This window comes from Pomacea canaliculata, linkage group LG8, assembly GCF_003073045.1.
Source record: "Pomacea canaliculata isolate SZHN2017 linkage group LG8, ASM307304v1, whole genome shotgun sequence".
NCBI lineage: Eukaryota > Metazoa > Mollusca > Gastropoda > Architaenioglossa > Ampullariidae > Pomacea > Pomacea canaliculata.
The window spans coordinates 26,077,842-26,149,930 of NC_037597.1; the positions used below are offsets into that span (position 1 = coordinate 26,077,842).

General features: G+C 44.1%; 1 protein-coding gene and 1 long non-coding RNA gene across 2 annotated transcripts; one reads left to right on the forward strand and one right to left on the reverse strand.

Moving 5' to 3' along the window:
• Nucleotides 1–855: 855 nt before the first annotated feature.
• Nucleotides 856–21,889, reverse strand: LOC112571006. The gene is made up of 4 exons (XR_003100734.1): nucleotides 20,099–21,889; nucleotides 18,697–18,995; nucleotides 18,093–18,241; nucleotides 856–3,160 (listed from the first exon to the last, which is right to left on the reverse strand). It is a non-coding gene; the product is annotated as an uncharacterized LOC112571006 (long non-coding RNA).
• Nucleotides 21,890–36,891: 15,002 nt separating this feature from the next.
• LOC112570989 (tRNA (guanine(37)-N1)-methyltransferase-like) lies at nucleotides 36,892–44,542 on the forward strand. The gene is given in 6 exon segments (XM_025249756.1): nucleotides 36,892–37,076; nucleotides 37,647–38,194; nucleotides 39,103–39,291; nucleotides 41,800–42,332; nucleotides 42,334–42,625; nucleotides 43,388–44,542. Coding segments are annotated over 6 exon segments (1,746 nt in total). The 5' UTR covers nucleotides 36,892–36,927; the 3' UTR covers nucleotides 43,423–44,542.
• Nucleotides 44,543–72,089: the final 27,547 nt, after the last annotated feature.

The following is a 72,089-nucleotide window of genomic DNA, read 5'->3' on the forward strand; positions in this document are numbered from 1 at the left end:
AATTTTAATTTTTGCTGGTTCTGAATAAGTTTACATTAAAAATAAACCCTAGGAACAGAAACGAAGTTTGTATAAAATAAATGTAAATATTATCAAAGCCACGTGCATAGGATCGACGATTTTTAAATGAAATAATATTGTTTACACGGAACTACCGCCGAGTTCGCATTATCCTTTCTTTTAAATCATTGACTGTAATTGTGTTGTGGATACTCAAATGAGTACAGTGCAATAATCTTGCCTATGGATGGAAAGGTGAAATGTCAAGTCAACTTTATTGTAATATTATTTTCCTTAATAGATAATGCTAAATGGAACATAAATTGTTTTTATTGTGTACAGTGGTTAGTAGCTGCTTTAACCAGTTAACACATAACTGATGTCACCGACATGTTTGCAATTTAAGTTTTTTCCCCAATAAAAAGATTTTGACATTTCAATTTACACAAATTAAATTCAGACATGTCAGTGAAAAAGCATGTCCATGCAGTAAACTTCAAGCAAGTACAAAGGACATTTTCAAATGTTCGCACATTCCCTAAAACATACAAATTCTAAAATATCAGCTGTCTGACAGTTTGACAACGAATCCAACAAAAATTCTTAAAATTTAAATGCATTTTGATAAATAAGAATGCATCCTTGAGTGATTTTATTGATGTGCAAACATTATAAGGTGGACATATTGTTCGTGTCGTTGACTAAACGATCTTGCTGCAGCAAATGGTTGTTGTTTCAAAATAATATAAATAGAGAAGGTAGGTGTGCAATGTAACCTGCGCTATGTCTAGTTATTATTTGTAATTTCGAAAATCAAGTTTATTTCTGTAAAAGTTAAACATTTGAGTATCCTTAGTGATTCTATAATTTTCGATGAAATTTTCGAACTTTTTAAAAACTAGGAAACATTTTGCTCGAAACTTGCTCCCGAAGCTTTAATCTCAAATAAAAATCTTTTTTGTTTCAGTAAAAAAAAAAAAAAAAAGTAGTCGTCGTTCTCAAATATGTCTCAAAACACGCCAAGATACGTTAAGTGAGGACGTGGAGACGTTGAGATGGTTTACCGCCTGTCACGCGAGATGTGCGAGAAGTGTTTCTGACGCTCTCTTGACGTCATCAATCATGGCTCTTCACGTCAGCGCTATTGTCGCCCTCGCCCAGACCACGCTCAATAGTCCCACAGATTTCTATTGCTCGTAATCGGTCTCGTTTTTTTGGAAGCCTTCATAGAGAAAAAAACTAACTTCTCGCTTGGTGAAGAGGTGAGGAGATGGGCGAGGAAATTACATGGGCGTCTTGCAGCCCTTCACAAGCTGCTTCAGCTTAGAGATGCGGACAATACCTTCAAACACAATACACTCGTTTAGAACGCAGGCGGTTTTGCAAAGACGAGAAATGAGTTGGGAGAAGGGAGCCAAGACGAGGTTTGAATGAGAGCCTGACACAGAAACAGGAAGGCAGGCACGAGAAGTAAGTGAGGAGAAAAGGGGAGGGGGAAGGCAGAGAGAGAGAGAGCAATAAAGGCAAGAAGAGAGCGGGAGAAAGAGGCATGGAGAGTGAGAGAAAAAAAAAAAGAAGAAAAAAATAGAAAGTTCGCAATGAACTTCTCAAATACTTCATGTAAAGGTGGTCTTTAATCGCAAATGTTCTCTTTATGCTGTCCTTACCCCCTCCCTACTCTCTTTCTCTCTTTTTCACACACACACGCGAGCACACACATGATGCACATGGACAGAAAACATCAGCACTCAATCACCCAATGCTGTAAAATTTTAATAATACTCTAATTTTATGATAAATACCCGAAGAACTCTTGTCAGCTAACTACTTCTAGGGCTCATGGGTCTAAAGTTCATCCTTTCTCCTCACGTGATGCTTTTGGTGATGTGGGTTGTAAAGAAAGGTTTGTCTGTCTGGTTGTCTGTGATTCCGCCTGTTTGCCTGCGTGTTAGTCTGTATGTTAGTAGAATATCTGGGGTCACATGCTACGTGCAATTAAGGAACGTTTTCCTAAGCAAACGCTTAACATTCTTGCTCGCCGTTATCTGCGTTAGGCAACGGGGCCCTCCATGGCCCTCCATGGTGCAGCTGTGTGTAGTCTGAGCCCCAGCACCAGGGCCCCTCTTAGTCTCACTTATCTCAGCCCCGCGGTCGCAAGAACGGGTGTTTGGTAAACCTAATTACCAGCTAAACTTTGCCTTTAATCAAGCAGACCAGACTGTTTATTAATAGACACCCTCAAGAGTATCGCATGGCGGAGCCGGCTAAGGGGGCGCTGGTATCAGAGCACGTGTAAGATTGTGAGTATAATTAGCAATAATTAAAATGTCTTCGCGAGCAGCACCGCGGCTGGCACAGGAACACCCGTTACAGTTCTCACCGAGTAAGCCGCAGTGAGATGAGATGAAATGAGATTCTCGTTGACTTTTTCCTACTTTTTTTTTTTTTTTTTTTGGATATTGAAGGCAGAAATGAAGAGAAATTGGACCAAGGAGAGGCAGACGACTATAATTGCACTATGATGACCATAGTTCGAAAACATTAAAAAATGATGATACAAGATTGCTCCGCGGGACATGATGAAGTGATTTTGATGACAATTTGGTCCATAAGCAATAATTAAAATATCGTCAGGCTGTGTACTAACTAAAACACTTTCGAGACGAACGACTGTATATTCGCACAAGATGTCTAAATGGATCAGATAGAAAATGAGTGAGCAGGCCTCACCCTGGCAGCAGTCCCAGGCCGCTAGGTGTCTCTGTGAGAACTTTCTCCTGGAGGTGGCTGGCATTTCACGTTGATCAAACCCAATCGCCGCCGACCTATAGGTTATTGACATTCGCTAATTGCGGCCTCGGCGTCGGCCTGAGTTTGATACTGACAGACGACCACGTGACAATTGCTGTCTTGTTGCGCCATATTGATTGCAATCCAGATACGGCCCCCGTGATGTTGACCCTGGCCGGTCTGTTTGCGATAACATTCTTGTGTGTCGCGGGCACAGAGATAATCAGTTTGCTTTTGAAGTGATCCCACGGGGGCTGTTAGCGGGGCCCACGACCGCCCCCGCCCTGACCTTTCGCAAAGGTGTTGACGATGTTACTGGTGTTGTTCTTGCTTTATCCCCACTGTCAATCTTCTGCTTCTCTTTTTTGGACTAGAACAAAAACAGAGCAACAACAAACAACAAATTTCCCCCAGCAACTGAACACTTCTGATGGTTCTTTAACGACAAAACGAGGAAATAATAATTTTAACAAAATCTGTAAAATAAATACTGTGATGGCAATGCTTCGACTATATCACACCACGGACTGGCGCCTTTCTGGATATGAGTCAACAACACATTAGAAGTTCAGCCTCTACAAATCAAATCCCTGAAGTGGAACAAGGACCTCTCCTTAGTCTCATCAGCGCCCGTGCATTTATTCTTAATAATATCCTTACTAATATATTTTTGTTTTCTAAGGACAAAATAAAAAAGAATCAAGAAAGTAAATTTTTACAGTAACACATTTTCTTATATTTTGTTCATCCATCAGTCAGTCCAGTTTTTTCTTTTTAAAGACAGCTGAGGTTACCTTTTCTGCTTAATGATTATTAGAAGTTAAGGCTATTGATGTCCTGTCTATCATGGAACCCCTGGATATGTAGGCCAGGTCCCAGGGTAATGGCAAGGCTTTTAATATGTAATCACAATGCTGTACTGCAATCCATGTAAGTAACAATCACTTTAGAATCGGTAAAACTAAAACTTGACCTTTGTCCCGATGTCGATGATGCAGCGGCCTCAAGGCCAGGACGAAGCATAGGCCAACATTTCTATCATATTATGAACAACATTACATCTTTTTTTACTCTTCGTCGACCGGTATATTGAACAAGCACCTGAAGAATAGCGTACCTGGGGTGGACCGCTGCTGGGCATGCGCGACATTCTGGTGACGTAACCTCTATACGGTGGACACGCACACCGGAAGTCGGGTCTATCGACCGAGAGATAATTTTGCTGAGTGGGTTGGATCATGTTTCAGCTGGGTTAATGAAGGACCCGACAGTGCCCCGCCGACTCAGGAAATGCAAAATGATTATGCCTCCACGGTGGTAAAGCGGAAATGCACTGTCCTTGCAACCTCCCTCTTTCGCTCTGTCTCTCTGTTCACCTTCGGCTAGACCTGTCCCTGCTTCAATAAGCCAGGGTGGGTCCTTTTGTTTTCACTCAGCTTCAACAGCCTCGGCAGTTAATTACAACTTGGTATGAACCTCAGCAGGTGAGAAATTGCCCCGCTAGAAGCAAACAAAACTCGTCGGCAAGTATCTATTGACAGACGTTTCAAAAGATGACGGGGGGCTGCCACAAGCACTGACGCCGAGGGTTCGATGCCAAGGAAAGTTCGCGCAGATATCAGGGGCAAGTGGAACATCGTCCGGACATCTGCGCGCTTGCCGTTCGAACTCGAGCCCGACGTTCAAACGAAGGTTGATGGCTATGGATCTCCTGGCGATCACGTGATTTCCTTTCGAAGATGACCTTCCCGACAGCGCTTGCTTCAGTGTTTGCACACGTATTCATACGCTAACCTGGTTTGGAAGTGCACTTATGCCCCGAAAATAAAAATCCTCGAATTCTTGCATTGACACTCGGGTGGGGGTACGTGGGAGTGAGTGAACGGTGGATGGAGGGGTTGGGGTGTCAATTTTTACTGCAACTCAGATAATCCTAAATAAACTCCAGTCTAGATATAAACTCATAGTTCTCTGCTTTTTTGAACATCTTCCCCATTAACGGGTTTGATTTTTTTTAATATTCACTTTAAACAGACCGCCTTGACCCCAACAGTTTGTACAAGGGTTAATTTTTTTAATTGAGAAATTAAAGCGAAAGACAATACCCTGATTTTGTGTTGCCTTCTGTAGAATTCTACCCCTTTAAGTTGTGTGTAACAGAAAATAGGCAACTTCTTTTAAAATTTTATTTGTCTTACGAACCTCAGGATTTCAGTCTTTGTGTCTAAAGATAAACAATTTCAAAAGAAAGTTTTGAAATAACCGACATTGGAATCTAAGACTTGTTGAAGCAGTCAGCTCCTATGCTAACCCACCTTTTCTCTTACTTCTCGTTAATTAACAGAGTATATCTTTTCTTTATTTACGGCAAATCTTCCTTTAAACATTGCAAAAAGCTTTTTAACTTTCTTAACATTGTGTCCTCAAGCAACATAATTTCCTGGAAGCGAAGGAAGAAAGCAAGACAAATCAATTGCATCTGGTTTGTTATCAGATTAAATCGAAAATGCCACGAGGATGCATTAGAAAAGCTTTTTTCCTTTATTTCCGTTCCTACTTTTACCGAGTCAAGCTATAAAAGTGGAAACAAGAATGACATTATGACATTAGCTGAGGGACAATACAGCGAGCGAGGGAAACCATTCATGTGCATCATTGCATCGTAAATATCACAAGTTTCACTTTATTGTGTAGATAGGGAAGCAAAATCTTTGACTATACTTATTTCTCGTTGTAAACTTGTCGCAACCTCAGTACCATGATGATGATGATGATTATGATGATGACCAATCATACAGTTGCTATTTGTGTCCACTGCGGTCTTGGTGTTGCTGAGGCGGTCTGATGTTTCCAGTGAGTATTTAATAGTACTGTATCAACGCCAAAAGCAATCCATCATTTTCGATAGATTTTTTTTCCAGTTTTCTACTTGATGTCTAAATGTCAAAAAAAAAGTTTTTCATCAATCACTACCACCAATTCTCGACGTGGCTAAATTTTCCAGTCAATAAAATGAACAGCTGACAAACTCATTTCAATAGCGGTAGGAGAAGCCAGTCAGAAATTATTACTTAAAAAAATAAAAAATAAAAAACCAAGAACTAGTTTGAATTGCAAAGACTGCTAAAGGTTAGTAAGCTTCAACTGTAAGTTCTTGGGAGGGTTCTTTGAGGGCTCACGAGTGGCTAAACTGTCCCCGGGTCTGTCTGTCCCGCTGGGGACCACTCCAGCAAACAAACCTTTTACCAGTAAACGCTTCCATTCTCGCAGCTTGAGAACCGTGATGCATGTTGTGCAGGGGTTCCTTAACTCCCAACATTAGCCACCATCTTCGCCAAGGGTCCAAATTGAGAGTGAATCAAGCTCAGGCACGATCCTTTTCCAGCGTAACGCAGAAAGAAACAAAAATGTGTGAGGAAGTATTTCCGGTTCCGGTTAAGACGTGCTGTCGTGAAGCACTCGGGCATGGCGCCAATAAATTAGGTGTCTGCAAAATCAGCTAAGCGAACTTTTTTTTTAAAACTGTCTTCCTCTTTTTTTTAAACTTTTTTTTTTTAAAGGGGGGCAAGGGGCAAGAGGCGAAAAGATGGGTAACACACAGAAGACCTCTTCCGTCTGTTCCTCCATGGCTTAAGGTCCTATATTTTGGCCAGAAGTTTAGAGGTGCGGACCGTGTCCAGTCAATTTTTACGCCTATTACTCTCAATATTGAGCCCGGGAAATCAACAGCAAAATCATTTATTTCTCGCTAACCCTCTCATTGATCTGCGCCGGCGCGGAATCTGGTCGTTCCGTCAGATCAGCCACATTTAATTCCACTGTTAAGATGCCGGATGAGCGCCGGGCAGCCATTTCCACGGTAAATGAGGTTTTTTCGCTATTTCCATTCGCTGATGGCGGCTTGATGATTAGACTACGACGGCGAGTGCTATACGGTGATTATAACCCCTTGCCTCCATCGATTCTGGGAGGCCTGCGTGAGTGCACCCCGTGTGAGGACAGACCTTCACCCTTGACAACTGGTAATAAGTCGGGGCTAGCCCGTCCGGACAAATTGCAGACCCGAAAAACTTCGATTTTATCTGCACTCGAAAGAAGAGGGGCGTGGGTGTGGAGGTGTCGCGGGGTGGGGTGGAGGTGAGAAGAGCGGGGTTTGAAAAAAATCTTCTTGAGTGATCAGGCGGGATGATCCAGATAGAGAGGGCAGCACACATGCCAGGGTCGTACCCGTCAAGCACTGCGCTAGAGTAGCTCGCACGTGCGCTACATACAGTGTAGCCTTGTTGGCCAGAGATGAGCCTCGTGCTGAGGGAGGAGGCGAGCTTTATTGACTCGCCGTGTCATCGGGGTAGCATGCTTGGCTGGACCCCTCTTCTCAGGGGCGGGAGGAGAGCGGGGAGGTCACAGTGAAGGCCTCATTGGGTCATGGGTTGTTTAGGGGAGAAAAATCTCTAGTCCTATTTTTTTTTTTGTCAGAATAGGAAGCGCATTAGGATGCATGATCGAAGGTTTGAAGTATCATTTTTTTCTTAGTCAATATCGAGGACTTAACGCTGGTTTCGGGGTGTTTATACTCAAACAAGTGCTTTTGATGTGTATAGTCTAACATGGGCGTTCAATACAAATTATAAATTGCATGTCGTGTGTGCTGTACAGTAGGTTTTAAGTGTATAATTACGCATTGGTTGTCATGTTATAATTTGGCTTTTTGAGTATGTGTGTTAACACTGGTGTTTTGTGCTTGTTCTGACATGTGGTTTAGGGTTCATTTGCAATGTAACGGACTTGAAGATCATAGAGGTAATCGTGAAATAGTTATTAAATGTCATCATAGACATTGTAAACTGTCCTTATACAAACATGTTTACAAAATTCTGTCTTTGTGTTATGGGAAAACTGACCAGCACATCGTGCATCTCCCTCCAACTAAGCAGCTTACTGTACAATGAGCACCAATACTTCTTGTAGAAGTCGGTTTTGTCGGGGTGTTATCCTGCCTTGCTGCTGATATCCCTCCGCCAGAACACGAGAGGAGGATGGGGCATTAACTCTATTGATATTCAATAAAGCCTTAACATTTATTTATTTATTATTCAATCATTAATAATTCTTTTGTTGTAGGAAATTTTAGGAAATAATTCGTATCACGGTACAGATCACCAATGATGCCGTCAACACCGCATCATTTCTGGATTATTGCTGGAGGACTGCAGAGAAGAGATCGTGTCACGAGAATGCCCGCCTTTTGAAAGCCATTTCGGAACCCTGGAGGAGTCCTGGCTTGCCACTGATAACGTCACTTGGCCAGAAAGAGAGGATGAGGACTGGATCCCCTTGCGATCTCTATCGGGGTTCTATGCAGCTGTCAGCAGAGCAGAGTTCGAGCTCTCCTCTCTCTCTCCAACATTCTCACTCTCTCAATCTCTATTCACCCCCCCTCTTTTTTTTTTTTTTTTTGGCCGTTCATGAGATCCCTTGATTCCAGCTTCATGCAGTCTTGTCTTCCATGGGCTGACGACTTTGATGAAGAGGGTGCTTCCTTCCCTCCCCCGCATCAGTCAGGAGGAACAGGGAGCACAGGGTGGAGGGGTGAGGAATTCAGCAAGACCTAGAAGCCAGGACCCCGAGATCGTGAAGCAAGAAAAAGAAGAAGATAGAAAAAAAAGGGTGGTGTCAAGATAAGCCTAAGCCCATTAGCGGGGCAGATAACTCGCCACGAAGAAAGAAAAACAGGGGAGACGAATCACGCGTTGTACTGCTCCTCGAAACTGTTTTATCTGCGACACCACGATGAGCCCTCGTCTCATACACTGCAGCGTGTCTGTCGCTGCAGCCAAGAAAGATGGGCTTGTGGGTAGGGGAAGGAGCGACCTCTAGGTCTCGACAGATGAGGCTGAGACTGTAATACGAGGATGAACGCTATGTGGTGAATAGCGTGGATGATGATGATGATGATGATGATGATGATTTATACGTTGCAATTCTTTAATCTATTTCACTATTCTTATCTTCTCTATGGTCATAATGAGCTCAGACAAGCCCTAGCTTATTAAACCCAAATAAATATATACCAATAAAATATATATATATAGAAAATAAGGAAGTACATGTAATACACATAAAGAAGAAATTTTGGTGTTCATACTTTATTTTGAGGCGATGCTGAACTACCACCTATGGTTAGCAGCCCCCGGAGTCTGTAAAATGTGAAAATTCTCCAATAAAGGTGTCAGCAACACAGATAAAAACATTTTTTAATAACACATACACGATCTTTTTGTTAGCCTCCGGTAGGCTGTAAAGCGTTTGACATTTATTACGAACATTTTAAAATTAAACTGTCTAATAAAGAAGCAGAAGACATTAAGAAAAAGTAAACATGTTTGTGGACACCAAGATAAACATTTAATGTGTCTAGCACTTTAACAATAATGGTTATGTCTAGGCGTGGCTTTCTAGGGAGGACACTGAGTTCGGTTCAGATGTTCTCTGACCCTAAACAAAGGGTGACAGGAACAACTGGCAAACACTCGGCCACTCTCAGTGTCAGAGGTCATATTCATGAAGCGAGGTAACACCAGGGCGAGCATCCTGTCTTCGTATTTATAAAGGGATGTCCAGACTTCATTTTTACCGCTTGGAATGTGGATATCAATCATTTCAAAGATGCTCGTGGGTAAAGAAACATAAAGCAGGATCCGGTGAGTCTGCACAGAGCCTCGTACCTACGGAGACAAGTTATTCCGTGGTGTCCACATTTTGCTCACGAGTGACGAGTTACCCTCGCTCCATGAATAGCGGCCTTGCAATTAAGCAGTGCTGATGTACAAGCAGAAGGAAGCTTTGCCTTCTGACGATAAGATGAGGCCAAGGCAACTGGGGGATCACAGATATTCTCTCCATGGCCGTGTCGGCTCCAAGCTTAGCGAGTGGTGAGATACAGCGAGATTTCAGACGAGAACGACGAAATAATGGCTGACACGTCCTCTAGCCCGCTGACTTCTTCCTGATGATGTTTAGCAATGAAGAGGTGATGAAGGCCGTTGACAAGAGCACGATTGCAAATAGCTTTCAGAAAATAAATGACAAAATTAACCCCTTCCTGCTTAATTACGGACGGACGGGGACAGTTCATGCACGGCACAGCTGAAAATATCTCGAGAAGCAGCAGAGAATTTAAAGTTTGTAGACAGTTAGTTCTGTTAATATCCAAACTGACTCCTGTTAAGGTGAAGTTTTCAGTAGTCTGCTGACCTGATGGTGACTGGTCAGTTCTTCCCTTTAATAGTTTGAAGAAAGAAGGGTCCCATCGTCTGAAGTAGGCATTGGGAGCGAGGCAGACGGGAGGCGAACATCATCATCATCATCATCATCATCATCATCATCATCATCTTTGCGTTACACGGATTTAACTCGGCTAGAAGCAAAATAAGCACAAAAAAGCTGCAGCATAATGAGGCACTGTTTGTCTCTGTTTTCCAAGCAGCGTATGAAGTCAAGAGTTCTCAGGCCCACACTAGTTATTATCTTTAACGGCCACAGCAGTTCCTCTCCCCTTGCCCTTCCCTTCCCCTTCCAGATCCAAAACGAGGCTGATGAAAAACGTGACCATAGAACATCCAGATTAGTCAACATCTTCGGTCAGTTTATCACAGACACCCGATGGCGCAGGTTGGCGGAATGTGTTTTTACTAACAACCTCCTCTTCCAACTTGTCCATTAGCTTTGAACTTTTGCGCCGTCGATGGCGCTCGTTAAAGAACGATGTTTTCTTCCAGAGCAGAGTTTATAAACATCCATTTCCCTCGGCCAGCCGTCTGGCAAACACTGCGCGCATGGGACCTGGCGCTAGAAGATAAAGGCAAGGGCGAGCACTCCCACTGCACGTAGACATCGCAAGTCTTATCGCAGACGGCTAATGAAGCAATGAAGGCGAAATTAAAGGATCCAAACTGCTACAGGATTGGTTTGCGTGCCCTAACTGCTTAAATACAAAAACAAGAAGATTGAGAACAACTTGTGGCTGTGGTAGTTAAGGTTTTAGGATCTTGAACTGGAGGTCATCATACCTTTCTCTTTTACACACTTTGTATTTCTACACACCTGACACTAATACTGCCTCACAAATAATGTTTCTAAGAAATGGATCACGTATGTGAATGTCTTTAACCTTAACATTTGCAGTCGGTCTCGACAACCCAATGGCTACCCCGCTCCAAAAAGCCAAAGGAACTTGGAGGAGGTGCCATTCGTGCTGAGGATTGGCCTGAAAGTATAGCTTCGTGATCGAAAGAATAAGAACTATTGCCCCAGATGCTGCTATGAAGGGAGTGCTAGGAGTAACAATGACAATGACTTCATTGATCCTTGCGGAAATTGTACACCATTAGACTTCGTCAATAATAAAAGCCACGTAAATACCCGCAATCACTCATCCACTCAAAACAACAATTGAATAATAACAACCCTGTTATTCATCCACTCGTCAGCCAACAGATGATAATACCGAACATTATTATATACAACATAATACCAACCGTTTCTGTTTACAAAGGATTACAATTATGATTTCTAGACTGCTAAATGCAACAAGGCGATGAAAACAGCAATGGCGGAGACGATTACTGGCGATGGTTTGAAGATATATTTGAACCTGCTTTGAAACGTGAGCTCTCCATCCGGACCAATTTCCTGCGACCCGAGTTGATGTTGCACTGCTTAGTTGGCTGAAGCCTGCAATAACAGAGGTGGTTCCACACCTACGGTATCCTTCTGGGGACCGGAAGTCAGGAGTGCGACATCTGCAGCCAATGCTGGCGGCAGCACGCCTGACTGCTTCCTGGAAGCGCGTGAGTGCAGATGGTTTACTTCACGACTGTCTCGTGATTGGAGACGACAAACGTAAGTGGTTCTTTCATGACTGTCTAGCGTCGGGAAGGGAGAAGGGAGGAGAGGTCACCTCCCGTTGGATTACCGTAGGGGAAAACTCGCTTTCCACCCCTCTAACCCAAAACTGGGGAGTAGAACAGGGCAGTATCTTAGCATGCCCGAGATTCTTGTCATCGAGCGAGAGAACAAAGTGTAAATAAGAAATCGTAACCGCACGTGGTTTCATGTGCGCGCATATTCTCAACCTACCCCATCCACCCCTCCCATTTACCCGTGAACGAGGGAATGTTAAAGGGGAAGGAAGGGTCCGCGCCAATAAGAGTTAGGGTCCCCACCAGTTCATCATGAACAAAGAGGGACAATTGGAAAACTCATCAATCATCAACGCGGCAGAAAAAAATGAACAGTTGCAGGGAAGGAGGGAGCGGAAGGAGGGGACGGTGTGATTAAGACCTGACGGATACCCACGATCATCACCCCGCTGATAATCGACTCCCGGTTGTAAGGCGGGGTCGCTGATTTCCCCGGAACTAGCAGTCAGCCAAAGACAGATCAACTTTCCCTCCTCCCTCCATCCACACACACACACACCACCCATTCCTGCAATTGTGCACTGGCTTGACCTTCTGCTGTGCAATGCAGCATGTAGGTAATCTGTATTCGTTCAGTTGACACGCTTTTTTTTTCTTTGACCCCCATTTTGGGAAATGTTGGCACCAACAAGGTTTACAGCTTGTGTCCTGCAGATGTTTTCGTTCTTTTTTTTTTCTCCACTTTTTCATTCTTTTTACCGTTTATCATAAGAATCTGGCATCGACACGGTTAGAAACTTACAGCATGTATGAATAAAAAAATAGAGAAAGAAATATGTCTTGCCCACCTGCACAGGTAAAATTCATCACAATACACCAGGTAAGCTCTTTAACTACAGGAATAAGTCTGTCCATGAAGCCTTACCTCCAGTGGTATCAAATTATTAATACATTGTCTGAAGCAGGGACTTTTGCTGATGACGGAACCCGACGCCTTCGTCAGATTAGATAACAAAGAAGACGACTGTGCACGCGCAGCTCACGTTCTTGTCCCGAGGGCTGTTGTTCAGTGCGGTGAACCCGCCACCTCTGCGCCGGCGCGACCGGAAGCAACAGGGCGCCATGAAGTTCTGAGCTTCATTGGCTTCTCGATTTGACCAGCAGAGCGAGCCGTTGTTTCATTTTGTCAACTGCTGTGATCAACGGGGTACGTACGACAGGTGGAGGTGATGGATGGAGGGGAAGAGGTGAGAAACTATGTGGAAGTGTGGAGGACAAGTAGACAGACGAACATACAAACACACAGAGAAAGATAGATAATGTTTGCCAGTAAGCTATTCTGGCCTAAAAATCATTCATCCCTCATAAAAATAATGACTGCTACCTGTCATTAGTTCTTTCCGAAACTTGCTGGTAACAGAAATTCTTACAAGTGTGAAGAAAGACAGAAAGATGGAATTTCGAAGACTACTGCCATTCGAGAGAACGTAAATAATCCCTTTCCATAAATCCAATTTTTCTTACATCGCCGTAAACACTCATCTTTCTTCATGCATTCCACACCTCAGTCCTCACCCTCCCATCCCTCAAACGCTCGACTCCCTCCCCCACCCTGAAGTATTAATGATGTCTTCTGCGGGGAACCGGAAACCACTCAAACTCGGTTAGCTCCCTTTGAAGCTGGGCCTTGATTGTATCTATTGTGTGGCAGCGCTGGTGGCGCTGCATGGAACACGGGTGGCTTCGTGTTGCGAACAGGGATCCAGCAGCAAACTGTATCTTGCAATCAAGGGACAAAAAAGTTGAGGAAATTGTCACTTCGTTTTTTTTTCTTCTTCTTCGATGCAACCCTTGCCCACCTGTGAAATTAGATTATTAGCGCGGATACCTGCAAAGCGCCAATTACGGAGGATCAGAGGGGGGCAAATCAAGCTTCTGCTGTCTTCGGCTCCCTAGCGACCACCGCTCATCGCTACCCGGGTTAGAAAGGAGCAGTTCGCTGTCGCCGCCTCATTTGCGGCGCAAAATCCTGGCTATTGAGGAGCAGACGACTCACGTGCGAATGGATACGCTGGGCAGAGTTACCGGACTTATCTTTCCGCCGGCACCAATTATCTGGCAAGTCTGGCATGGACAGATAGTCGTCACACCACAGCGACACGCGCGTGGGGGCTGAACCGTGGCAGTCGCAGGGCTGAGCGAGCGATAACCTCAGAGAGTTGGAGCGAGCATCAAATGCATTCATCACATCGTCACAGTGGCGGTGACGGCCATGACAGCTAAGAATAGAATCCAGAGAAGTTTGTCTGTAAACGGATTGTCAATGGACATTCACAAGAACACGTAGATTAAAAACAACCAAACCTCCTCAAATCCCTTCTCGTTATCTCACGACAGACATGCGAGAGGCGAGTGTGGCGACATAAAGAAGGCGTTTGATCATTAACGCGGGGTAACTACAGAGCAAATTCGTTCACCCACAATGTGTAGCGATGAAGACCGGAAAGGTTGGTGAGATGACAGTTAAGATGCCAAATTCAGTATTATAAAAACAAGTTTTGGCAGCAACGGGCATTCTCCTGACAAGGAAGGCGGGTAAGCGAGGGAATGGGTTCGTGGGAGAGAATGTCTGTTATGGTCCAACTTTTTACAAACAAAAAGCAAAACCAGTGCAGGCCATGAGAGGACGTCGTTTGGACCATGAGGAGGAGAGAGGGAGATAAAGGGAGGAGACTGGAGGGTGGGGTGAGTTGGCAAAGAGTGGAGCGCATCACTTGGAAGCGGTGTAAGGTGATATTGGCCACGTGTCACTGCGCATGCGCCGTGCCAAGCTTTCGCCGCTTAATGACTGCGTTGGATTGGCGGCTTGATTGCTGAAGCCAATGCTGTGAAGGGTTTTATAGATAACCAAAAGACGTCAGGACCGGGGTAGAACTGACTGCAGTCGGGTGCGTGACAAATGCACGTGCGCTGGTGTGTGCGTGTTCCAGCCGTATGCTGGCTAGGCTCACCCATGCGTGACAGTGCGTCTGTGCATGTATCTGCCGATCTATTGGGCGATTAATTGAGAAAAAAATGACCAAAAAAACAAAAGTAAGAGCACTGAAACACATCATTTCTTTATCGGAAGATTCATGGATCAACGTGAACATCGTCTGTATTTAAGAAGAGAGACCCTCTCCCTTTGTAGGTTTAGAATCTTTCTATTAAAATATTTTAAGTCAAATGTCTGTTGTAACGCTTGACTTACCCAGTGGCAGCTGTAATGTTTGGTGTACTCAGTGGCAGCTGTTATAATTGATCTACTCATTGACATCGCAAACATCAGTTCAACCTGCTCGAGTTTCTTAATGTCGCTAACTCGATGTTGTCTTGTTTTCGGCATCATTTTCACTGTGAAACCATCCGAGACTACCAAGATGTCTGGCTGTGAATCCACACCGACAAGTGAACTTAAACTTGCACTCTTCTTAGTACATACACCGTTTTAAAAACTAATCATTAAGTAGATTGCGTCTTTTTAAAAATAAAACCCAACAACCCCACACCACTATGTTCTCTACCCGACTTATTAGATTACACACCCGGTATTGAAAGTCGAGAAGAGAGCGAAGTAGAGGAGGTATTGGTTTATTCCTAAATTTGTTTCTTCTGCGACCGTGTTCTGTCATTTCTAACGGTTGTCATCAATCTTACCCAGGTTTTTACCAGCGCACAGCCCTTGTAGCAGCTTCTGGTTTCCCCGAGGGCAACCCCGCACAAAACTGCTTCAGCCATCGAACAATCTATATAATTAGTGACGAAGCCAGAACTGCTGCTTCCTCTATGGGGAGGTAATCTTTTGTTCTCCGAAACCTAACACTGCCCTCGTTCCGCGGACGTGTCGCTATTGCTCCACGCCCATTAATAGTGGTTGTCTTCCTTTGTTTTACGAAAACCTCATTACTTCACCTGTGTTTAGAGCTGGGCGGATGGAAGGAAGGAAGGAGGGGTGTGGAGGATGGAATGAATGGACGAGCAAGCTGGTGTGACAAAATCGAAGTAAGGACGAATCTGACACCCACCTTTTCACCAACCATCCCTTTACACCCACTACCCACCCATGCACCCCGCATCCCTGTCCGGGTCAGTGTCCCGTGAATAACAACAAAAAATTAACAGAGGAGAGTAAGCTCCCTCCTCTCTTCCCCTGCCCTTCCCCCTTGTCAGTACAGACTTGCTTTCTCACCGACAAAGCCCCGGCTCTACGAGACAAGTGCTATTTTCACCACTTTCCGCCGATCATAGTAAGCCCTCGGGCAAGCTCGGATCAGGTATCGCCACGCCGGAAAAAGGCGGAAATACCCGAGACATTTTCGCCGCGGGAGGCGAGGTGCACAAAGGCAGGAGAGAGGTGACTGGGGTGTCTGCAGAGGTTCGATTCCACGTCCAATGGCTTCACCTGTCGGGTAGAGCTTCCCCCACCATCCCACTCTGTCTACTCTCCCTTCTCTTCCTCGGTTCCTTCTCAACAGCGCCGTGGAAATGGAGAAGCAAACATCGGCACGGAGGAGGTGGATGGGACACTCTCTTGTACGCAAGAGTGATCTCCGATTGTTCGACTTAATGCTCAGGTAGCTCAGACATACAGAACCGGTACTTAGTGTGTGTTTACGTGTTTTGTGTGTGTGCGTGCGCGATTGTAAGTTTGGATTTTGTAGCAAGCAAATCCCCGTCACTGTATGTAGATTGGTCTACACACCACTACATATGAAGACGAAAGAAGCGAATTTTATTCTTTCTTTGGCCTTTCCAAAAGCATGCGTCACCCATCTGAACACAAAGAGTGACCTGTGTTCACTTCTTGCACTCTCCAACGTTAGCTCTCGCTTGCACGTGATAGCGATGTCTCGTGTTTTCTCGCGGTACGTGAGAGAGGTGCCTGCAGGGTTCCAGACCCCATACTCCGATACAAAAATACGAACAAGATGTCGCGAGCTTCTGATGTTAATTAGACTTTCCTGGCTAAGTCTTGATACTCTCGACAAATCTCGTTACGAGGCAGAACACGGGTATCCGCGTGGCCTTAAAAACAGTTCTGCCTGCAGACGTCATCCCCGTCATGGAGAAAACAGGGGGCGCTTCACGCGCTTGTTATGATTGATTGATTACGGTCAAGAAACCGGAACGGAGGCGAGAAGAATTCCAACCAGGCGCATCAGGGGGGCTCTCTTACACTCGCAGCGATCTCTGTTCGTCACAGGAACCTCGCCGGTGTCGTCAAGACACCTCACATGGCCGTCACGCTGCGCGCTCAGCTGGCGGAAATGACGCAAGGCGGTAGCCGAGTCACGGGGTCGTTTGCGAAGCGGATGATCTCTTTGCACAACTATTATTCAATATCGGAGAGTGGGAAAACAATCTTTGACACACAGCTATGAGCCTTTATCCCGAAACTGCCGAGTCCTTAGCTATGGCTGTCAATTATAAATTTCGACGATAAAAGATTCTTTCAGCGCATCGCTCTTCACCTCTGTGATGATATTTATTTTTTTTCATGATCCGGGTGCCGGCTTTTTACACCCCTGTCGTAAAACTTACACTCAGATTTCTATTCGAGTTCAGAGGAGTATTATCTACCGTCATTTTTTTATTTATTATTTTGAAGGGAATGGGGAGGGATCTCATTGCTCCAAATGTTCTAAAATTCGAAAATATCTTTTAACTTTATCATTCCTGTAGGATCCTATAATATTCCTGTTACTGGGTGACCTAGGGTCACGGGATACTGTTGTTGATCTCTTTATTCCCGAAAAAAATGAGAGAAAGAAGGAGAAAGACAGAGAGAGTGGGGAAGAAAGGAAAAAAGAAAGGGGGAGGGGAGAACAAGAATGAAGTAGATGTGTATCTCAAAGTGGCTCCATCCTTCTTCGTTCTCAGCCTGCGGTCCTGAAAGTGGTTGAGGGAAGTGTCAGCCCATTTTGGGGACCAATGGCGCGGAACCACCTGAGGAGGCGCAGGTGCACGACCACTGCCAGACTACAGGCCACTCGAAGAACTCGCAGAACGCACGTGTTGGGTGGAAATGCCAGCGTGCAGCACGTGAAATGAGTTTCGTGTCGACAGGTGCGCAGCAGCCCGGCGGTTAAAAAGCATCCCCTCCCTCCCCAGGGAGGAAGAGGAGAGGGATAAGAAAGGAGAGAGAGGGGATGATAGCATGCAAGGAAAAAACGAGACGTTTTGATGATGTCAAAGGACCTCAAAGGGAATCTGGTATTTTCTTACTCTGTGTTTGTTATATTTTCAAACCAAAGTCAACAGCTAACCCTAACCCTTACCTTCATTCAAAGCACTAATTAACATTTCGAAATTGCTAAAACAGAATCCGGTTTCATAGCTCACCTGTTCAGAAACTGTAATTCCAAAATATAGGGACTGACGTCAGCTTGGTGTGCAGCCAATCGCCTGCGCCTTTTGTTAGAGCATGGCGGAGCAAGTCCTTCTGACATTCTTGGCGCCGACAACAAGGATATACACTGTGACAACCAGTGCTGCTCCAGAGAGACGGGAAGCAAAACTTATTATTAAAGGTAGCTTCTTTATTTAAAGTTTTGTAAGGTGAAGCCAAATCAGATGACGACTTCGTGAAGACAGTTTAGCCATGAGATTATCAATATTTAACTTTTTTTTTTTACAAAGTTCGTGCCATGTATATCATTTATTTTCGATTGTTCTTTAATTTTGCTTACTTGTCTTCACAAAGCAATAAAGCTGGAACAGAAATTCTAACATTGGTGATATTTAGTTTCTTGCCCTCCCTTTACTACTGTATCATACATTGAACCTTGCATTGTATTCCTCTATTGACCTTCCGATGGTAAGTTCATAGTAGGTCACTAGGTACACTTCTTCCGTTTTCAAAAGTCCACCCAGGTGTAGACCTTAGGGGCGACAACCGGGTGATAGGCATCATATTAAGGGGCAGGTAATTAAGTAAATCTATTACCTGTGAAAGGGCTGAATGCTGCTCACCATATCGCGGTTATCTGTCCTCCAAGTTGCTTGTGGAACCTGCTGGGGACACTGCAGGCGGTGGAGAAGGTAGTTAAGATGGCGTCAGTCGACCGTCGGCGTTATCGCCTGGTGGGGGGTGTAACGTATCCGACGACGATGATTGAGGAAAGTTCCAGTGGAGGCTGAGCTGGTGTCAAGACTGCTGCTGGGCCGTGACGAACTCTTGTCATTCATAAGTCCGTTTGTGACAATGAAAAGTGGTGAACATTCTGTGAGTGGATAGAATGTTTTCTGTCAAAGATATAAAAATAAATGTGATTGGACGAGATTTTTATGAACGTAATTAAACTGAACCTCCCTCATTCACATCTTACTGAATGGAGACAGGTTTTCATTCTGTTCACTGGAAAGCCCCGTCACCTGATTATCATCACATTTCTTTTTTCTACAAACAAGCTGTAAATGTTATTGTAAGATGTCAAGAAGAGTACTAAACAGTTAGCACAGTTGGATTTTAATAAGGTTTAGACACTTTGGACTTCTTCTGGGTTCATTTGTGGCTCAAGAATAAAACAATTTAAGATAATGACGAGATGAGATCCTCTGGTAATACTGGGAGATTCGTACCACGCAAAGAAACAGAAAAGGCAAATAAAATAGCAACAACAAAATACGGGACGAGCGGAAGAAAAAAAAACGGAGCAGCGTGTGGCCCTCGGCATCTAATGGAGGTAGACACCACACCCACTTCCGGCAAGAACACGACCCTGTTGCCCCTCCTTAATCGGAGAGTGCCTGCCAAAGCGGCGTAACTGCTCCTGTAAATCAGTTTCTGTAATCGAGGTGTCGCCTCCACTGCCTCGTGTGTTGTGGAGTAAGAACCAGAGCAGTTTGTACTAAACTCTGCTAAAGTTTGATGATGGCGGGTACTAACAGTTACAATGAGAGCCATGGCCACCTTAGACACCTTTCTTTGAGTCATCACAGATAAAAAAGAGGATAAACATAAAATCATCACGATGTATTGGGTAAAACAAATGTTTGTTTATTTGTCTAGCGTCTTAGCCGACACAGGAGGCAGGGTCTACATCTACACCTACATACATGTACATCAAAGCGCTAGAGCGCATGCCGCCAGCAGGTGTCAAAAACACTTGACGACATTTCACAGACAACGAAATGAGGGTGCCTCGCTCTTGTTATTGTCAAGAAAAGTAGCATTTTCTGGAAATGTGTTTAAAAAAACCAACTCAATATATAGAATAATAATAACAATACAACATGTATCAAGTCTGAAATGAGAGAACAGAAACTGACAGAAGCGGTGGCCATAAAATTAAAAGCAACAGAACAAAAATTCTTTGAAGTAGAACAAAGCGAAAAGTTTCGCTTACCTGGCTACTAAGAATAGCAGAGAGAGAGAGGCGAACTGCGAGAAGAGGGAAGGAATGGCTTTAATTCGTTCGTTTCCGTTTTCAAGATTTAGATTTTGAAATAAATAAAAGAAAAAACCTGTCTATGACAATCATTGCCCCCTATCCTATGCTCCCACCCCACTTCTCAACTCATTGTTTCTGCCAGGCATGCAAAGCTATGATAACAGTAGACAGTGAGCAGTCATCGCCCCTCCCAGGCGCAGTAATTAGCTCGTTGGAGCACGTCGAGTTATCTGCCGCTGTCAGGAGTGACGCGCAGGCGCAGTGGCTTTACGGATGACAAGTGTCAAAACCTCAGGACATACCCATGCATCAAGAGTGTCAAGGCGGCCCTCGCTTGCCGACCCGGGTGGTGAGTGAGGGGAGGGGTATGGCTGACTCTCCAGCGACTTATTTCTCATCCTCCATCCCTACACACTATTCTTGAACGCACACATACACTCTCTTCCTCCATCTCTCTATCTCACACACACTCTCTTTCTCCATCGCTTTCTCTCACACTCTTTCTCTCCCCTGGACTACTTACTTGCTACGTCCGCGAAAAGCTCGAGTTCCGCACACAGCGCAATGAATGACGGGAAATGCAGGTATGGCTATCACCATCAGAAATACCTTCAGTCCCCATTCTGGAGGAAGAATGATGCTCACCTACACGTTCTACATCCAAGACCAACTGAGACTACTTTTGTCATTAACATCATCGTCTTTGAACTCGTGTTGACTTTTGTTTGTAACATTCAATTTTTGGCTTCTTTGTCATCTTTCTTTACTGCATAATTCGGAGGTAGTGGTCCCCTTGTCGCCTGGCTGAGTGTAAAGTAAATAACAACAAAACAAATGTGTCCTTTGACAAGGTTACACAGATTATAGTCTTTTCACGAGACAGTCAATGAATCTGCTCACCACCAAGCCCAGCAAAATGGTACTCCATCTGAAGTGGTCAGCTTGTACAAGTTTTATCAGACTGGAGGGTTGTAAACATGAACGAAGATATTTACCTTTATTTAGAATAAGAAGTGTTATTTAGTGTTTGAAGGTGTGTCACGTGAGCAGGGCAGGAGGAGAAAGGAATGTTGATGATAGCCTCGTCCGTGGACAGTTCCATCAAACTGACAGCGCTCCCTCCGACTGCTCGCCATCCCCATCCCTACAGTCACATGACTGCACGTGTACTTGTTCCTCCCTCCCACACCTACCCTCGTCATCCACCCAGCTCCCACCCGGCGTCACTCCATTGCACGTGTCTTGCTGTTATACCGATGTATGTGCGTGCGTGTGTGTTAGAAACTTAGAGTTGGTGAAAGTGTGCATGAGAGTGTGTATGTATGATTGTATGCGTGTGTGGGTGCCTGTACATGTCTATATGTACATACATGAGTGTATTCGTATTTATGCGCATATATAAACGTTTGTGTGCGCGTGCGTGCTGCAATGCTTGAAGTAACTGCTTTGATGTGACGTTCCGTGGGAGGGGGGAGGGTCCGCAGTGCGCGCATCCCGGAAGACTGTAGTGATGTAGTAGTACATGACGTCACCAGCAAAATGAATGTGGCCCTGTCACCACTGTCTCTCACTTGATCCTTCCGCCAAGCAGCATTCGGCAAATCTGACGATTTCCGCCTGCCGAAAAGATTTACAGAGTCATAAGACTTCTCCAGACATGACTGCCGCTGTCAAGCTGTAAAGTATTCGGCAAAAAGACATTAAAATCTTCTCAGTTCTTTTTTTTTTATTGCTTTTTAAACTGTGTTCCCACGCTACATGCTTATGATGTGACAAGTGAGCGTCAGCTCAAACTCGGAAAATAGAAAGGACTGCGTCTGATTTTTATTAACAGTTTTATAAAAATAAATAGAAAATAACATATAAAAATAAATATAAATAAAACCTTGCTGTCAATTGTAGCACTAAATAGTAGAGGGTAAAATGTTGTAACTAATGAAATTTAAAAAATAATTAGGGTCTAGAAAATATAGACTTGCATATAAAGATGTCTGCACGAATAAGCAATCAAAATACACAAAACACAAAAACACTCATCAGTTGTCATTGGCTGTCATGTTGACAAAACATTTGTTTACATTCATGTCTACCCAGCAACTTTGAATCTCGACTGCTTACCTGTCTGTCTGCCTGCCTGCCTGCCTGTCTGTCTGTCTGCCTGTCTGTCTGTCTGCCTGCATACAGACATGTATACACACTAACACACACACGTCTGCGCGTTCATGCGAGAAGACATCCGTTAATTTTACAATCTCCTGTCACGGAGGGTCCGCAGTATAGACATTTAGCCGCCTGTCGTTCATCAAGAGTTCTCTCGCCTGGAGCCAGGCGATGACATTCGTCTCCCCTTCCGCTTTGTTATGTCGGATAATGACACATCTTTACTTGCCGTTCATATTTACAACTTTCTTGTACTCTAAGCCAACTCAAGAGGTTAACCTTACTTCATACCTCCCACTCTTTTTTTTATTTCCTCCCTCCCCGACCATCACCACCACCTCTGGACTCCGAAAGTCACCTCCAACGTGTCGTGTCAAACTGTCGTCTGCCTGCATCGTCAATCACCCCTTTCCTCCCAACTACCCCCGTGTGGCAAATAACGAAGGTGGAGTGTTATACACCAAGAGAATCTGCAAATGTCTTCCAACAGGAATTTTTCTTCCATTTACATACTTTCTTCAAGAAAAAACCAAGTTATCTGGTACTTTGGCTTTGTCTTCTATGTCTTGAAAGATAAAAAGAAATAAAAAAAATTTTTTTTTCAAAAAAGCCCCCAAAAAACCTGTGGCATATTTGTATTTTTCTTATTCACTGTGAAGATTTAAGTAAAATTTTCACTGGTGACTTTAATTTTATGACACTTTAATGACATGTATATTAATATTATAAAGTAAAGATTTTTTTTTCTCTCATTTAATTCAGCAGTTTTTTTAAATCGAAAAAGCTACATGATTTTAGATGTTGTTATTAGTATATAAGAAAATGTTACTTACTTGATACTTGGTAAGAAAACGTTCAAACAGATTTTATTTGTATGTGCATAAATGTAATTTTCTGTATTTATTTATGCTTTTTTTAGATATGCGAGATGATTAGAGCACAGTATGTTGTTGCTTTGAGGGAAAAAACCCAGAGCCTAACTGTGCGTAGTTTAATCAGACTTACTAACGGACTTGTGTTGCTGCTGTCGTCGTCCCGAGCTGTGCGGCGACGAGCGGTACAGGGGACGCAACTCCTGCTAAGCGCGCCGTGGCGGGTTGTTATCTCTCCGTGTGGTGCTGTGGTCGTGCGCACCTGTCTGCACCTTCTTCCCCTCAACACACCTGTCTACTGTGATGGTGTGTGTGTTGTCGTAACCAAAGCTGTGTGATGTCTCTGTCTCTCAGTTAACTCCCTATTTTTGCCAGTTTCCAATTTTATTCCTTCGTTTTCCTCCATTTGCCTTCCCGCACGCATGCATCTCTTTACTGATCCTGTGCTTTTTTTTTTTTTGTGAAAATTGTTTGATCTCTTTTATAGTCTTCCTTCAGTTGCGCGCTCTCTCTCTCTCCATCTGTCTCCCTTTTATAATGGTTTTCCCTTTTCTTCAATGTTGTGCTTGCGCGTGCGCTCTCATGCTCTCTCTCTCTCACACACACACACAAGACGAGAGAGTGGAACACAGTAATATACTCGACATTTAATCCCATTTGTTGTTCTACAGCCCTCGACATAACAAAGCTAATTCCTGTCTGTCTTTTACCTTTTTCATTTCATTTCTCTCTCTCTAAGTGGACGAAAGGAGAAAGAAAAAAACTCAGCAACAATCATCAACTGATGACAACAGAATGTTGACTGGAGTCCGCGTCTGTCGACAGCAGTTAATTAGAATTACTAATTGACGCATTAACCTTCACTCTGGACTCTCCTCGTGATGTGTTATACCTTCTCTGCCTTTATACCACCGGCCAGTCACATCAATCAACTTACATTTTCTTTCCGTTTTAAATTTCCAAGAAATGCCTCAGGTATCAAGTTTGCCACACATCACTGCATTCTTAGGGTCGGTCCCCCCCAGGGGCAAAGTCGCAGCTTTTATTGCATTGCGATCTGGTTCCAGGGATGAATGTTTTCGTATCCCTACAGCGATGCATCCTCATTTAGCTCGGCTTTCTGTATGGTAGGCAGTTTGTTTTCTGTGACTGCGCATGTCAGGAAATGGGTCTGTGCACAATGTCACGAATGGATGCCATCTACAAACCATAGAAATCCGAGAATGTCTACCTTTAAATGCCTTGGAAGTAGAGAGGTAAATAATACCTTCTGAGGCATTTTTGTCAGTAAAACGCTGAAACCTCCGAATTGTTAGCAATTCGCAAAAAAACTACAGTTAAAAATTACATTGAGGGTAGACCAAACGAGAATGAAAGGAAGAAAAAATAAACGAAGGAAGAAAGGAAGAAAGAAGAAGTCAATAAACAATCGAAATAAAATAAGAGAGTAAAGAAAGTAGAGATGATTTTTGAACGAGCGATCAAAGAAGGAAATAATGGAAGAAACAAACTAATGAATGAACAAAAAAACAAAGACAAAAAAAGAAAAACCGAACGTACCAAGGGAAGAAAGAACAAAGACAGGAAGAAAGTAAGGAAAGAAGAACGAGCAAAGAAAGAGAGGAAAGATAGAATGAAAAAACGAGCTAAGCACGGAAGGAATGAGAAAAAGACGGTAAAATACAAATAAACGAAGAAAAGAAAGTCAAAAAACAACAACAACAACAACGAAACAAATAGACTAAGAAAGGAAAAACATAAGAAATAAAACGAATAAAGAACTAAAGGAAAAACCGAACAAACAAAGAAAAAAAAATAAGGGACAAAGAAAGGAAAACAAAAGAAAGAAGACTGCAACGACGAAAGAACTCTACCACTAACATTTTTCTCACCTGTCCGCTATGTTAATTTTAGTTATAAATAAAAGACATTAAAAAACCACAGTGCCACGTTCCTGTCTAAATTATTCACTGCCACCCGCACACGTGCGTAACGACATGCGGGATCGCGAACGCACACGCACACACACACACGTGCGCACGCGCGCGCTCTCATACGTTCATCCTACACGCCTGGCTGACCCCGAACACTTGCATTTGGCCTCCTAAACGTTTAATGCGCCAAAGGCCGTGTAAAGTGCCGAGCGAAGTGAATATTCGCCATGTAAGCCTTGGTCACTGACGACGGTTGACGATGATTAGTCAAGCCTGGATAAAAGCCTTCCTCCGCGACCCCGGGTACACACTGGTGATGTTGGCCGTGCCACAGCCACACCATCCTCCGCCTCACTTTGTCCCTCCTTCATTCCTGCTACCAGCCTGTGTTTCTTTCTATAGCTAGAACCTTGTGCTGCATCATCATCATCATCATCATCATCATCATCATCATCATCATCATTCCATTTATTTTAAGTTTGTAATTCAAATGGATTGATCTCCATAAAGTAGATACATATATACAGACACATGAAATCACGGAAACACACAGACACTACGACACAGAGAGAAAGAATGAGGAAGAAGAAAGACTTTGCACTCGTCTCTCCTTTTAACGTGCAAGTCACGGCCGAGGGCTCCTGCTAATGAACACAAACTCGTGGGGACACGCTAATAGCGCGCTAAGCCCACACCCGAGTGCCCGGAATTGTTTCTGTCATCAGGCTCAAGGCGGTCAGCATGGCAGCAGACCGGTATCTCACATTTAAAACAACGACAATCATATTCTAGCTGACAGATTACATTTAACCCCCGGGCTGCAGCAAAGATGGACCTGGGATGCAGATGCCTGGTTATATTGACTGTGACAAAGGGCATCATTTGGCAAATATTTGTCGCTGTTTGCACTCGGAAGTTTTCGGGTATTGAAAGTCGATAAGGTAGAAATTTCGCGGATATTTTGTGCTTGTTGTCATTAGTGTTGTTTTGGGGAATATTTGCGGTAATTATCTTGTGGAAATTGGTTTAATCCGATGTCAAATCGTGGGTAGAGACAAAGATGTGGGGTATTCTTCTCTCGCTGACTGGCTTAGTGATAGATAGAAGGATAGGTAGACAGACATAAAGGTGAACGCATGCACATACTTTATGTGAGTGAACGAAAATCGGAGGGGAGAAATAGTATTAAACAGAATGACAGAGTGAAAGATGAACAAGCGACTTGGATTGAGTGAGGAAGAGTGAGTAAGAAACCAATGTATGCTTTAACATTAAAATTCTTTAAAAAAAATAATGATAAAAGAGAAAGGATTTGTCAAGAAGGGAAACGGGAAAGGAAAAAGCAACTAATTCAGAATGACCAACTAACGAATAAGGTGTTTGACATAACAGTTTATGCGTTCCTTGAAAGAGGAACTATTCTGTGGAGGTCCACCACCACCAATTGTGCGCTCACTACAGTTAGAGACCCGTGGTGTGGCTCCATCTTACCTTTCCTCAACTGTATCTACACCGTCAACCACAACAACGACTTGTACTGGACACACACCACCACGCACTGTCGTCATCAAATCGAGCTCCTCCATTCCCTCCTCTTCATCCTCTATGTGTTGCTCCACATCTTGTGTTCATGCAGTGCCGGTGACGCTCTCCGCGTTACGTGCTGCAGTCACCACACTTGGGTGACGTGATTAACCCAATCATGACCCTGTGAGACAGAGGGGATCCAGAGCCATGTCAGCGGAAAATACATTAATTTGAAATAACGATGGACGATACGGACACCGCTGCCTTTGCCCTGATGGTTAGAAGGAATTAATTGACATGCTTGGGAAGACAGCTCTTTAGTCCGCTCATGAAAGGAGGGAGGATGGAGGGTGAATGGAGGGGATGGAAAAGGAGCAGCGACCAAAAGAAAAAAAAAAGCTGGAGGGGTGGGAGGACATGGAGATCGAAAAGGTGGGGGGATGGGTGAATAGTGGAGTAACTGAAAGAGGAGGGGTTGGATGGGCGTTACGACAGTGAAGTTAAGCCTTGATCGAGAATATCCTAAGGACCAGAAAGAAAATTTTTCATCAGCAATGTTGTTATCTCATGGAACAGTTACAATAGGTTGATGGTTGGGTACAATCACGAACGTGTATGAGCGACAGAAAGACAACTCTGTCAAGGATCTCAGCTTGTAGAGAAATAACCTCATAAACATCAACCTTCTACCTTCTGCCAACAGCCACAACAACGAGTCTCGCTGCAGGTGTTACTACTAATAACGACAATAATCAGCACGGAATGAAAGAAAGACTAATCTCTTTGAGTCACGGGATCTCTGTTCGCGGCGGAATAAGTGACACTTGATAGCGCGTGCCTCGTTTCCGCGGAGTGATCGCTCACTGGCCGCACGTTTAACGAGATGATGACCTGCAGCCATCAGCGCCACCTCTGGACACGCGAAGAACGATAACTGGCGTGTCGCCAAATGACAGACCGAGAGATAGTGGAGGGCTGACAACCTGCACATGCACGAGCACGACTCACCTTCAAAGGTCTGGCGGGCGAGGCGGTGAGCATGTTATCACCCGGGTGTACACAAATTAGTCTGGCTCAGGTCCTCCAAAACTGAGGTCGGACGGTGCTTTAGCGCAGATAGATAGAAAATCCTAAAAAAGGAAAGAAATTTAAACATAACCTATTTTTTTCTCTCTTCAAAACTTTTTTTTAACTTTAAGAAAATTTTCTTCTTCCATTATTTTTCATTGCCGACAATTGTTTTCATAGCTGACGTCACTGTTGTACAATGGGCCTTTCCATATTTATCCCTGTCTATCTTCCCTTCTGCTCACATCATTTATTTAAATTTAATTTTTCACCAACAGACCTGCTTAATTACTTTTCGTTCTGCAACTGAGGACCGAGGTCTGAGGTACAGGCAAAGCGACCAAGCCATTCGTCATCCAGAGTTTAAATTTATTTCTGAAAACTTGATGGGATACTTCCTTGATCTCTCCTGTTGAAGTACACACAATTTATCTATGTTAAACATATATAATAATTACATATCAGGATGTTGTACTCATTCAAGCATTATTTGTTTCAAACTGCGCTCTCTGTTTTGACATTATCGTATATTCAGCTACATCCTGCATAAGTGTCGCGTGTTTTAATAAATAAACAAACAAATCTACACTTATATTTATGTACTGTTCTCCCCAGAGCTACCAAACGATGCTCAGCGACTTTCAAAGCAGCGCCGAGGCTTGTTTATAGACAGGCTTCTCAACAGCAGATGTATTCTCCTCCCGCCAGTGCGATAAGCTAGTATGTCGTCTGCGATATGGCGGCCAGCCTGACACCGAGGTCTGATAAAGGGTTAACAAGGCAGTCGACTTCTCTCTCCACTTGTTCCCCTTCAGGAAATGGGGAATGTTGGGGAGGTCAGTACGGGAGGTACCTGCCTCCATCTCGCATCCTTCCATGTAGGTCAAGGTAGGTTGCCTCTTGTTGCAGACACGTGGAGTGAGATTTGTATTTTTGTGTTATTTGTTTGCTTGTTTGTTAGGGGTTTGTTTATTTCTTTCTGTTTGGTTTTGTTTTGTGTGTGAGAGGGAAGATGACACACCCTCTTGTCAGAAGGACACAACGGTCGATTTCCCTGGAATACTTCGATTTTTATAAACATGGGTAACCGAGGTAGTGGTAATAAAGTGAGGAAAGAATCATTTATTTCTTCTGTATTTATTCTTTATTTTAAGAAGACATTTCCATATAACTATTTTCTATGGAAGATTTTTTCCAATTCATCAAGAATTCGATCAAGGATCAGCTATAGTGCAATCACACAGTATGCAGATGCATTTGAACTTTCATGCCAGGACTAGGGTTTATGGATCACGTGACCTATCACTGACCCGTCAAATAAACTGTCCGTATCTTTATATCATCTTCTCCTTGTCTCATCTCTCTCTCTATCATTATCTGTATTTCTCTTTCACTCTTTCTCAGCGTATACATATCTTATTCTTATTTTTGCTCTCTTTCACTTTCTCTCTCTCTTTATGTCTCTCTATCTCTTCATCTTTATTTCTTCTCGTCGTCCTCTGATGTCTACTCGTTGAACTTGAGGTTGGAAGTTCAGAGTTATTTTTTAAGCAGGGTGCTTGCATGACACGAGAAAGAATGGTGGGGTACCTACCCGAAATCAGCTTCTGTAGTCCTCCATTTATATTGTCACAGCTTTGATTGTTGACCGACTCCCTTGGTCTCCGATGGACTGAAGGCATTTTTACTGTGAATTAACACTGATCGACCTTATCGAGACGATTCTAAACGAAAGTCATCAGGATGATCTTTAAATACTCATTTTCGCGTTTAGCATTTCATTTTTTTTTAACCCAGGCAGCTGCATCTCGTTGAAATGCACGTGAATTCATTTGAAGTTTATAATGTATCTAAAACGTGAAGTAAGATGTGTCTGATAATTCATTCTGGCACCTTTGACCCAGGTGGAAAAACCCTGGCAAGGGGTGAAGTGGGGCCGGGAGAGGCCAAAAGGATGGATGGAGGGAGACTGAAGCCAAATCTTCTTGCCACTCGTTTTACTCTCCCCTTACGACAGTTTGTTAGTAAATAAGGGCAGATAACTGAAGGGAGGCGTCGTTCTTGTTGAGACAAGCTTAAAACTGTGAAGATTTCGGGCGCTGAGAGAAGGGTGGCTGAGTGGAGGGAGCGGCATTAACCGTATCAGCAGCAAGCAAGATGAGGAAGACATCCATGCTTCGTGAAGCAAATAGAGGTCGTCTTCGGGTGATGAGTACATCTGGAAATAGATCGTCAGCATGGCAGGCTTTTTATGTGGAGGCAAGCCTCCAGGACATACAGACCTCTCGCTTGTTTGTGTCACAATAATGAAAGAATTTGTTTTTTAAATGAACAGAAAGGGAAACAAGGTAAAGAAAATAAAGACACGGACGAAAGTCGTTGCTGATGTTGATCGTACAATAGGCCGTAAATCCGAGCCAAGCTCAGGACAGATACATGTAGATAGCATACCTTGACAGACACCTGGGCAATCAGGTATGTAGCAGACGAAGCCAGGGTGCATGTTTATGCAGGTGCACGAGTGTTAATGTGCTTAGCACCCAACCGAGGTGGAGGAGCAAGGGTACTAACTCTTGATCATCAAACGATTTTTTTTTAATCCCCTTCTTTGACCCCGGCTAATCATTAATCACACCCTACAGAGCGATGACAAGGGAGATAACGCCAATCCCTGACGAGGGCTAGTGAGTTATGTCTTCTGTCCACTTGCGTCAGCGAACGTATCTCTGTTTTCCGTAGTTCGCAAGTTCCTCTGAACAACACCATTTATCTGCACCGTTGGGCACTCGAGAAAGGAAACAAAAATACGCAGCACAGAAGGGAAGCTAGTAGGTTTGCTTACATGACTATCACGTGCCTTCCCCATCCTCAAATTCCAGTCCACATTTTTGTACTTTTAATGTTTTTTGATGTCTTGGATTAACAACCATCTTGGCGAAAATTAAAGTTTCTAAATGTTTGCAAAACAAGCAGCATGACCAGGCTCCCCCCGATGGCGGTGTCTCAGCGAGTCTCATGGGCGATCCAATGAGTGCCTTTGTCTCGTGGCGCCCCCTTCCCAAGATGCAGCAGACGACAAGTGGGACGAGTGCCAGACGCCCCCGTCCGACGGATTACCTCCCTTTTGTGCGGGCTAAATGGGATTAGCGCAGCTGCAAGACAACCCGACCTCCAGACAGCGCCACCTAGGCAGAGCTGGCTTTGTAAGGGAAGCCACTCCAAGGTCCTCGTGTTGCACGCACGTGCATGCGAGGGACGCACAGCGCGACAATCAGTCAGGGGCGCTGTCATAAAACCGTCCCGCGAGGGGCTGCGGGACAATATATCAATGTAAATTATATTTGGGAGTTTCATCTTGGAAACTCGGCGGATGAGGACGACCCCCTCTTCCAGCAAGTCGTCTCACTCCGCAATGAAATGAGAGCAGCAAGGGGAGGCGATCTCCATTGATGCTTATGGTTCTCAGGTGCCTTCCCCTATCGCCACGACGCGCTAACCGCCCTAATCCACACGTTGTCCCAATGATTCGATTTCCATTCGCTTTTGATTCATTCAAATTCCGGGTCTAATTGCACAAACAAATTCGATTTTTCCATTTCAGCGCGAAAAGCGGGGGTCCTGCGAGGCGATGGTAATCAGCTTAGACAAGTCAAGTCCTCAAAGGCGCGTTTACATAACGTAATTTTCCACCGGGATGCCCTCCGCCCTGCTTTTTATTCTTTTTTCTCCCCTCCAGTGCTACTGCAGTCTGTTCTTGTGTGTGTGTGTCCTTACGGTCGTTGCAAATACCGTTAAATTCCCGGCTTGGACCTCGCCCGGCTGCAGCCAATTGACGAACGCTCTGACATCAAAACTGGAAGAAGAAGAAAAAGTTGAAAAAAAAAAAAATGTTTCGTATTCTACGAGGTCGACAGAGACCTCTGCTTCGTTTTCTTCTTGATGACGAACACAATGTAATGTCAGTCTGTTCGTCTGACTGGCTGGCCGTCTGGCGGAACTAGAGTATTTTGATTGCGGACGTTCAGAGGAACTGACGCACTCATGTGTTTGTTTGGGTTTTCAACCGATCAGCCAGGAAATCAACCATCTTATTGGCACGCTCTTTCGTTCAGTGACGACCATCACCGTCCATCCAACCGGCCATAGAGCTATTCAACGAGCCGAGCAGTGGTCCTCGAGGAATTATTGGGTCGAAATCATCACCAACGACAACGACAACCAACACTGTATTTCCTTTGTGACCGGAACAGTCTCGGCTCATTTTGGGAAGACTGCCAGGGATTATTATATCTGGCAAGGCTACACTATGTGAGTAGGCTCAGTGCCCTTTGACCCGCCTACAGCAACCCGAGGGATGTTTTCTTCGGTTCTGATTACGCCTCTTGCATGCAGCGAGACAGGTCTTATCGCATTCACATTCTCCTCTTCACTCATCTTCCACCCCAGGGTTCTGAAAAGTCAGGAAGTAGATACTTAATCAAGGAGTCTGGTCAGAGGGGTAGAGGGGGTAGATATCTACCCTCTCTGGTCTGGTCACATTCCACTGAACCCTTCCTTAGGGTAGCTGGCCATTGGTTTTTCTCCCGATGTTTCAATTTGGAAATCATTTACTTTCGTTTGATAAAATTTCTATTCCTTCCCTTCCTTGTTAGTGCTTGTCAACAGCAAAAGTGAGGACTGGGTGTCCTGGGTTCAGATCTCGAGATGTAAAGTTTTCGAGTGTCCGTTGCCTCTTAGGCAAAGTACAGTAGACTGATAAATGTCCTGACAGGGTCTGGGTAGAAACTGTAAGACTTCCTACTGTAACTTCCGTACCCCTACCTTCCCTGTCTTAGCCAGACCAACACAGACTACTAACAATCTCTTTTGTGGAAGCTAATCGAGCAGCTGGCATGGGATTTCAGACTAGTAATCTCTTTTGTCCATTTTTGCCAGACGTTTAAGACAAATCATGAGGCTTAAGGCCCTTTATAGAGATGTTTTCTAACCAAGAATGAGAAACAGGACGCCAGCCCTTTAATCCCTGGCCCTGCCGTGCATGCGGCGTTCAGATCCCAAAGGGTGCAACGGTTTGAAAAATGCGACTGGGATGTCACTGCTCCTCGGAGCCAATGCTTTGCTTGTTTGTAGAGCGAGTGTGGATGTGGGTCGACATGGCAGAACTCAAGCCCTTTGTAGAAAAAAAGTTGGTTACAGCATCTATGAGCAAGCTTTGCGCTTTACAAATAATACTCTAAAAAGTGTAAACAAGCCTTCAAAAGCCTCTATACACACCACTGGTCCAGTCATCGAACGGATCACACAGGTGCTAATCACTTTTGCTGTCCAGAAGGTAGTCTGAGGAACATCACTTTGAAGAACCACATTGCGTTCACAAACTGTAGGAAAGGAAGCAATGCAAATCCGCCAACATACTTTCTACACCAGTTCAACTCGCCATCATCATCCATGTGTATCTCGTGTGTCTAGTGCCTTAGACTTTGTACAAACACTGCTACTATCTTCTGTAGAAAATTGTGTCACAGAAGATAAATTTCTATTTCTTTTTTGCAAGAGCACGAAATAAAATCAACTAATCACAACGGTGGATAAGTTGAGAGTGGATGGATAGATTAGTAGACAGGTCGATTATTAATAGTCAGTGTTTGTATGTGAGGGCAAGCCTGATAAGTATAGTCGTTAGATGTGTGGACAACCATTCTTGCACATCCCAGCACCAGGAGACTCCCGCTCTCACACAAGACATTTCTCATTAATTAACGATCGGCTTAACTTTGCATTCAGATGAAGAAGTAGCACGACCATGACAATGGATAATGTGATTCATCGGACACTGCGCATGATGAGTAAACATCCCATGCAAGCATCATCCGCCCCTTCTCCGACTTCCTTCGGGTGATTGAGGTGGTGTTCGTGTGATGGTGTGGTGGTGTCATGGTGTCCCGGTGCCATGGTGTGGTGGTGTGGTGGTGTCCTGGTGTTGTAGTGTAGAGACAGGACAGAGTGTCGTGTGTTGGGCGTAGTGTATCCTTGGTGGGACATCTGTCTTCGCAATAGAATGCGTCTTACATATCACTCCTCGTCTCCATATTCCCTTTCTGCATACCCCCTCTCTGTCATTACCTCCCCTTCTTTTTTCTTTTTCTTTCGTCATCCTCGAAGTCTTTATCCCTTTTCTCTTCTTTTTCTGCTGCTTCTTCTTGGACAGTTTTAAAAAGAAGCATTCAAGTCTGTACCCTGTCGATGTTAGAGGGCTGACACCACAGCCCTCCAGGGTTAACTGAATGGCCACGTGTACCAGGCGTGCGGAGAAATCCAGCTTCATTCCAAATGCGGCCCAGCTCTCCATGCTGGGGACTTCCGGCTTCGATCACGTGTGGCGTGGAGACATTTCAATCCCTGTTACACGGTGCCCAACATTTAAGGTTGCTGAAGCATAATGAAGCACTGGACTTGCTGCTTTTTGTTGAGTATCATCTTGCTGAAGATGAAAAATAACACTGTCTTCTCTTGTGACCAGATGGTATGATCTCCCTTTAAGCAGATGTCGAAAAAGATTTTATTGGCAACGGCAGGCAAGAGAAAACTTACTACGAAGAAATAGCATGTCTTGAACACAGTTCAGGTTATTTTATAGAAGAAATTTCCCTCTAGTAGACCTTTAATGGTTATCTACCCTTGCCACCTGTTTACTGCTGCTCCTGCTATCCCGATATCACGTAACAGAATCATTGCCATACATGTATATATCGTATATAAATTTTTATATCTTCTGCTTTGTTTGGCTTTTTTTCCTACATGTGTGAGTGTATTTCTCGAAGTCTGTGTGCATGTATATGTGTGTGTGAGTGCGTTGAATGCAAGCGTGAGTATGTGTGTTTGAGTGTGCATAAGACACATAGTTTTTGCGAAACTCTCAAACCAGATTTTTTTTTCTTTTTTTTACTTCTTTAATTTTAAATTAATTCTTCCTGTCTTTATTTTATTTCTTTGCTCCTGTCCGTCGGCCTAAATCATGCGCAAGCTTGCCTCTCACGAAATTGTGCAAAAACTTCCCTTTGGAGAGTTTTCTCCCTTCCGATTATTGACCCACGAACAGCGGCACTAAATTTTAGCTCGTGTTGGCTTTGTTTTGTTCGAAACCGAACAAGTGTGAACGCGAGTCCGTCTGTCTTCATCTCTTGGTGATCCAACTCAGGGCAGGAGTGGTTTTTGCTCATGCAGTGGCCCTCTCGTTGCAGGTGCCGAAGCGTGCAGCCCCGGTGATGGCAGCCACTGGGGCGAGAAATGGGATGCCCAATTTAAGACGGCTGTCAAGGTCAGCCACTTTTTTGCTCGGACAGCCCTATGGACGAGTTCGATTTCCAGCATTATAAATGGAGAACGGTCTTTAGTCTGTTTTGGGAGGTTTGTGTGTGTGTGTGCGCGCGCGGTGTGTGTTGGAGGGGGTGGTAGAAGGCAGGAAGGAGAGAGGGTAAAATGTCGAGAAGTGAGTGGAGTGCAGATGAGTAAGAGTATTTCTCTGCACGATACAGTCATGTATCCTTCCATAATATCAATGCAGTAAACATGAGATGTGTCGGCATGTGTCTACATCGGGGGTTGGGAGACGTTTCTTCTAAGGACCATTGGAATATGTAGTACATCATTCGTAAGTCATAAGAAATTATCAATTTAGTAAATATATAATATTACATTTTGTAAATCCATAGTTTCTCCACACCATATTAAAATTTTTGCAGGTAGACGCTCCCAGAGATTCCCAGGCTGCCTGGCACCAACTGTCCTCTGAGTCACTACAATACAGGCAGAAGGGTATCCGTGCCCCGATATCCGGGTCGGGATGACCGTCTTGCCATGGTCTGCACCTCACTATAAATTTATATGAAAATAATCTTCTAGATTTACTTAATTTTCAATTCTACGTCCGATTACTTATGCAGGCCAGACTAAAGGATTTCGCGGGCCGTGACGTTCCCCACCCCAGGTCTACATGATGCGGTTAGAGATTCCTCTCTAAAACACACGGCTTGGAAGAAACTCTGTTTAAAAAGTGTTTGTCTACAGGTGTAGATATAAAAACATAATCATAATGAAAAGCAAGAAGATTATGAGCGAGCGTGGTTACACGATTCGCTGACAATTTAGTACTCCTAAAACGAAGACGATAGTCTTTTGTCAGTAGATTTGCCATCCAATTACTTGAATTTGTAAAGGCATGTAATTGATGAATAAATTTACAATGTGGAAAAAAGTCATGTTTCCATAGTAACAGAAACAAAATCCTTTCTCATCTCTACCTTGAATGCCTATTATCATTGTATGGTGTAAGAGAGGTAACTCTTATTCTGACAAGATGTGTAATAATGGTGCAATAGCGTCCCTTGAAAGTGTCCACCCACTTATCCCCTCTATCCCAGCGTTGTTAAATAGTTGAAAGTAACTTAATTGTCACCTGATGTTAGAAAAAAATATTATAATTTTTAAAATCACTGTACGTAATATATATTATGTTCATGATGATCTATGTCGGTAAGGGAGGGAAGGGGGGAGGACTTTTTCTCCCGAAGGCTGTTTGGATACTTATCACATTACACTCGGGCCATACGAAATTGTCAAACAATAATTTCGCCACATGCACGTGTCCTATTTATCCCGTACTGATCTTTCCTTTCTTCTTTCTCAAGATTTTCTCTTTTTTTTCAATCATTTCTTTAATATAAGCATATGTCACTATATATATATAAACAAAAAATCTAGATTTACTGAATGTCGAGGACCACATGCCCACAGCCGGACGTTCCCCACCAGCCACCCCTATTTTATGCGAAGATTTTACGAACATATAACATCGAAAAATTTACGTTCTTGTATTATCATCGTTTTTGTTGTGTTTTTTTTTTCTTTTGGCGTGTGTGGTGTTGGCACAAGTGCTGAAAATGACAGTGCAAGGGATATAATTCAATAAGTGCAACTGTGTAGGTGGAGCGGAGTAGCCTCTCTTGTACCGTTAAAGTCAATCGTTCACCCGATCAGTCAAGCACTGAAAGAACATTAGTGATGCTTATTAAAATTTAAAGTTTGTTATGGAAAACGAAGTTATTTTTGGAGAATCAAAGATTTTTGACACAGCAGTGTTAATTATCATCAATAACATTTTCCTCGCGGGTCTGCTTGACTCTCAAACGGTTTGTTCTCAAATGGCTGTTCATGTAGACAACGCATGGCTACCCGAGGAGGTGTGGGGAATATTCTAAGGATTTTTGCTCGGTTGCCATCGTTTGGCATTGAAAGACCGCGTCGTCTTCTGCCTGACAGACACGAAGATCAGCAGTCCACCTCAGTTACCTACACAGTAGAGTCTGATTCAAGGTGGACATTATTTTAAAAATACGAATTCTTCTTTATTTGACCATTTAATATTTCACATACGACGTTCGTCATGTTTCTTCGTTTTAGTTTATGCATTCTTGTCAAAGGCATGCGATTAAAAAGTTGTTTTGTCAAACGTGTTACTTTTCCATTTATGATAATATGTACTCTCTGAACAGATTTCGCCTACCCATCTGTTTTCTGATACAGCATTTGTAATTTTTGTCAACGTCAAAACACGTGACTTATTTGTATATATATATATTTTTATTTGAAAGAAATATAATCATCAAATAGTGGTTGGAATTTAAGCAAGAACTTCTGTAGTGTAACCAGATGTTTTCATGTCTCAACATTTTTATGCAGTCTTTGGTAACAATTTTTACTTTAAAAAGTTGAAAAGTGATTAATGTGATCATCAAAATTTTCAAGTTACATTAATTTGTAAAATTCTGCAAATGTTTATGTATTAGTTTTATGATTGTGTGATATTTCCATTATTGTCACACATCAATGTAGCACTGAATAGCAGTGTAATCCTCATACCTGATTTATTCATACTGTTAACAGAATTTTAAGACTTCTTCGTCGTTTGACCTTGCATCAAAGGGTGGGAATGGACTTCCAGCAGCATGAGAGTTCGCCCTTCATGCCACCTGAAGCTGTGCGGGGAATTCAGACACTTGATCGTGATCTGTTTTCAAGGTCAGTGTCTGTGCCAGCCTTGAGGGTCAATGTCAGACAGATTGGTGCCCTTACAAAAGGAAAACTACTGCAGCCAGTGATTCTTAAAATGCCTCGGATCAAGCCCTTTGCTGAACTTGCAGCAACAGATCCTGAGAGGAAAACTCACAAACTGCTTCTTCTTGACCCTCGCAAGTGCAAAATCATTGATGAGTTTAGGCCTGACGAAGTGAAGTCTCTAAATGATCTTGGCATTGATGTGCAAAATCGTGAGTGGTTTGAAATTGAGTTAGGCTATGACAACTGGACTTTATCAGATATTTTGCAAGCAGTGCTGCCTGCTGGGTCCAATGGTGTTTCTGGATTCAGCATTATTGGCCACATTGCTCACTTTAATCTAAAAATGGAAGTCATGGACTACAAATACCTCATAGGTAAGCTGTGGAGAAAGTTACTGATTTTCAGTGAAACAAACACTTTTGGCGTGCAGATCCCTGACTTCTTCATTGTTATCATTGGTTACAGTTCTGTGCTCTGATTAAAGGCCTTACTTAAACTAAAGCAGCTTAATATTATGACAATTCTAAGTCAATCTAGACATCTATGTTTTAAAAAGTCTTTGTGAATCAACACGAGGGGCAGTTTTGATAAGGTAAAAAATTGATATTGAGCATAAAGTGCCATAATTTCATAAAATGATAAAAGCACTGTGAAACATGCTTTAGGTAATCTTGTCAATAAACGGATGCCAACAGTGAAGGAAATTTTACACTAGATCTGACACTGATTTTTTTTTTTTTTTGTTTTTTTGTTAAGAAATCTTCATATGAAAATAATCCTTGTTAATACCTTTTCAGAGATGTGTTTCATTCCTTTAAAAAAAAAAAAAAAAAACAACAAAAAACAAAACAAAAATGGCTGGACATAGGCAGAGATGTAAACTAAGGGATGTAAATTTTCAGAAAAGCTCTTCTAGTCTTTTTCTTGTTACTTCCCTTAGTCTAGTTTCCACTAGCATCTGAAAAAAAGAAATGTGTGGTTTTTTTGTTTTTTTTTTGTTAGGTAAAGGAAAGTTCAGTCATATTTAGAATGTCACATAGTCTTAAGAAAGAGCCACGATTAAGTCAACTTTTATCATAAACGTGTTTATTAAATAAAATTTCACTGTGCATAATTTGAAGACTTCAAAATTTTTTTAGTGGTATATTTTATCAATTTTTGCACATCGGAAGGCCAGGAGATTCTGTGTTAAAAGTAAACTTTGCAGAGAAGGTTAAGCATTTGACTATAATTTTTGAAATGGTGACCTTATCCTTTCGGTACAGAACTTCATTTGTTTCAGGCCAGGTGGTATTGGATAAAACTCCATCTGTGAAGACAGTTGTCAACAAACTAAACACCATCGACAATACATTCCGTAATTTCCAAATGGAGCTTTTGGCCGGAACAGATAACTTTATCACTCGTGCCAAGGAAAATGGATATATATTTGAACTAGATTTTTCTAAAGTGTACTGGAATCCGAGACTAGGTAAGAGTTTTATTTCCCTTTTGATTTTGCCACAGTCACTATGACAGAATATTATATTTCAGATAATTTATCATTTTATTAGTCTCTTTTTTTATACTTTATTATCTGCTGAGTATTAATCCTTCCTGGTAAGAACAATACTGGTATCATTTTCTCATTTTTAAAGATGGTTGGATTTTACCATCAGATTTAAGTTTTTATGTTTTTTTTTTTTTTTAAGACATTGGTTTAAGGTTGTGGCTTGATGGTGGCCTTTTGGGCCACAACTTTCTTTTGCCTACTCTTCTATATTATCCTTTTTTGCTATGTTGGTTTTGTTTGGTTTTTTGTTTTTTTTTTTTTTTGCTAGTGGTGTTGATAATGTATCACCTGGGGTACTTGTTTTTCACCCTTTTAACATATTGTTACCTTCTGTCCCATGTTATAGCCCTAGTTGCTAGCACCACATATGACTCAAACAACCAACCATGGTGACAGCTGAAGTTGTTTATTGGCTTTATTTACACCAGCCAGTCTTCCACTAAGGCAACAATGCATTCAGTAGATTGTAGCTACCTACATTGTAACCCAAATATTATAGCATGTGTTTGTGGTGAAAGGGGCGCCAGGCACATTGTAGGGTCTTTAAACTGCAATCCCCTCCTGTGAACAAATTGTTAGTTTGTTAGTTTTATCAACCACTTGCAGTAAAAATAGATACCATGATAGTAACTGACATTATTTTTGGTTCCTGTCAAGAAATTGTTTTACTAGTATAGTGTTTTATGCATAGAGATCTGTGTCACTACTATTTGAAGACCAGCAAATAAGAAATATCAGATTATATGTTTGGTTTTTGTTACAAAACATCATGTGACAAGTTTCCTCCAACTTGCAGACATGCTATGTAACTCCACACTGTCCAATCCTAACCAGATTTTGAAAAATCTTTAGTACTTGTATTTTGAATTTAAGTTTTCTTTTTATGTATTTTGATTTGAGCTATCTTTTAATGTTGTCTTACCCTTGTAAAATGTGTTACTGGGGGCTAAAATCCAACTAAAAATCAACGAAGTCCATGGTAAAATTGGAAGAGTTTATCAGTGAACGCCAAGTATGCCTGCTAATACTCTATATGTGGTATAATTCTGTGCATTTTTTCTCACTTTCATGAATTTTGAACGTCTCATGCAGAGATCAGTGCATGTTTTTGGCTTCATGGTGAGCTAGGGTTAGTAGCGACCCAAATGATGCATGTGATTCTTTCTCTCCCCTATCCCCCCTTTTTTAGCAGCTGGTGCACATGCGTGACTGCTCAAAAAGGAAATACAGGAGACTGCTAACATGCATGTAGTGTGTGCAAGCATAGACAGGAGGGGTACGGATCATTTTAATAACGTTGATCCCTGGTGATTCGTCTTCCGTGTTCTTTTGATCACCACCGGAACCATTGCATAGATCGGAGTCAGACGACAGTGTTGTCAGGAAGAGACCCCTGTAGTATTAGATTTCCATGTAGAATGTGAAGTATATGTGAAATGGTCCACTTCATCACTGCCAAGGGTTTGTATGCACAGTTGGTACGAGATATGTCAACACCAGACGATGGGAACAAACAATTCACTGCAGGCCGGTTTGGGAGAACCCGTGATGGAGGAAAGGGCTAGAGAAGGATGTGTGGATGGTGGTGTGGGGGAGGAGGGAGAGACTAGTTTGTGCCTACACGCGCGTGTGGGTGTGTGCACAGGATATACTTTCATACCCTTAATGAAGCATGAGCCGGTGCGGGCCAGTGAGAGTTCGGGGCGATCAAACAGCGCGACAGCTTTTGTGATTGTCGATGCTTCCTGCGCCGGGCTGTTACAGCGTTCTTTTGTGTACATGTTTGACGTCGGAGGGGATGCTGTTGGCCCCAGCACGGCACTTGCGCCTACGGAGGTGCACATGTGTGCTGGTGGGGTGGGGTGGGCTAGGGAACAGGCACAGCCAGAAAGCTTGCGAACGGCACGCTCGAGAGGGGGTAGGTAAACAAAAGCTGCTACGGGTGTCGGGTATCGGGGTGGCTTGACCGAAGGACGGGCTCGACTCCCCCCCCTCAACGTCTTGGGCGTCTGAGTTGAGCCACGCTGACCGCTTTAGAGATGTGGCCGGCGCAGCATCTGGTGGGGAACTTTCCTTCGCAGGCAATATTTGGTTGCATCAACGTGTCCAACAAAATAGGCCGACAATAGACATGTTTGCCAAAGATAATTAAAGGGTATCTGGCACCCTGTCCTCCACCCTCTTTTTCTATTCGTCGGTCGTGTTTTGGGGCTTGCATCGCGAGCAGCAACGTCACGCGAACGTTTGCAGCGAACATTTGAGTCGCATGACAGTTTACGCACAATGCTGCTTTGTAGACAACAGATTGCTTGATAACACATTGTCATTGGCGGACCGTGTGTGTGTGTTTAAGCTTATTAGTAACGGAAATGTATACGCTGTGCATGTGTGCATTCTCGCACCTCATGATACGATATTATGTTTCAGGTACAGAACACCAGCGCGTAGTGGACCTCCTTCACAAGGGAGACAATCTGTTTGACGTGTTTGCCGGAGTGGGACCCTTTGCTATTCCTGCCGCTAAGAAGGGCGTTGCTGTTTTCGCCAACGACCTAAACCCCGATTCTTACGCTGCTCTGGTCACGAACATAAAACTAAACAAGGTTCCTTCGAGTGCCATCACCGCATACAATCTGGACGGCAGGGCGTTCATGAGAACAGTGCTGAAAACGCATCTCATTGACAGGCTCCAGAAGGTGGCAAATGCGATCAGAGTGGATGACGAGACTACAAGTGGATGCAAAGTCAGAGATCACGTGACAGCAAGGGGCCTTGACAGCCCTACAAAGCAGTCAGAAAATGAGTGCGAACCAGCTCATGAAATTCACCGCCCGGATGACGTTTGCGTTGTACCCGGAAGTGACCTGCCGCCAGATGCGTTTGGCAGGGTGTTCGTTGTCATGAATCTGCCGGCGCTGGCTGTGGAGTTCTTAGATGTCTTCCCTGGTCTGTTGGCTTCATGTCCCTGAAATGGTCAAGACCCATCCTGCTATTGCCGGGTGCTTGCCAACGTTATTGTCGTATGCCTTCAGCAAGAGCGACGATCCTGAGGGAGATGTTCGTGCGCGAGCCGAGAGGATGCTAGGGCAACCACTTCCGGCAGGAGCCATGGTGAGAATGGTTCGTAAAGTTGCTCCCAACAAGGACATGTTCTGCCTGGTCTTCCAGCTCACGCCCTCCATTCTGTTCGAATCTGTGGAAAACCAAGAGGAGCTAACCCCTTGCGGAGACAACCAGGAGCCAGTCGCGCTAGGTGAATGTTAACAGTTAAAATGTTTGTAACGTATTTAAATTAATATTTTAGCTGTCTCCTAGGCTTCAGTATCCAACTAAAGCGACTGGACTGTGCACCTGCCCTAGGATCTAATAATAACTGTTTAATAATAATGCAGCAGATTTATATAACGCATACCTCCACTGTATTGTAGACTGCCTTTTTCAAACATTTTCAGAATACAAAACACTGAAAGCACACATTCAAACCGATGCAAAATATATATATATAACACACATTGGATGACACAGACCAAAACATAGCAGCTAGCAACTGGCTAGTGACACAATAACAGACATAAAAGACGGGGAAACTGCGCATGGGATTCGTCAAAAAACAAACAAACAGGTAGACTGCTGGACTGAAAAAATGCATTCGATAAGAGATGTTTGACGTAGTAGAAATAGAAATGGATTTCTTCTCGACTATGTTGGAGAGTGTTCAACAGCAGTTCGCTGTTGTCGTAAACCATGTTTTTGCGTGAGCTTTATTGGATGAAAGACTGTTTAGTACTTCACAAAACTTTAAGCTACTAGACGTGTTCAGTTAGTCTTGACTCCAAGTGAGAATTGCTCACTCTGCCACTCAGCCAGCCGGAAAATCAAAAATAATGTGGTTGAGAATGATTGGACGGGAAGGGGGTGGGGTGGTTTGGAAGCAATGACTGGGTAGAAGCAAAGAAGTTATTGCGCTCGTTTCTTATTGAGCTCTTTATTTATTTATATTTTTTTCTCAATTCAGATGAACCTTCGACCAAACGAATGAAAATCTCCTGAGAAGGGCTGACGGCAAGACGTGTGAGAGAAGCACAGAGCTGGCCATCATGACATCAGGATCACGTGACCGAAAGCTCGCAAACATCGTCTTTAGAGTTGACGTCGTTTGTCGTCTTGGCCGGATAAAGCAAGGGCTTAGGGTTATGTCCAGCTATGGACATGACTCTAAAATTTCGGCCTTTGCCGTTCTCACAATGTCTGTTGTAAAGAGAGAAACTAACTTGTATATTACTTCGTTTTCGTGCCTGGGCTTCGAAGATCTCTTTTACTGTTGAAAAATGTACAAGTATATTTGTACATGTGATTATTTCAAATTTTAAAGTGCATTGAGCAGGCTTGTGGGAAAGGAAGTGAGCTATGCAGAAGACAGTATTAACGGCAGATGTAAATAAAATGCAAGATCCTACACTGAAGCTCTTGTTTGAGTGGGTTGCTTTAACAGAACCATGCTGTACTGGCTGGAGGTATGCTGTGAATGATTCTTGTTCTATCGTGTGAGACGACAGGCAGGCGTGAAATAACACTGATGAAGGAGAAGAGGATTGCGTTAGTCGTCATTAAGCTTAACTTCTTATTAATCTGATCAGATGATCCTATGTTCTAAAAGTGGTGTCAGTGGTACGCGGCATGAGAAAGGTATCTAGTAAATGTAACAAACGATAAAAGACAGGTGCATAGTGAATAACATCATCCCTTCCATGCCACCCTTTACACAATCCCACTTGCACCCGTCTAAGAAACAAAGGGTATATAGTATCATCAAGGAGAAAACAGCAATCGCAACATACTGCCTTTCATACATGTCTTTCATCGGGGTGATCAAGATTTCTTGGTTTGTTGACTTTGCTTAATGCTATATCAGAAAACAATGAGCTATTATGGAGGTGAGCTCAGTGAACACTTTTCATGTCTAGTGGGAAATGGCGTGTGTCGGGGAGCGAGATGTGAACCTGCCAACCACTAAGTTCAACGTATAAGTGACGAAAACCTTACAGGTGTGCCACCAGAACGCACTCTTAATCATAATCACCAACAAGTGAGTAGAATACGGCCTGCACAGTGAAGAATCCAAACGCGAACTCCATTTTCTTAAATCGAAGAAGAGAATACCAGTGCGTAGGAGCCCGGAAGGGGGTGGAGGGCGTCAAGGGGGACAGCCACCCATTCAAAAAAGATACTGAGGAACCGTGAATGTGAATTTCGTTCACAGTCAGCATGAAGTTTGCTCCATCCCCACTCCCCACACCATTACCACCATCACCACCCACGAAAAAAGCCGAGCGTCTTCCCACGCCAATGAACAGGTAGAGACTGTAACACGAGCACTAGTAGTGCCTGTTCTCCCTTTTACGAGCACTACTCGTAACATCCAAATGTGTCTCCCGCTGTACGAACACTCAAAGACATGAGGGTTGGGCAGGAAGGACTGGCACCGGAGGGAGCGCCAGGGCCCAGAACTCGGCTGCAGGCGAAAGACGCAGGTGGTTGTGTTGTCCGTCACAGTTTCCTCCCTTGTTAGTCCTGATTAATGGCCGACAGCTCGGTCCCGCCTGAGACGGCAAAACGACATCTCCCACAAGGATTGTTGCCTTTCAATGTCTGCCGAGAAGCTCTTGCGGTAGGAAACATAACAAGCTAGGATGTAACACAACATGTTCCCCCACCAGCGAGCCCTCTTGTTGGCCCTCCCACAGTTCTCTTCAGGGAAAGCGCAGTTGGCCGATCGCAAGCTCGGTGTGTAGTAAACACCTTTGCTAATTAATACCCAAGGGCCACTGGGCCCAACGCTTCAGGTCGGATTCTCTGCAGCATATGTTTTGTCACTTCATTGCAGGCTCTCTCCAAGCTGAGCTTCTTTCATCCTCCTGCTTCCTGCTCCATCACTGATGATGTCGTTTGCTGTGTTGATATTATTAGTATCATTTTTTTTTTGTCTGACGAGTGGATGAGTAACTGGTTTATTATTATTGCTTGTTTTGAGTGGATGAGTGATTGGTGATATTTATGTATCGTATACCATCAACGACCTTTGATGGTGTACAATTTCCACAATGATCAATGAAGTTTTGTTATTTTCTCATCGCAGCTGCTGGTTATGCAGACTATAACAACATCTCAAAGGAAAAGGCAAGTATCAAGCTTGACTTAAATGATAGATACTGTCGTTTTGAATCGTTACCACTCAAATATTGCATTCCAAATAATCAGTTGCTCACTGTTTTCTTTTTGTGACCAAGAGGTGATTCTTCTTTAGCTCCCTCCCTGCTCCGTCTGAGAGTAGTACTTTCTTTGATATTTCCAGCAAATGTGTCTTCATTGTAGACCACTGTGTTGAGGGCAACAGGTTTGTCTCGGTCCCCGTGGAAATGTTGGCACAAGCTGTAAAAGCGAATAAGACATGTTTCCCGAGTTTTTGGAGACTACATCTGATGTATCCAGCATACCGCCATGGAATGTTTGCTGCTGCCTCCTACAAAAGTTTACTTTGGTTTGTTTGTTAGTTTGCTTGTTTGTTTTCTTGTTTGTTTGGGGAGCAACATTTTTTTTTTGTCCTGTCGCTAACCACTTTTATTGCAGTCTCCAAACCTAACTGGCAGTCATCTCCAAAGACTGACAGTATCACAGAAAGAAAAAGAAACTTGAAAAAAAGTCTCTGATTACAAGAATACTACAGCAAAGTCATATGGAAGAAATAATTACATAGTACTGAAGAAAAAAAATCTGTGTAACTTTACTTAGCGCGATCTACCACAGTTATTTTATCCTAGAAAATGACTGGAGGCGAAAAAAGTCAGCTGCTAATTTTTTTTTAATTAAACTTTTTTAATGACTCTGGTGACCTGATACCGTTGTTTCATTTCCATTTTTTAAAGTTTCCGACTAGACTCTTTGCAAGCATATTTTTATTCCTTCTTTTGTTGTTGGCCTTTAGGAAACAACATACAAGCTGAAATTCGCTTCACATATCAGTTTCCTCAGTTCTAGGTAAAATTTACGAGACAGCTCGGGCAGCAAGCTGGATAAAGTTTGGAAAGTTTACTTAACAAGACGGAAACATGCCTGTCTGTTTGGCAATAACCATCTTGCGATCGAAGGAGAAAATAATACGGTGGTTCCTGCCCGGCGGCCATCAACATTAAGATGATCGCAGAATTCTGAGAGGAACCCGTGAGTTAATTATCGGGAACACATCAAACGGCTGTTTCGACAAATTAAGGGAGCCGGCCAGGCTTTTCGCGCTTCCGTTAAGGAAAATTGAGCCGGCGGTAGAGTGGGAAATACAGTTAGAGTTCTTTTCTCCCCTGTGGTTATTGTTGTCTTGAGTTGTGTTTACTTTTGTCTTTTTTATTTACTCTGTTTGTGTATCCGTGGTAGCTCATATAGACTGGTCTCTTTCTCTCGCCTTAGCCATCTGTGAACGATCTTGAAACCATGAAAGGGATTCGATGGAAATGATAGTGTCCTTTGCTGCCTTTTCGCATCTAAACACTGGGACATTCTATTACTCGCCGGAAACTACAAACTTTTACTCCATTCATGATCGGCGCGTGTTTTACAATGATTTTCAATAACTTTCTTGTCTTATTTGAAAGCAAATTCATGATTTTCTTTGCAAATTATAACTGCAGTGATCCAAAGCTGTTATAATGGCTAATAATAATAATAATAATAATAATAATATTATTAATTCGCTAGATCATAGCGAGTAGATGCTGGTGTTTTTCGCATACGCCGAAACACCAAGTTCTTTCGGTGAAGCGCAAATGCTGTATCAGCAAACGAAAAGTTTTATTATTCATAACAAATTTATTATTTTTTATGAATGGGAAGACATGTAGGCATCACCTTCATGTATCGCGAGCATTTCAACCCATTTTCCCCACTGTGTTCATCCTTCCGTCAGTAGTTTACACAGTATATGTTTAGGCTTAGTAGATGAGAGTTTAATAATTGATCTTCTTTGAATACTATTAGAAGGATGTGTTTGATGTTAACACCTTTGAAAATATTTTCGTCCCTCCTCCTCCCCCAACACCACTGCACCCTTGTAGACGGATCTGTCTAGCGACAAAAGGCAAGATGACCAGTAAAGTGTAGACAAGGAGAAGAACAACAACAGTGATGTAGCAACGATTCCAGTTGTGTCCTCTACATGCACCGCCGCCACCCCTACCCCCTTGCGCTTCTCTCGCCATCACCAAGTCCCGCAATTAGTCCTGACGGATGCCTGCCCAGCCGCCTTGCCTAATGTCAAGGGGGGCAACCGGCCCTTCGTCACATGAATCATCGTCAGACTCCATTTTAATTGCCGCGCAACCTTGCCGCGCTCGCTGGCTGGTGGCAACACAAACAAGCGTGTCCTGCTGGCACGTGCCGGCTCCCCTGAACTCGCGTGCACCGCGTGTTTCTGCGAGACTTGCCGGCATAACCTGCACCCAGCAATCGCCGGGGCTGCTGTGCGTACACAAGCTGACGGAGCCTCCTGGTGCGCGCTGTTGGACCTACGTGATACATCCATTCGTCCAAGTCTTTTTCTCTCATATTTTAGGTGTGTTTTGTCGCACACTTTGATACGATTTCTGTACTCATTTGGTATTTTTTTTTTCATCTTCTTCATCGACATCGTCATCATCATCATGTACCTTATCAGAACATATTTGATCACACTAAATTATATTTAGTCATGTGAAAGGGTGTTTACTTTCGACAAAGTGTGCAGGAATGAAGCATTTATTTATTTCTTTATATCTAAGAAAAGGAATTGAGAAAATAGTTCCGAGTAGTAAAAACTACGATCACAAACTGTCCCAGAGAAAAAACCGCGTTGTGTGCGCTGGCCGCACACCTGAACTCCCGCAGGTGCACACCAACATGACAATCGTGTCCTAACTACAAGGCTATTAGTCATAAATACAGCCCCCGTCACCACAGGGGGGCGCTGACGAGTCACGTGCGTCGACGGCGCAAATGTTAGACCCCGCTTTCTTGCCCCCTTTGGCTACTCGGGTAAAAGTTGCCAGTGAAATGAGAGGGTGGATTACCCAGTTTTGTTTCGGTTTCGCGGGGTACACGGTTACAGAATGACATTACTGATATCGACCCAAGCCTTGGGAGATAATTTCTCTTCTTGTTCACAGTTGTACCCTCCCTTATCCTCCGCCCTCTGGTGTGTGTTGGTGTATGTGTGTTTGTGCGCGTGCTTGCGCGACTGTTACAGACTGCATACCTACACAAATATTAAAGGAAGATAGTTATCGGTGTTAATAATGATGGATGTCAGTCAGTGTGTTCATATTGTTTGTGAAAATCGTTGTAACTTTGTTGCTGCATCCTTCCCCTTCTTTCAGTACACCCCCCCCCTGTCCCCATCTCTGTCGCTTTCACTCTCCCCCCTCACTCTTCCCTATTTTCTCCCTTTTTTCTTTCTATCCTTCCCACGTTCTCTCTCTTCCTTTGTTTCTCCCTTATTTATCTATTTTTGAAATCCTGAGAAAGTGTCCGTATCGAGAAGAAACAATATAAAAAAGCAGTGATAACAAGAGAATGCAGTACGAGTGACTTACAGTATCACAGTGACAGTGACACAAGCAAACAGTGTATCATGACACACCTTGTACCACCGACAGGTAGTGTCTGGTATTACCGCACGTCTGTCACAGGTGACAATGTTTATAAACTCGACAAATTCGGATATGGTTACAGAAAACACGTCTGCTGTCATTCATCTGCGGCACGGATATAAGCCACTGGGGTGTCACTCGTCCTTTTGTAGATGTGATACCCTTGTGTGTTTTACCCGCCTTAGCAGACAGTTCCTCGTGCTGCGCTCCCCTTATCTACAGAACAGCACGCTCCATGGTGTATCCTCCCACCTCCCACGCCCTGCTGTGCTCCTCCATCAAGTCTGACGTCACTTCAGGTCGTAGGTCGTAGGTCTGCTTTCATTCTGACCTCGCTGGTTGAAAGGAACTTCAGGTGCCGCTGTTTGAACATTAGTGATTCTGTGAGTTGAGTTCTGACCAGGTGCCGACCGTCACTAGGTCCCTTGTCTCCCCTTAGCTACGTAGCTCGAAGTCGCTTACCACCGGCGATGGATCCTTGTCCATAATTCTTTTTAAATATATATACAAGGGTCACGTTGGGTTATTTGTGGTGTTGTTTTCTTGCCCCATTGCTGTCACTACTTTGTTTTAAATTTTAAATCATTCGCTATGAAGCAGTTATCGACAACAGCGAAATACAATTTATATAAAGATGCGAAGGGTTTGAAGAGGAAGTACACAAACCCTTGACCTTACACCCTTGAGATGTGTCCTAATCAATCGTTAGAAAGAGTAACACTATCTTAACAGCTTCCATCATTTCTTGTAACTGTGCTCTACTTTCAGTCACAGGCTGTTTAAGCATAAATATTCTAACCTGTTATTAGAAATTATTCTTCGCGACTAAACTCATCATTTAACGAAGTTATTCTTATAACTTCTTTTTCGTAGTAAAACAAATTCTCTGAACATTTTTTTGCGTTCAAATTCTCTTATGAACAAACATTTGTTCTATTTCTTATTATGCAAAATACTTTTTATTCCTTCCTAAAATAATGAAAACACTAGAGTTATGTCCCTTCGCCTAACTGGCTCAATGGACAAGTTCTTGCCTATTTGTTTCTGTGTAGTGGATGTATTTCTAATTTCAATATAAGCAATACACCTTTATGTTCAACAGGTTTATGTTCATCTCATACTATTGAATTTATTTTCTCAGCGAAAAGTACAAACTAATTAAATCTATTTACTGGTTCTTGCCTCATTTTCTTTGGCCTCTTCTTTCACAATTACGATTTTAAGTTGCAGTGAATTAAGTCCAGTGATTATCACCTTGTTTTTCTTTCTTAATATAAAGTCACCTGTCAACATTCTCCTGTTGTATACGTCGCTATGGTATACAAGTCAATGTTATTATATTATTGTTCATTATATTAAAATTCTTCATAACAGTTTGTAAGAGCATATTAACTATATGAATATTGCTGAATATTTGTTTTGTCAGTAAGGAACCTTTTCTCAAATGTTGATATTTATAATTAGGTTCTGTTGTTGTTGTTGTTGTTGTTGTTGTTGTTGTTGTTGTTGCTGCTGCTGCTGCTGCTGCTACTGCTGCTGCTGCAGCAGATGATGATGAGGATGATGAGGATGATGAAAAAGAATAATCAGAAATGTTCACATGATTTCCCCGTTTGTTTTCTTTGTTTTTCATTTATTCTACCGTTACTTTCAGTTAAGTCTTCAATTCTCCAATCAGAAGTAAACAGAGCAAGGTTCCTTCCGAACTCACGAGGATGGTAGCGCAATTTTCTGCGACTGGTGCCCGGTCTGAATTTCCGCTCCAGCAGGAAGGCTCCGCCCACCCGGCCGTGTCCGCCCTTTCGCTCCCCGCTCTGCGCTCATCTGTTGCCACCCGTGGATTAGCAGGAGGGACAGAAATGGTGGCAGCCGGCGTTTGGCTGGGCGAGAGATGGCGGCCAGGGGCAGACCCTGGAGGTGTGTGTCCTGTACGCGCGCCACACAATGGCTTGGGGCCGGGGCTCGGCGTTACGTATGGACCCCGGCTTTTTGTGGGCCGCACGTCTCCGGTCTTAATCTCGTGACCCCAATTAATTTCCCTCTCGCGCGATGTGTGCCGCCTGGCACCCTTCTTATCGCCCCTATTGATGCTGAAGGACCCTTCGACCGCCCACCTCCCTCCCTTTACAAACTGTAAAGTTTAATATTGGTAGTATTAGTAGTTTGCAAAGTTGTGAACATTCTCTCCTCTACCTGCTGTTTTCGCAACTACACATATCTATAAAAAAAAACTATATATGTATTATAAAAAAGCACGAAAGCAAGCGGTCTCCTCCATGCAATAACTGTTCTTCATTTTAACATACTGGCGGAAAATTTGTAAACAATTTATAAATCAATAAATTTATATAAATCAGCATTTGTACATGCATGGGGGCACAACCCTCCACGCAGTTGGGCCAAGGAGCTTGACAAGAGAGGGCGCCATAGTTTCAGCTGGGAGTCGCGAGCTGTGTTTTCGTGTTTATTTACCAGATGCTTGTTTTGACAGGATTTCCTGCAGTGTGTGCAGAGGTGCAATTCTAAAAATAGGTCGCGGGCGGCATGTTTACTTGTTTATTTGGATGTTTGCATGCAACGTTCTCCATGCCACACGTCTTCTCTACGACTCGGCGTTTCTCTCGGTCTCGTCAGTTGACATACTGTCGGCTCGAGATTCCTTTTAATCGCATGCATTTCATGGTGAAAGGGTTTTAAAACATTAGACTTCCGCAGCAGTCATCAGCAGCATCATCTCTTTATCTATACTCCGGACGCTTTGATGGTGCAGCTGTTAGTGCCTGTCACCAATACATTGAGGATCTGCAGTCCTGGGTTCAGCTCTCGTCTCGGGCACGCTGTTCTTTCTTTCTCTGCATGCCTGGCTGACTGTTTTGCCATTAAACAGCCTTAGTTGTTGGCTCGGCATAAAACACCAATTCCTCCTCCTACTCCTCTTCTTTCTATACCTTCTAACCAGTTACCATTTGACCGACAGAGTCTGGTCTTTTGACGAATTTTGCTGTCCGATATCTGTCACGCTTTGCTTGGAGCAGACGACAGTATTTAATTAAAGCTAGTGGCGGCCGGCTACCAATGGTGTGCTGCACAGACAACGCCGCATGCCTAGCGCCACCTTCCGCCGTGCACCGTCCTTAAATTAACGAACGGCCTGGATTAAGTAACTTAATCGAGCAAGCAGCACGCTCATGCTCAAATAAAATTAATTTAAAAGGCTCGTTTGAAAAAAAGAAACAAACAGACTCCATAATTTTAAGAAATCTTATTTTCAGGAAGATGTCACTCCGTTTACAAAAGTCTAGAACTGCGTGACGGAAGTCTGTCTTTTTCTACGAGACCCACATCTCCAAACGTGACGAGAAGACTCCAGCCACACGGCCACCCACATTTCATCTTCACACCCGATCTAAGAAGTTCCCGCTGACTTAACGGCTTTTCTGACAAATCGTCTTTTGTCCCTCGCTGACCGGGATTTATAACTATTGAGCCTGGTGATCTGCTCTTTTACAAGACCACCAAGTCTGGCAGTAGCCTCCCCTTGCTTGGGCATGTGCACGGCGAGCGTAGACGGCAACGGCGGGTCAGGCGAGGCAGGGAGACAACTCCAGCTTGTTTTGTTGCCGGAACGTCTCTGCTTGCCGATGACATTAGAGGCAACGAGGCGGCATTTTGCAGCAGGAGGATGCAACAAAAGGTGATCTTAAAGGTATTGACAAAGGACACCCAGCGCCCTCTGTACCACGATGTCGGTCGGTTTCAGTGAGTTTAGCGGGAGGAGTTGCTGAACGTTGCTGAAGGAGAGAGGGCGCAAACTGGATTTTAAAAAATGTAACGGCAATGGAGGGTAAAGGATGAAGACGAGAGTTAGCTTATTATTTATTATTTTCTTCTTATGCTTCTATTTTTTCTCATCCTTTCTCTTCATTTATCTTCCTTCTTTTTGGGCTCTCTTTTTCGCGTGAAATACTCTCTCTCTCACACACACACACACACTCTCGTAAAAGTAAAATGCCCAAAGCCTAGTTGCTGTAGGCGCCGTGAGCTGTGAGTGGTTTACCGTGACTACTCCATGGCATGCTAGATACGAATTTCAGCCCTCATCTTATGCCGCTCTTGTCCCTCTGATAAATCGGGTAGCCATTGCTAATAAAAGGGTAGTCACAGCCAATCACCGACCCCCAGCTGACCCCGAGGAGCAGTTGGTCCACACGAGGCAGTAGGTGAACAGCGCTCATACCAAGAAGTGTATCGCACGCCTCACACCAATGCTCTGAGACTTCACTGATTGGTTGTCAAAAGGCCTTTGAATACAAACAAACAAACGGATACATAACGTGCTTGTTACAAAGAAGCGAACACTTTATGATTGAAATAGGTCGAGCAGATATGTTCACAGCAGAAGCATGAGATTAGATGTTGTAAACCTCTCGCCCTGTTGAAAGTTCAGTGGTACCTCGTCACTCGACCCACAGACTGTTCTAGAAGGCTGACGACATTCGATCCGTTAGAGTGCAAAGCATTTTTTTCTCCCACGAGAACAGTGTAAATGTCTTTAACTGGTTCCGGCATCCATCCATAGACAACTACATTTATTTATTTCTGGTATTTTGTAGTACGGCATATGTAAAAGATCGTTTTTAAAAAAAAAATATTATCCAAACTTTGTTCTTTCATCATTTGAGACTTTGACTTTGTTACTGTTTTTACTCCTTTCGTTACATCAGCTGCTTTAGTGACCTCTTTATGCTTTTTATATTACAAATCCTTATTGATATAAAACACAGCTGGAGGGCAACTAAAAGCATAAGTTTATATGCTCTTTATGTTTCAGTATTGTCAGCATCATCGACATAACCATACAATAGTACACAAGAATGGATAACTCAGACACACATACGTCTCGTTGAACCTTGAGTAAGTTCTATTTTTTAATTCAATTGTAGTTTTTTTTTTTCTTTTTTTCTTTTCTTTGTTTTTTTTTCTTTTTTTTTTTTTTTTTTTTTTTTGCTTTTTGCTTCACTCTTAGTGCTGGAAAGCTACTTTTTTCCCCTCGATGACCATGTAGTATGTATGTGTGTTTGTGTGAGTGATCATAAAACGACACCCTGACAGGTGTTTACCGCTTGAAATGACCCCAGGGCGCCACAGGTAAGCATGGCGTGTCACACTCGATGGTCGAGTGCTGAGTAAGTCGTCGAGCACCGAAACAGAATTCTCGAGAAAACATCGGTCGAGGACTGAAATATTCGAACACAGAACAGTTCGAGTGTCGAGTACCTCGGTATCTGCCTCAACGAACCTTGTTCCTCTTTCTCTTGTCGCCGTGTGTAAAACAGACCCTCGACCCCTGTTTGCCGTAGGATTTGAACTCCGCACTTTTTGGAATGCTATGTATGCGACTTATCTCCTGCATATAGCAACCTTAGAATGAGATAAGACTTTCTTAAATGTGTAGCTGGCCTGTAGAAGAACTATTGTGATATTAAATAAATAATGTCGCTCTTACTTTAAAAAAAAATTCGCTCGTCAGGTTTTGTGTGGCAAGTGTAGTGATGTAAGAAATCCGCCTTTGATTGAAAACACTAGCAAAATAAAGCAACAGACGTTTGTTTCGTCGCACGAGCAGGTCCCTCTGAAGCGCTGGCTTAGCACCCTGGGTATAAAAAGCTTGGAAGAGGTCATCTGCATGCTTGGTCTGCCTACACGTCCGGGATGGAGGGAAGGAGAGGTGTGGGGAGGAGGGGAAAGGTGGCAGAAAACAGTCCCTGAATGCATCCCCTGTACAGAACAAGCGCAAACATGGCGGTGGTGGCAAGAAGAGGCATTCCGCAGGCTTGGGAGTCCCAAACGACAGTCATGAAGTTGCAGGCCGATGCGACACTTGCAGGCTTCGCGCGTGAGAGAGAAGGCAGCGCGGCGGTTGCCTGCGAACAATAGACATGTGGAAGCTGGGTTTGCTCACCTGTTTCGCAGCTCTGTCGTCTGTAATCCCCGCAAGCCGCTTTTGGCCAGCCCGGGGATCGAGAGAGCTGTTAAACCAAGCAAAATATTTGAAGGATGAGCCTGCCTCAAAGCGGGCGCTGTTTGCCGAACAAACTGTTTGCACGGGGGTTGACTTACGTTTCCGAAGAGGGCCCGCCGAAATTGGAACCAAATGTATCAACTTTGTTAGAAACGTTTGAAAGTGAATTACCGGCCTGCGGCCCTTTTCAGCCGGGGCACGTTCTCTGGAATTGTGACCGGGCTGCACGTGCTGAGGCGAAAGACGGGTTGGCCCCGACGAGAGCGACGAGATGTGCCGAGGGCCAAGGGCTGCGGCTCGTAGGACCAGGCTCTGGGGTCCAGCCTCGCCTGCCGGCGAGCGACGTGAGTTTATGTGCGGAATCGTGCCTCCGCTGCCTTCAGTCCCACCCCAACCCCCCCAAACTCTCTTCCTTCCTCCACCCATCCTTACCTCCCTAAAAGATACGCGTTTTGGAAAGGACCTGTACGCAGTCATTGAAGCTCGTGACTGTTACGTTTTACCAATTGTTTGACTTTTTTTTATTCATTGGCCAGTAGTTTTGGCTTCACTACTGCGCCCCTTTCACACAAAATAATCTGGGTTATAAGCGTATCCGAGTGAAAACTATTTTTTTAATGTTTAAGTTTCACTTATAAGACATTCTCAACATCTGGTCTCTGTTCGTAATGAAAAAACAATTCTCACCCGAGTTTTCGAAAGAGGTCAAGAGCTCATTTCTCTATCGTCACAACAATTATGCCAAACTAAGAACTGCTTTTTGTTCTGTCAAACTGTTCTTAAAATATTAAATAGGCAAAACTGGGTTTTAAGCTTTCATTTTAATAATCGTAGAAAAAAGTTTCTCAGTTTTCCCAACGTTTGTCCATATTTGTGCGGTTAATAACAGCCTTCGAGCAGCTTTGAGCCTCATGCCATGTTGTTTGGTGTTAGTTTTAAGAATTGAACACTCGTGTAAGAAAGTAAATCTTTGGTGTGACATGGAGCACGCTGGTTCAAACTTCGACATTGCCTCCCTTGCGGACATGACGTCGGCGCTGCTCCTGATCAATGGGCGGATCACTCTAATGAACACCCGGCATGCATCGGCGATGTTTTTCAAGGTGTTTTTTTCTACGTGATGGGACATGAAACCCGGGCTGCTTTCTTGTTTGCTCTGTACTCACAGTGTTTCGCCTTCGCCCATGTTGTGTTCCGTCAGGAGCTTGGCGCCATGCGCGGAGGAACAAGGGTCGACAAGGCACAGACGGTTTGTGCGTGAGTTCCTGGCACGCTCGCCGGCAAAAGAGCTCCTCGGTGGCAACTTGATCCCCTTGGGGGCCCGTGCTTACCCATCTGTCCCCATTACGAAGGAGCATCAAGACTTAATTTTATTTTAAAAAGAGCTTGACCTGTTTCAGTTTTCTCAAGGCTATGATGTATTAAAATGTAGGCTGTGCTTTAGCTCTTTGACACTTAGTCTACGCCGTCAGATGATGACGATGACATGACGACGACGGCGACGATATGAGGATGATCATTGGTTGGTAACAATCCAAACTCATCTCTGAAAAAAATCATCATCATCATCATCCTGTCATGGTCATCAATGAGACGTTAAAAAATTCAAAAATAATAAACGCGTGATTATATAGCTCGTACTCGTAATGAACGTCCTCTTAGTGCTTGAGACAAGAATGAGACATTGTAAACAAACGAAAGTGTGTAAGTAATGAGTAATTGTCTTCCACATCTCCACTCAAAGGCTGCTCTCAATGTCCAAATGAGTTGAGAGAAAGACAAAACAAAACGCCAGACGAAGAGGTGGATGGGGGACAGGAGAGCGGAGGGCAGTGGAAGGCGGAGAGCAACACACGTCGAGGAAGCGGTGAGCAGAACCTATTATCACCATGGTGACAAAAAGCAAGCCATCCCTTCTGCCTGGCAGTAGACGGCGGCTTAGAGGATGGGCAGCAAATGTCGCGCGGACGTGACGGCCTTTGATGGCGGCCATGTGCGGTGCGCGCGCAACTGGGGTCTGAACATGGCGGCTGGAGGCTGGAGGCAGGGCGTTGAGGTCCAGAACTACGAGTCGCCTGATGCGCTCGCGCGTCGCGTGGTGTGGTGTGGTCAAGTTGCTTTGTACCATCGACAGGGTCAGGGTGTGAACTATTGTAGTCCGGCAAGCAAACATTTTTCTTGCCATTCTTTTCTTTGGGTTCTTAGTGATCTGCTAATAATAATACAACGCATTTATACAGAGCCTCTCTTCAGCACCACGGTACTCATCCTGTACTTGACGAAACGGAAAGGAGAATCCAGGCATTCGAGAACAAGTGCCCGAGGAGGCTACTCCAGATCTCATACAAAGAGCATAAGACCAACGACTTTGTAAGAAACAAAATGGCCACACTAGCAGAACACCACAAACCTCTACTTTTAACAGTCAAGCGATGTAAGATGGTAGTTGGCCACGTGACCCGGCACTACACCCTGTCGAAGACTGTCCTTCAAGGCACGTTGGAGGGTAGTCGGCACCGCGGTGGTCAGAAGAACTGACTAATGTCAAAGACTGGACTGGTCGTCCTGTACAGGACCTGCTGACTGTCACCCACAATAGACAGTGGTGGACCTTTCAGCGGCCCCCTCTTGTGATCCCCTTAACCACAGGTGCCAGTCTATCCATATCCATATTTTGTTTTTTAGCGTGCGTGTGTGGTTATAAATATTTCATTAAAAAAAAATGTCGTACCTTACGTGGTCATTCATGGTTTCTTTAAGTTAGTTTTAAGTTAAATAAATCCCCTTTTTGTCTGACGTCACTGGAGTCTCTAATCGTAACTACTTTTTCTGGAAACTTGATTGCACGTGACGTCGTCACAGGGTCTGTGGTGGTCACGTGTCGTTGGAGGATGCAGACGCGGGGGCGCAGCCGCGCTTGTTGTCCGTCGTTTGGGGTGCAACCCTCCAGGGTGTTGCCACGATGTACCAGGCTGCAGGCGGACTCCATGCGCGTGCAGGATGCTTGTCGGGTCACTCAGGAGCGGGCAGCCTTTTGTTCGGGATTTTCACAGTCCTGTCAGCTTCTCACCCTCGACTGTTTGTTTCTCTTCCTCAAGTCAGCTGACCTTTCTCCAGTTTTAACCTTCGCTCTTCGTGTTTGCGAATACGCTATCGCTGGCATCGAGCTGTCGTCTGCTTGTCTGTCTCTCAGTGTCTATATAATCTCTTAATCCAACCATCTATCATTCATCCATCGTTTCTTCCATCTTTCCTCTTTCTTTCCTGATGCTTTTTGTTTTTGATCTCTTTCTCTTTTTTTTTTTCTTTCCTTTGTTATTTCATTCTTTAGTGACACAGATTCAAAAACTACAGTTCGTTTTTTTTCTTCTTTCTTTGGGTTTAAAAAAATTCTCTCTCTCTCTCTTTCTCTCTCTCTTTATGTCTGTATGTCCATCTTTCTTTCTGAAAGTTCCATTTCCATCCACCTCGTTTATAAAGGTATTGAAGGCTGCAGCATGCTGTTCCTCTTACCTCTTCCAAACAAAAACATGGTTTTACATTTATGGCATCATCTGGAACAAGACCAGATACGAGACCTCACCGGAAGGCTTACCGACAATAGTGTTGCGGCCCTTGAAAAAGGTAGGCACAAAGAGGTAAACAGGATGCTCGTGTGTATAACAGATCATTTTAATGAGGGGAGTAGGGGGCGCTGCAGTCTCGCTCGGTGTGTGCTCCACTTCCCAGCTCGTGGGAGCCGAGGTGAACTTCTCTGTGGCTTTCTATATCCTGGCTGTTACATGAAGATAACTCAGTGGGATTAAATATATTGTTAATAGAGTGCTGAGCCATTTTAGAGTCTGTCTAGCTGAGAGCGATGGATGTAGAACCACCTCTCACATGCCATCAGCTTGTGTCTTCAGGATATGTTGGAAATATTGACGCCATCTATCCATCCTTTCTTTCTTCAGAGAAATTAAATGTGAAAAAGAGACAGTGAAAAATGAGATCGTAACAAGAACGTTTTGTAGCTTCAGGCTGTCACACGAACTTGCAAATAAATATAAACTAAAACACTCCCTTTAAATTCCAATTAGTCCATTTAGTGGTAATTTTGTTGAGAACAAAAGCGTTTTCAAAAACAAAACTTTATTTTTTAAAAATGAAAAACTAGGAAATGTTTTTGAAACATGTTTGCGAAACGCACTGCGTGTGCGGCGAACAGTGTAAACGAAGAAAAATCAGTGTAAAATCAGAAGCAGTTTTAAACATATTTTCCAAACACCACGTGATGTCGCCTCTTTGCCAGCAGCACAGTCACGTTAGTGCCAGTGACTAGGGCTGGTGGCCTGACAAACAGCAGATCACGGACATTTCAAAGACGTTTATGTTTTCAGCAAAAGGTCGGGTTGGTGTTTAGATCAATGGGTCGGGGACGGGAGGGAGGAGGCAGTCTGTGTCGCTGCTGCTGCTGCAGCAACAGTCACTCGCACGGCAACGGCCTCACCCACGACCATGTGGGCTTCTGGAATATTTAGCCAAGACCAGGCTAAATGGTGTGGAATTAGCAACCAGTGCCTAAACGATTCTGGCTAGACTATATTGTATAAACAATATTAAACACGCGTTTGCAGTTTATTACCATCATCCCTGCACATGGCTGGAATATTGCTCAGATTTCCAATACACGCTGTCACTGGCCAATGGGTGTCGGCAATAGCGAGAAGGTGGTCTTGAAGACCATGGACACCGAGCTCTTGCCGGGGCCGTCGCCAGAAGGTGTGTTTTGTGAGCGCTGGTGGAGGATGGTCTCCTGGCGGCGATCTGTTTGGCGTCTGTGTAAATACCTGACATTATAACATGTTTTTGCACGCCTTTTGTGTCACGAGGATGCCTGCTGCCAAGTCTAAGTGCCATTTGGATATGGCTGCCACGCACTTCGCGAGTCACAGAGTCCGAACAGATATCTCGGAGGGTAGAGTTGTTCTTTGGTTCTATTGTCGGCGGCATTACAGTGCTTGGCCACAGGATCATTCTTTGTCATGGTGTGTGCATGAAGCAGTGGGGTGAAAATACTAGTGTTATGTTCTCTAACATGGTTATCGTTGGTGTCCAACTGTAACACCATTAGTAAAGTCCATGGCGATTGGAATATTTCTGGAGTCATGTCCTTTTCTGCACATGTTCGTATATAAAAGGGTAAAGGATCCCACGGTCGTTCACTGGTTTTATTCGATGGAATAAATAAATAGTCTGGCTCTCTAGGCAAATTCTATAATTGGCATGTTGAAGAACTCTGTAAGAGCAGTAAAACTGGTTCACTGTGTCAAGGGTACAGCCAGGCGGAGCCAACTTCTGTTTGCGCTGTCTTAGACTTCCGGGATCCTTATTCGTGTAGGGAGGCAAGTACCAGCAGACATCAAACCAAAGACCTTCCTTGAAGTGTAGTACAACAGACATAAATAAATTCGTTGATGTATTGTCAGTATTGATAATATATTACCTACAATGCATGTGCCAAGAAATGGTTTTGTGCAAGCCGTTTTTGTTCTTTTGTAACCTTTAGTTTTGTTTTTTTTTTCCTCCTCTTCTCTCATTGGAGGCGATATGACCAGAAGTACATTTAGATATAAGTAGGTATGGACTGAAGATAAATCTGGGATTTTCATACCCTGGAGGTCAGCAAAGGTCCATGTCTGGCTTCATCGGGCTTAAGCTAATGTTGTATTACCTCGGAGGAAGCTACAAATCTTAAATCTTTGATTTCTATACATTGACCAGCTTACATATATCTTTCTGTTTTGAACCTTCTTTGAACAAGAATTTGGGCTCTCGGACTACCTTTAAACCAAACATAAGGGTTCTCTGGAATAGTCTGTTTGCTGGCTGGACGAATATGTCGTCTCAGCTAATGGGTGTAATTATACACATAAACATAATAGCAATCAGTAAATTAATCCACTTCTCTCTTGTAAACAAGCCATTAAATACTACTGCTTGCTATCATCAAGAGAGATAATTATCATGTTTGTTTCCATTCCCTTGGAGAGCACTATCTCCTGGTTTTTATTCTGTATATTTTTTATGTGATTTTTTTTTTTAATTTCTCGGAAAATTCGGGTCGTTTATTCTCTTTCTCTTTCTGTTTTGTGTAAAACCTCATATATTTGTCTGAAATTTTATTTTACTTTTGTTGCTGGATTTACGTTTGCGAGCAGAGAATCAGTGTCCTGAAGATGACATGGCGTTCAAATAGTGCACAGAGAAACAGAGAAACTGTTTACTAAAAATGTATCTACAGAATTATCAGCAATTATCAAACAATTACATCGCGAAGCCAGTATTTGTCTCATCCTCTTCATCCTTGCTTTGCTCATCGTTATGTGCATGTCTGCGGGCGTGGAATTGCAAAATCAAAAGACCTTTTGACCGTCCATAAAAGTCGGTGCAATTGCACAAACGGACAGACTGAGACAAACTATTGCGATGCTGCTGCTGCTGCTGCTGCTGCTGCTGCTGCTGCTCTGTCTTGAGGGTATGTGTTCCAAGCTTCAACCACATTTACATAATTATTGTCCTCAAACCTCACTGCGTGCTTCGAAGAACTCCTCTTTAAAATGGAGATTCCGGGTCCCGCCAGCGCCCTCCCTACTGGCACCGAGGCGGAATTTTGGACAAAACCAAGCGGGCTTGCTTGAAGTCAGGGGGACGGGGGATTAGAACCGTTGTGCGCGAAATGAGCGTGTTGTGCAGGTGAGCAAGGCGTGCAAGCTCGTGAGCACGTGCATCCAGTTTGTCTTTTTGGCGGACAGAGCCACAAAAGGCTCGGTGTCGAGTGTTGCCTTTTTGCCTGCCCCGGCTGCTCGCTCCCCCCTCATTACGGACGTGTGTGAGCAGGTTTATGAATTTTCCATTGTCATCTGGACTTCCGTTTAATGTTAGTGAAACTGAGGCCGCTTTCACTGCCCTATCAATCAAGGGGGGGATACAGGCGGTGGTTGGGTTGCTCCCCCGGTCAGTTGTTCTCAAACTGGTCGGCGATTCATTGCGGCATTAAGCTCAAATTTAGCTTTTTATGGTTTATTGCTTTGTGAGAGCTGGAATTATGAATAGGTTCACCAGAAAGTTTAATTTCCTACGGCCTGTCATCCTCTTTGGTTTGCTGGATGACAAGCTTTTAATCCTACTCACTAAAATCACGCGCAAAGGGGTATCCACGCACGCACACAGTGCTATAGGGTTTGAAAGGTTTTTTCCCAAAGTTTCTTGCTTTACTGTCGTTTCCTATATTTCTCTTTGTTGCTTATTATGGTTATTCCTCTTTTCATTGGTCAGACATCATTTATAGAAATGTCATAATAAAGGGCACAGACGTACCTCTAATAATGCATGTCCCAGGCTACACACGGTGAGCCACTTAGGTAAAGTGAAAGTCGTTTTTTAACCTTTACAGATCGTTGAGGAGAGAGGTGTTAGAGACCTCACTTCTCCTTGGAACGAGCTTTATCTGAGGGACTGATCTCCTTCCCCAAACCTCTATGCATTCAGGCACCCATTCCATCGTTTGGGACGACTGGGGGAAGTTTGCTGCGCTACTCGGGTATCGAACCACTACACCTCTCAGTCCGGATGCTGCGCTCTAACCACTCGGCTGTCCGCTTCTCGATGAATTACTTTCTTCCCCTGAGAGCATTGGATTGTGTGACCTTTTACCTTTCACAAAAAATTCAGCTTTTAAAAGTGCTGGTAATTTGTTTCCCCTTCAAACCGATTAAGCAATGGGTAATTATGCTCCAGTGACAGAAATATTCACATAACACAAAAATAATCTGATAAAAATCTGCTAACAAGCTGTTCTGTCGTTCGCGATTTCTAAGATCCTCTCCAACTCGAAAGAAATACGGCAATGACAAGCATGGGGAGAGGTGTGTGTTTGAGGGGGGGATCGCATAATTCGCACAGTTGTCCGCTCTTACCGGTGAGAATGTCTCTGTCTCTCTGTCCCTGCCTCCACGGCATCAGAATCAGATTGATAATTATGTCTACCCACGACCAGGCGGGCCGGGCCATGCGAAACGCAATCCTGGCTGATCAATGGACACAGAGATGCCGGTGTCTGCAGCTCGCCTTTCTGCCTCCGGTGCCTTGATTGGCGGCGGATGTGAGTCTATTGTCGCTACTTCAGTGTCAACACTGAGGCGAGATTGCTTCCCGTGACGCGAGTTTACCTCCCTTGGTCCTGCCACTCTCTAGTAGGCTTTTCTTTTCTCAGGGCACAGTTCTGTTTGGATTAATCGAGCTTTTTGCTTAAAACCAGACTGTGCTTCATTGTCAACCATCTTTGTTTACACGTGTCGGTGGGTTATTATTTTTTTATTTTTTTTTAGCCTGGTCTGAGGAGTTTCTGACCCTATTCCCTCACTTTTTGTCAGTGACAGTTACATTGTATTTTTTTAAAAATATGTCAAAAGTTTAAAACAGTATATTATTATAATATTACAAAATTTATAAAACGTAAAAATTATTTTTTTGATTATTTCTCTAGTCAACAAACTTAAATTATACCGGTAATTAAGTCGATTATATGAACAGGATGCTGAAAGACGCCCATGGTAGACAGTGCAAGCAGCGACGGTGGATGTGTGAAGCACGTGCTGAACACTGTGGCACGTGAAGAAAAACAATATCGCAGATGTGGTACATAAATAAACCCTTGGCACAGCGATGTGGAGCAACGCCGAACAAACCATGCTCATTGTCACAGAATTTCCGTGGACAAATATTCGCAATAGCAGTTTTTCATCTTCGGGTCGTTTTTCTTCATCAATTTCCGTGAGGCTTACACCTCATTATCTCTGGTGGTTAAATGATGAGCAGCAAGCCCCCGCTGGTGTGGGGACAACAGGACAGAGTAGTGTGAAAAGGGGGAATATTAAAAAATGCTAAAAGGTTCATACAGATGGCAGTGACTAAAAGTGACTTGTAAGAAAGGTGTCCATCTCTCCCATTCTGTGCATTTCCTACCCCGAGTCTCTAAGGGGTCAGGTACTCAATAGATGGGTCAGGTGGCGGGGATCGGGAGGTAGGAGAAGTACGTTGCTCAAAGGAGCATGGGAACTGAACCAGCTTGTATGTGGACCTTTGTTTGTTTGTTTGTTTTGGGAGAATAGTTGCTGTTTTTGCGGACTCCTCCTAGGCTCCTTCACCCTCTCTTCCTTCTCTCTCGAGGTTCTTGTGGTGAAAGATTTGTCAGAACCGAGGACAAGTAGCCCTTGCAGCCACCACAACTGGGGAGGAGCTGATGGTTACAGTCAGATAATCGTGGGTCGTCTAGGGGGCGGACAAGAGAAGGTAACAAATTATCGCCGTTGTCGTTTGCCAACTCTAGTTTGTGCAAACGCTTTGCGCTCATTATGTTGTCGGGGCCTATCTCAACACCTTCTCATCCAGCCAAGCTCAGAAAGAGACCCCGGGGAGAGGCTTGTAGAAACTATTTCGTGTATAAGGAAGGCGGGAATACCCCGGGGGTACAACTCATGCGCCGGAGGAGAAAGGTGGGCCCGTGGAGGCCTTGCAAGATTGATACTGACGGCAGATTGTTATCGGCTTCCAGTTTATTGTCGTTTTGCCAACAAAAAAGTAGACGAAAAGAACTGAAAGGTCAAAAACACATCCTATTCCGTGCAGATGCAGGTCAGAGCGCAAAAGTCAACCGGAAGAACACATCACCAGGTTCTAAAAGATCGCATTTTGTTAAAGGCAAACCTGAGTGCAGAGTAATTTTTTTTTTTAACCACTGAGCTTAGTTCATCACCAGATGCTAAATTCCAAACTCTTAAGAGAAAGAAGTCCTTGAGAATGACATGTTTGACATGTGTCGTGGACTTCATATTTTCGTGTCTGTACAACAGTATTCATGGCAATACGTCTTGAGCACGTGCTTGAAGTTCTGGCACTGGCGTCTGAAATTAAAATTTAAGTCAACCCAAGTCTCCAATTTTTTACCCACGACTATTGCTAAAACAGATGACAAAGTATTTTCACAAACTAATGGCAGCCCTGTTTTCTCAAAGGCTTAGCGGGTTACCGAATTTATTTGCTGGTGACTAGTTAAAGGTTTGATTCACTATTTTTTATTTATTTATTTTGAAGGGGGGGGAGTAGTCTGGGATGTTTTGTTTGAACTGGTTTAAAGGAACACCTTGGCAGTCTGAACCGATAATTATCATAAGCGAGTCTCCAATACACTTTGATACAAAGACATCCTCCAAGGACCGGTCATCCATGAATGAACTCTGCACTGACATCCATTACTAGCTTGTTCTTCCTGCACTCCTGAACAAAGATTTCAGTCAAAGGATGCCCGAGCTTGTGGCGGCTGCCTGTCTGCGACTTTGCAGAAAGCGTCGGCCTTTGGGGCAAAGAGTGCGGAGGAAACTGCGCAAACAGTCGCTGATGGGAAAACAAAACAAAGAGATGGAGAAGGTGTTTAATGTGGACTACGTCATTAGAAATGTTCACACCTTGCTGGAGACGAAGAAGTGGCGGACGACATGGAAGACGAGGGCAAGGCGTGCACCCCGGGTAGCTTTTGTCGAGACCAATCGACGAGGCTTTGCAGGCCATCGTGACCTGGAAGCTTTGTGCCAATTATGGCGTTCACCGCGCATGCCCTGTCATTACCGGGACGCGCGCTAACGAGGGGCAGCAACCCGTGAAGCGCACAGTCGCCAGAGATGCTGTCCCGGGGCGCCATTGTGGGTGAACAGCATGTCCTGATACACGACAGGAGAGTCAGGCATCCGGGGTGCGACACTCACGTGATATAGGCATTGCGCATACTCGAGTCTTTAGTCTTGCATTGGTCAGCATACCTCCTCTTTCAATTTTCTTTACCGACCTTCTAATTCACACAGTTCAAGGTAAGATGGGTTGGTGTGGATGATGCGAGGACGCGGATGAAACAACGAAAAAAACTATTTTTAAAAAAGCATTCGTTGCTAAAAGTAGTGGCAGACAGATGGAAACAGAAAATTGAAGGAATGAGAAGAAAATTTAGCGGGAAATGTAGGAATTATCTAGACTGGACGTGAAAACTTCGAACATGCCAGAGAGAGAGAGTGAGAGAGAACCATCTGAAGTTCAAATTCAAAGTAAACTTTGCTGACAACCCTTGCAGATCCCCAGACGGGACTCCCTCCTGAAGGCGTTAAGGACTCCCGGCAGGACCTTCAGGGCATTGTCCTTCGCACCGCCGCGCATTCAGACGATGTGAAAAGCCTTCAAAGCTGAAGGCAACCTGCTGGATGGTTGTCAAGAGGCTCTGGAGTGTAAACACGATCTGAGAACAGGAGTATCCAGGTGTGACGGCGGTAATGATAGGTTAAACAAACAGCCTCGAACTGACCTACGCCGCCGTCTGGGGGCGGAAAGGCGACAGTTCAGCTCCCAGTAGGAGGGATTTACACCATACCGGCTGGGGTCTGCCTTTGCCACTCCTCCAACACCATGAACAGTCGCTACACACTTGCAGTTGCACCACTACATGTGGTACAAGGCACCCATCTATGTGTAACATAATTTTTGCATACACACACACAAACACACCCACAAGCGAGCGCACGTGATCACTACCTACCTATCAGTCATGCCACTATTTACCTTCACTTGAAATGTCATCCACCGCTTCTGAACATGGCTGTTGGTTATTTTCAGCCAGGCATTCAAATCTACTCCTTCTTCGGACTTCTTTTCACCTGGAGCATATTTTGTATCCTATAATACGAAAGCAAAGAATTCGGTACAAAATTTTTCATTTACAAGAGATACATGTTTGTGTCTCACTCTATTCATTTATCACCGAGATTAGTGTGCACCGACCACTTTCCCCCATACGAGGGAGTCGAACTATGTTCGTGTTTAGCATCTCAACTGTTCGTAAAACTACACAAGAACTTTCTAGCATCGTCTCCTAGTTATTGCCTTTCTCTCGTTATACCAGTGTCGGAACAAAAATCTTTGTCTAGACACATTAATAATTGTTTCATGTTTCACCGACACTCATAGCTTACCAAACCGTCTTTAACTAATTCTTCTCCCTTTTCTGTCTGTCTCTCCCTCTTTCTTACTTGTAAATATGTGTTAGCAGAATTAAAAGTGCAGCTTCACATTTTGTGTGGTTCTTCTCTTATTCTGTTGTAAAAGAAACTTTGCAACATCATTATTTTTGGTTGTCATATATTTCTCTTTTTCCATTTAATGATATCACCCTTTGTGCCACGGGAAAATGTATATTTTACGGAGGCGTCAACTCGTAAAGCAAGCCCCAGTAATATCAATAGATTGTGGCTGATGAAAGAGAGAGAATAAAATGTTGAATCAGCAGCCGGACATGATCATTAGTATCATTATTTAAATAAATTATTCATGATTTTGCTACTATGCCAGTTCGTATGTTGAATGAGCAGGACAGTGGTAGGTTCAAAGTTGACAATAAAATGGGCTGGAAAGTTTCGGGAAAAAAAACCAGGCTTTGGCCTGTCCTCTGCCAGTGACTAGAGGTCAGCCCCGTACAACAAAGAATATTTTCAATATATCCAGCTCTTCCCAGCCCATCTCATATCAGCACCTGTCACAGGGCCGACTTCTTGACCTGAGTCACTAGCTGGGAGTAAGACTTCACTTCCGCCCTAACGCAGTCTACAGGAAGTGACGTCATGGGGAAAAAACTGCATCAATCCCTGAACTTTGGAACAGCAGGTACTATTAGCATTTGTTTTCATTCAAACGCTTCAAGTAAGAGTTCGTGGTTTCACTTCCCGGTTACCTTCATCTCACGTTCGATGACCTCCCCTTTTACATCAGCCACGTGGCCTTTTTCAACCGCAGCACGAACATGCCAACGTGTGTATAAGGGAGAGAAAACTATTCATATTTCCGGCTTCATTTTCAGTATTCACCTTTGCACCCGCGACAGCGCGCCGGTCGACGTCAGGGCGCGAGAGGGGGCGATGAGGACCAGCATCCGACGCCTGTGCACGCAAGCATTGCCATGGCGACGGCCACCAGCGCTCGGCGACACGCACGTGCAGCGCAGACGATGTAATCCTGCTCGCAAGTGGAGCAGAAAATGGCGCACAGGCGGCGCCACGCGAGGGGCATGGAAAGGACCCGGATGGGACGCGTGGTGATGGCTGGAAGGTCGGAAAAGAGGGAAAGGTTGGCGGCGGGAGGAGGAGGGGAGGAGTTGGAGCGGCCAAGCCGGAGCAGGAAGTGGGTGCAAGACTGTGATTTCGTGTCGAGGGCTGCGGTCTGGTGTCGATGGGTGATGGATTAGACCCAGGCTTCAACGGCAGCGGGTCCGGGCGCTAGCTAAACACGTCAACGACTGGATGCTTCGACGGGCACCCGACGTTCTCAATCAACTCGCTGCTGCCTAGGTGTAAAATTTCACACTGCCCCTAATCAACAGGCTCATCTCACCTTTTCAGCATCATTTCTCGTATATTCTATACAGCTCTCAGCTCGGGGTAACTCGAGCGGCCTCTTGTCCTACCTGTCAGGTGAGAGAATTACAGCGTCCCACTCAATTTGCAATTTTGTATGGTTGCGCTGGGAGGGCCCGCGGTGGGCCGCTGTGGAGGAGACAATGATGAGGGAGGCGCAACGCCAAAATAAATGTTTTGCAAGACGCTCTTTTTGAAAACCGTGATGATGAGATAACGGAGGTGCAGACGTCCTCATATCAAACAGCTTCCCAACCCCACGCGCCCGTGTCTTAATTACACGCGCAGCGGTGATGCGCAGCTCTCTGATCACCCGCGTGGAACTACAAAAGCTCTTGATCTGGAACCGGGATGCGCGCCGTTAGGACGGATGTGTAAAGGGTTGCGTGCTCATTAAGCCCACCTGATGACGATGAATTATTTTTACTACTCGAGAGCACTCGCTTGACAAATCCTTTGGACAAACTTAAAACCAAGCATTAGGTACACGAGGAGCAATTGTCTGAAACTTTCCAAAAATAGACGAAAGAGAGAATGAAACAAAAACGCAGTTAAATTTTGCTTCTATAATCCTTTTATTATATATAATTTAATAAATGTTTTAACTTCTGTCTGCACGTGCAATCTAGCATGAGCCTTGCTCTTGTCTCCATTGATTAAAGGCCTCCTAGAGTCTGAACTTTGTTTTAAAGGTCCACAAAATTTGTTTGAGAGGAGACAACTCTGTGCAGAATACCCTCATCTCTAGCATGTGAGTGCAGGCTACGGTTGAGCTATATATTGTAGGTTTAGGTTTTTGTTCTGGCAGAATGATTCAGCAAAGAAAATGCTCGTTTGAGGTCAAGGCTTGATAACTGCATTGGGTTATTCGCGCATGCGCAGAACAGGCCAGTGAAGATAGTCGATATCCGTTTACTCACGTGGTTTTAGTAATTTTTCCTTCCCACCCCACCCAAAAAATAATTAGAAGGAGGAATGGGTGAGGCTGTCAAGGGCAGTGCTGTTACTTGGTCTGGAACTAATTTTGCTTGTGCGTGAGAAGGTGTGTGTTTCCTGTTCACCTGAAGGTCAGTGGCTGGCAGGCCACAATGGTTAAATGACCTCCGCGGCTAACGGTTTCCGTGTCAACTTTTATCAGCACTTCGGTAATGCAGCCACGAAATCCGAGCTTCATTCGGGGCGTCCTCGCCCGCGTTTGTCAGGTGGATGCACACACTTGTGGACAATGTGATATCCAAGTGTAGTTTGCTTTCAATCTAGTGAGCGAGGGTCTGGAGGCACCCATGGTCGATCCCAGAACACCCTGCTCACACAGAAGCGCACAGACACCCGATCTCGCTGATTGCTTTCTCTCCATCCCACCCACCCATCGACAGGGTCTGGGTGGAGTGTAAAACTTTTTCGACTTTAGTACGATGATGCACGCACGCAGAGAAAGATTATTTTACACTTCTGTTATTATTGTTTGTTCCCTCTTGGGTTTTTTGTTTTTGTTTGCTTTTTTTGTTTTGGAATGGGAGGGGTGTACAGAAAATATGCCTGCTTGAGACTTGATCATCACAACAATCAACCAATTATCTGACCAGTAAATCCACTATCCCACCAACTGCTCCCAACCACCCTCTTCCATAAAAATTTTTAATCTGACCAGTCTCGGAACAATGGCTTCAATTCTCACAAAGGGATTTCTCCCAGGTGAAGAACTGATGGTTCTAACTTTCTGGATTTCCTGTGGGTGGAGAGTCATCGATCCGTAAAGTTAAAATCTATCCAGAAAAGGTTAACTCAACTCTGCCAATAGGCGCCACGCGCAGGACCAGTGACAATGCACGTGCGGTAGGTTTCCGATGCGGAATGATACGGGGGGAGAAGAGGAGCAATTAAATTGTTAATGATCGCAGGAGAGTTAACTTGCCGACAAAGGCAATCAATTCAAACAAATCAATTAAATGGTTGATTGTGACATTTATGGCGCAGAGGATTCTTTTTTGCTGTGCGGCTGCGGTTTTGTGGCAGTCATAAATGTTTCTCTCCCCTTCTTTGTTTACGGGGCTCTCCGGACGAGAGGCGAGCGTGTGTATGATACAAGGGACGTAAAGCGGGCCTCAGACGCAGGGTTCAGGTCAGTGATGTAATCTTCCTGCAGGCAAATTATTTGTTTTGAGGCATTCTTGCACATCTGCAGACTGGCTTTAGTGGCTTGGCTACACTCAGACCTGTAGACGTTCCTGTCCCTAGTATCAACACCAAGGGAGGTGTGCCTGTTGTCGTGAGATGATATGCTCCTCTTCCATATCTCTTTGTAAGTCACCTGAGACTTTCAGTCACCTTTATTTTTTTTCTTCTCTCCTCTTGTATCAGCGTTGCAGCACGCGAATCGTGACGTCATGCCGCGAGACATGCTGGGAGGCGCCAGAGCGAAGACGGAGAGCGCACTTCCGCCGGTTGTTCCTTCCGCACCCGACGCGAAATATCCCCGGGCAACACTCTAGCACGCGCGATCTCTCTTTCTTCTCTCTCTCACACACACTTCGAGAGAGAGAGAGAGACAGAGGAAAGGAGAAGAGAGATGGTGGACACATCTACTCAATCAAGCAGATAGACAGAGGCAGAATTAAAAAGAAATGTATATAGAGTCCTATTCCAAAAATGCTCCGGTTTTTAGCAGTTTTTCGTTTCACCTCAGACTTAAAACATTATTTTAAAATATCACATAAGCCATTAGACCATCTATGACCGCTCCTTTATTCTTTGTCATTTTTTTTCCTCACCACTCTTCACCTCTACAGCTTCACCTCCCTCCACAATCTGCAGATGTGTTGTGAGAGTTTCCACCAAACGCATGGCCTGTGTTTAGACGATTCCTCGGGCCCCTGAGTAGGTCCCGTAAACAAGCAACTCTCCCCCTTGTTTCCGAGCGCCCATCGGCAAGAGGGGTTTCCTCGCGAGCTGCAAAAGTTTACACGAGCTCAAATTGACACGACGATTGAAACATGCCAGTGATGCAAGGCGCTCACAGCTGCGCGCGCATTGTGTCGGGGCGATGCGCGCGCACGCCGAGTGCCAACCGGGAAGAGGTTCATTATTTGCTCTGCTGATAGAGACGCGTCCATCTCGGCTGTAAGTTATCGTAAGAGTGATCACCCTTCTAATTGGAGCTCTTTGGAGCAAGAGGCAGGCAGTTTGTTTGATCTGGCTCTCAAGATGGCAGCCAGGGGAGGGCAGGCTGAAGCTTCAGCCAGACCGCAGTCCCCAGGTGACGTCATGCGCTTTGTGAGCGTCTCACCCCTCTACCCCGACCAAACCCCACCTCCACCACCCAAACCCTCCACCCGAACCCTCCAAGTGCGCCGACTGCTCGAAACATCGTAAAAATCTTCAAGCCGTGCGTGGAAGTGGAAGCCGTTGGTCACGGGTTTGCTTCAAGGGCAGCCACTCGTGTGCGTGCTTCATCAAACACTTTATCGTCCTCTCGTCTCTCACATGCAGCTATCGTGGTCGTCTGACGTCGTCGTCGTGATTATCGATGCTAATATT